The sequence below is a fragment of the Scardinius erythrophthalmus genome (genome assembly GCF_964197995.2).
Source record: "Scardinius erythrophthalmus genome assembly, chromosome: 9".
Lineage (NCBI taxonomy): Eukaryota > Metazoa > Chordata > Actinopteri > Cypriniformes > Leuciscidae > Scardinius > Scardinius erythrophthalmus.
In genome coordinates, this window is record NC_138229.1 from 27,442,603 (window position 1) to 27,502,481 (window position 59,879).

The window sequence follows — 59,879 nt, forward strand, 5'->3', positions numbered from 1 at the left end:
AAAAAAGGAGAAAGTAGCTGCACAAGTAAATACCCAACAGTGGCGAGCAGGACGAGGGCTGGCGTGATTACTGATGAGTCTTGTAACTTTCATATAGATTTCCAACAGCTGGGAAGAATGGCCCAGTTTAGAAAAGCACTGTACCACAGTGGCGAGGAAGCTGACAGGCTGGATTATCTCCTTCTGACAGCCAAGGAATGCGACTGTCTGGCTTTGGTTACCGCGAGATAAGACCTGGCTGACAAAGGAAGAAGTAACATTCGTTTGCTTTCCTCTCTTTTATCTTCAGTAACAGAAGCCCAGTGATGGTTAGTGATTGTAACAGCCAAAGAACGATTATGTTTTCATACTTGCTTGAAGAGGATAGTATTAAGGTGTTTGATTTTAAAACAATCAAAATACAGGTTGACCTCAGCAATGACACATCACAAGAGACATAGTGCTACTAAACAATACAACACTACCAACGATATTTTCAACCCTTGTTACTCAATTCTAGGACTTCAAGCATTATAATGTGGCTCACAAGAGAGTGAGGGTTTGAATCCTCCTTGACTGACAATAAAAAAAAGGTAAAAGGCAATAAATCTAAATGGCATTTGTATATCAGTATATTAATAACAGTGACATATTTGGTGCCATTTTATTTTGTGATGAAGAGAAGACCTTATTGTACCTGCATATATGATGTGCACTACCGTTCAAAAGTTTGGGCTTTATTCAGCAAGGATGCATTAAATGGATCAAAAGTGACAATAAAGACATTTTTAATGTTACAAAATATTATATTCTTTTGAACTTGATATTCAACAAAGAATCCGGAAAATATCACGGTTTCCAAATATGTTTTCAATATTGATCATTTTTAGAAATGTTTCTTGAGCATCAAATCTGCATATTAGGATGATTTCTGAATGATCATGTGACACTGAAGACTGGAGTAATGATGCTGAGAATTCAGCTTTGATCACAGGAATAAATTACATTTTAAAATATATTCAAATAGAAAACAGCTATTTTAAACTGTAATCATTTTCACAATATTACTGTATTTTTTATTAAAAATAAATAAATGCAGCCTTGGTGATAATAAGAGACTTTCTTTCCCCATTTCCAACCCCAAACTTTTGAGCGGTAGTGTATTTCTCTTTGAAGTTATATTCTTCTACGTATATCATCCCAATGCAGTGAACTCGACTCACATTCACATTCAAAAGACTATAGTTACAAAAGAGTCCAAAACATTGCTAACGGGAACAGACATTCAATTAATTCCATTTCATTTCATGAAGAGAACCAATCCTCAAAAAAAAAAAAAAAAGAGGCTTACATTTCAAACATCGGTTTCTCTAACTCCTGACCACGAAGAAGTAATTGACTCCCATTTAAGATTTCTCAGCCTTGGCTATGGCTTTTCACAGAGGTGTGGACATCACATCACTTAGTGATGGCACATCATAAAAATTGTATCCTCTGGTCCCAAATTTGCCCTGCTGAATTATTCATTGACTTTACTGCAGTCTAACTAAAAATAGACACTTCTTGTTTCTCCTTAAAGGCTTTAACACTGCATACTGTAGTGAAGCTAATGACGAGAGCATTTCCTGAGATTCCCAGCAGTCACTTTGACAATGATCTTTCTGCAGATGAGTTGCACATCATTTATCAGCGCACCTGTCACAATTCCCAGCAAACAGAATTAACAGAATTCGAGGCCCTCAGAGTCGCATCACATCTGTTTATTTAATAGCATTAACGGATGAGTTTAATTTTCAAGCTCCTATCTGCACTGCTGCTGTTTGTGATCAAATAAATCTAATCCTGCAGAAAAGTAGGAAGAAATCTCATGGTCTTCTCAAACAGCTTTATATATGAGGTTTAGTTACTCGCTATTTGTTTGTGTCATACCTACTCACCTATTTAAATCTGAATATCCAGTCTTTTGATACTATGTGACACTCTGTTTACACAACACCGTTTCAAACTAAAAACGGAAAACTTTCATTTCCACGACAACGGCGTTTTGGGGGCCTAAAAAAAAAATTTAATTGAAACTTGCGTTTCAAAATGCAAGTTTGAAAACGATACCGTAATTGCCCTGGTGTAGGCTAAACTACAAAAACGCGAATTTGTGAAAACGGTGATGTCATGAACATGCATATTACTGTGTGTTCAGTCTTTAGGCGCATAGCGTTTCTTTACAAAGCGACGTCGCCAACTACTGGCCAGACAGCAGAATACAGAGTTTTTAATAGTTTACACAAATCGGTGTGAACGGGGATCGTTTTGACGACGTTGTCGTCTGCACGCGAAAAACGCAAAGGAAAAACTTTTCTGTTTTTGTAGTACATCTTTGTTGTGTGAACATACCCTTAAAAGAAAAAGTTCTTTACAGAACCTTAAAGGGTTCTGTCTGCCACTTCATCAAACCTTTTAGGGGTTCCCATCATGGGATCATTTTATTGATTTAGTTTCAATTAATGAATTTAATTAATTTTAATTAAATTCATGAATTAAACAGCTCGTAAACATACTTTATCATTAGAAAAAAATAAAATATCCCATTGAACAGTGTTACGCAATAATTTAAGACATTTCTCCTATTATAGAACCTTTTTGGCATAAAAATGTTCTTTAAAACTGAATCAAGAACCCTAGGGAAACCCATTGAACGTTTTTTTCTAAGAGTGTGCTTTCATTTGAGCACAGATTGTTATTCAAATGAGAAACCGAAAGCTTTTCTGTGGTAAATAAATAAAACAAAACATTTTTGCATGCAAATGCAGCAGGTTAGGAAACCAAGTGACCTTTTCTTAGGGTTTTGCTCCCAACCTGCATATTTATTCCTTATAAATATTACGGTATATAAGGGTCAACAAGTTCCCGTATGCCATTTTAGAATTCACAACGGCTATGAAAAATATACTACAAAATATCCTGAATAATGTCATAGCTCACATCTGAGAGACTTCTGAATGACACCATTCCAAAAGTTTTGTGCATTCAAATAAATCTGTTTCACATTTACATGGATCTATCAAAGCCATGTACGTGAGTGTGCACAGATTAGATGTCTAATCTGTCTGGTTTCTGGATCAAGCACAAATTTAATTACATCTCCCGCAGTGACACATACTCATGTGGCGTCAAACTGAAGTGATTTAGGAGCAAGCGAGGCTAAACGACAATAACTGTAGAGAGCTTTACCATGGTTAATAGAAATACGAATGAGAATGTGTAGGTTATATTCCCAGCATCAGTACAGCATTACAAATGATTCCACTGAGCAAAATAACCACGGTCACAGCTGTGCAGCCACATAAAACACGATTAAAACGAACAAAAACAGGCCCTGAATCTTTGAATTGTCATGTTGCTGTAAGATGTGCATTTGAGGAGTGTATTAAACTTGCCTACCAAAATATTGCACACATTTTGGAGCTTTGTGTTACTCCCTAAATGTTAAAAAGTTAAGTTATACTGCATATCTTACAGCTTTCACAAAAAGCAACACAAGTGCAATGGTAATAGTGTTTGAATCATAGTATTCTTTAAAGTACCTTGGAGTGCCATGCAAACGCCATGGTACAATAAAATAATCATTCAGTAGCAAAGTACCATCTGAATTCAATCCCTGTACAATAGTACACCAACAGTTTTGGAGGGGTTGCCAAGTCTCTGGATTTAAATTCTGGCATCTTTTCTCCAATATAATCATCTCACACAGTGACACTATATTCATACTGTACTAGATTTGTATGTAAAATTAGAAACAAACTTGCTACACTGTAAAAATGGAAAGATATCCAAGGCACCATTTTGGTTCCTCAGCTTGCATGCTGGCAAAACCCTCTGAAGAACCGTGTTGTCAGGGTACTTTAAATATAATACTGCACACTCAACACAAGGTTCTTGGTAGTACCTTAAGAGTAAATATTATTACTCTAAGGAACTAATATAATATGCTTATGTTAGGGTAGATAAGGTACAAAATGTCCATTTAAGGGTACAGCCCCAGTGGCAAGCTGTTTTTCACAAAAAAAAAATTCCACTTTGAAAGAGCTTCAAATATATATTTCAAGTGATTTCACCCTTTCCTTTATAATGGGGTTACTGGATGAATCATCTTTAGAGCACTTTTAGAAACGCATGGGTTCCAATTTGTAAGTTCCTCAGTAAACTGGCCTTTCTGGCCTTTTATGTTAGATGCAATTAACCATGATTAATCGATTTGACAGCACTAATAATAATAATATGATAATTATTAGTATTATTATTATCATTCTATTTGAGTGCAAAATCTAAACATCAACTTAAATTAAATATTTTGATTTACTTGCACTTCATGTGACCTTTAACCAACATCAAAAAATTGTGAACATGCAAGTGTGTCATTAAATTAAATATTAACTTAAAATTTTAGGGGGTACATCAAATATATATTTTTTTATGTCTAAGGTGTTTGGCTGAAGAAAACAACTGGGGAACCCCAAGAGGGTTCTGCAAATGTCACAATTCGAGGAACCACAAACGGTGCCTCAAGCATCTCTTCATTTTTACTATTAAGCCAGAGCAATGATTTTAATATCCATTGTGTATATTTCAAACATATGATAGTATGCATAAATCTGAATCTGCATGTTAGTAATCAGATGCTTGAGCATTTAAAATGCAGGTACACTTGCTCCTGCAAACCAACAACAACACAATAGCACAAAGCCGTATCCTAATTTTCTGTAAATTCCTACAGTATAAATCATCCTGTTTTTATTACGAATGGAAAGACCATTTACAACAACAGAAATTAGTCTTATCACACTTCCATTTGTGACCTGTGCTTTTAATTTCAATATCTCAGGAGGAGCAAGGTGATAGGCTGTGGTCTCCACTGTTCCTCAACGATTTGCTGAAAGCCAACACAGCACATGATGCCCTTGGCAACACAAAGTTGCTGCCTCCTCTTTTTCAGCAGGGTAAACAAACCATACTAATACATATAGGTACGTTCAAAAAATGAATCATACTTCTGATGAATCTCTCACTTAGGCCTATCACAGTTTATGCAGTTGTTGCTAACATTAATAAACCATGCAGTAATTCCCAAGGGCAATCTTTTTTTTTTTTCACGTCTGGATGCAAATATACATTTTAAACTTTAATTCCCATATATTGCAGCTGGGAATGAACACTCCTGCAGCACACCTTCCATTGAAGATTAATGTTACAAGTTGTCCATGCGGAGAAAAACTGACACCACACAAGGAAGAATACATGCAGGCTACAGTACATCAAGTAGGCTACGCTTTCAACAGCAACTTACCATAATACGCAGACTGGACTTGGGATTTTCTTGCCATCGCAGCGTGGACGTATGTTGCTGGGTTTGCGGGCGCAGGTTGGTTTGAAGAATACAGTGTCGCTCGCCAAAATCCAAGTTTAATAGATTCCCTCACGCGACTAACGCGTCAGTGATGTTTACAGCGGAGCGTCATCAAACGTGCGGAGCGCGCGCAACGCTCAACACACTGTCACTGTAGTGAGCCAGTCCAGCATCAAAGGCAGGGTAAAGATGTACAAAATAAAACCAATAAAGGTGGATTTATCCGGTCTGGGACCGCACAAGCTGTCTGCAGAGCGATATTTCAATGTTATAATTGGACTGAAATTTAATTTAGAAAAAAAAAAAACCATTTAGTAGGCTACTAACTTTGTGATGCTGCATTCACGTACACTATAGCCAAAATCTGCTAATAAAGACTGTAGTTACTTGCACATTTATGTGACACATTATAGGCAGAGCTTGAACGCGAGCTTATTTGGCCAGTGTATTGTGTTCGGGATAAATGAAGCTGTCCGTGAAGATAATGTTTTGAATGTCTCATACGCGTGACTTTAGCGCGGTCCAGTGGCAACAAGCTACATTGCATTATCGAGGTCCAGGGGTTGGACAATGAAACTGAGACACTGGCCAATATAGTGTTGGAGGTTTCACGCTTAATATACGCGGCCTGGTGGCCAATATTCACTGATTTTACATTCCATCAGTAAAAGTAGAGAGTGGAGGTTGAATTAGCTGAGCAATAGCACAGCTGTAAACAAAATATTGCAATCCACACATAATGGGAGACATGGGGGACAAATTGTTATGATACAATAGCTATGGTATCCAGGGTAATGTCGGCATGCCACCACGTAATACAAACCACATCCAACAGGAGTAACTGTCGACGCAAGAGAAAGCTGTTTGAAAGGGATGTCCAGGTACTAAGCTGGACTGTCTCCAAAAACATAAAACCACAGCTGTCCAACTCACTGCAGGATTAAATGCGTACCTGTTTCCACCAAAACCGTTCGTCAGGAGCTCCAGAGTCAATATTCATGGTCAGGCTGCTATAGACAAACCTTTGTGCCAATATCATGTTGGGCTGTGGTCAATGTGAAACATGTGTTGTTCTCTGATGTGTCCACCTTCACTGTCTTTCCCATATCTGTGTGAGTTACAGTGTGGAGGAGCCTCATAGAGGCTTACAGCCAGGCTGTTGCTGCCCAGAATGAAGCACATGGGTGAATCACTGATGGTTTGGGCTGCAATATCATGGCATTCCCTACTGTGCTTAATGGCACCGTTACTGCCAAGGACTATCGAACCATTCTGGAGGTCCATGTGCACCTAATGGTTCAAACATTGTACTCTGCATGATAATTCACCAATACACACAGCAATGAATGGAACTTGAATGGCAGAATCGTTTGTTGAAGTTTAACATCTCCCATGGCCTGCACAGTCACCAGATCTAAATATTTTTCAGACACTTTGGGGTATTTAGGAGGAGCAAGTCAGAAAACGTTTTCCTCCACCAGCATCACATGGTGACATGGCCACTTTTCTGGAAGAGGAATGGCTCAAAATCCCTCTGGCCAATGTGCAGGACTTGTATCGGTCATTCCCAAAATGAATTGGTGCTATATTGGCCGCAAAAGGAGGCCAACACCACACTAATAAATTATTGTGGTCTATATTTGCTCTAAGTAGTCATACTCCTCTCCAGGTTTTTATTCCAACACTGTAAAAAGTGTTCAGTTTCCTTAAAAAATAATAATGAGTAAACAAATTGCTTTAAATAAATGTAATGTTTAATTGAAAAAACTTGACAATTCCACATTACTTAATTTTTTCAATTAAGCATGACGCTTATTAACTTAATTTTAAGGAAACGGGTTTCCTTTTTTTTTTTTTTTAAATCAAGTCAACTTAACACTTTTTACAGTGAGAAACCCAACTCCAAGCGATGGAGCAAGAGCTGGGGAAAAAAACAATGCTCTGTCTTTCAAAACCTGTTGCAAAATTACAAATCTGGTTGCAAAAGAAATATATAAAAGCTCTGAAAAAAAAAAAACAGTGCTATGCACTGTTACATAACTTAAGTTACATAAGTACTAAATATCACCATTCATGGAACGTCACTTCCGGCCAATTATCAAATTGTGTATAATTTAATCTACGCTGTAAACTGAAAATAATCCATTTAGGGTTCCTCAAACTGACACCTGGGGAATCTCGTCACCCTTTTAAAAAGTGCTTCAAATATCTTTTTGTGTACTTCAATATAACCTCCTAATTATCCCCTTGAGATTCTCCAGCAAGTCCAATATTATTATACCTGTTTATTTAATAATGTATCTACATTAATTAAAGAAAAAAAAAATATCCTGAGAGAAATAAGCCAAAACAAGTATAAAGCTGTTAAATCAGCTTTTTCCCCCATTTTTATTTTATAATATCCTCCCTCATGTGCTGGGCTGGTGCTGTGCTTTGAATATCTTTTCTATCTGATGAGCTGTGGAATGAGGTGCTGCGATGGCAAACAATAAATTGAAAATCTATTTCGTTCTCCCTGAAGGCCTCATGTTTCCGCTCTCTATACAAAATCTCAAATGCAACCTTAGCAACCGAATCAAATCTCTGCTCTCATTTGTGTGGAAGGTCATAAAGGGCCAAACCTGAGACTTGTCAATCACTTTAAGCAGCTGGTAAAAGGTGGTCTGTGCCTTAGACATGGCATTTTGAATTGGGTTGTCCGTTCCCCGTCTCACATTACTGCAGGATTGCAAATTGAAAGCTGCATAAAAATGCTACTATGTCTTCTCTATGTAATAGCTCAGGATGTAAAATGTTATTTAATATGGTATATTTAAAGGTAAATTCTGTGTATTTTTGTCTTGGCATTAGAGCTATTATAGGTAAATAGGGCCGAAACAATTCAGAGCCAGTTAATTTTATTTATTACAAACACATGGTTAAAAGGTTTGCAGACAGACCTACACCATCACACATTAATGCAATGCTTATTTGACTAAAGTTCTTGCAAGAAAAACAGTTTTCTCTTTGAGAGGCAGTTATAATATCACAAACAATGCTTAACAACACTAGATGGTGCCATATGCATGCAAATCTAGGGTCCTATCCATTAAAAAGGAGAGCTGGTTATTTTGCAAGCCTCAAAGCAGTCTATCAAAGCTCAAACAAAACAGTTCCAGCAGCGTCATTAAATTCTTATTAAACTAAGTCGGCACACTGTTATTTTTGACAGCTTAAGAAAAAAAAAAAAAAAAAAAAAGAACTTAGAGAATAATTTCTGGCACAAACAGAGGTAAACAAATAAAATGTAAATATTTCACACTTGTTCAGTCATGTGTACCACTATAGCACAAGTAGGCCTACATCTGACATTGTTGTTACTGGTATTATCATATATATCTTGCTTTTGAAATGAGGCCAACATTAGATCAGAACTATGTCTAACATTGTAAAAAAAAAAATCCTCTTCCCCAATATCAAACCAGTATGTAATGTGATATGATATGATGAAATAACGGTTTGGCAGAGGTAGTTACAAATAATGAAAAATCAGGAGGGTTAATATACAGTGCATCAAAATTTAAGAAAATTAGTTTCATTACATTTAGTCTCTCTTCTTTTCCCGTCCTCTGAAAGCATCCATGAAATTGAAGGCCCCCAAGTACATACCCAGGACAACTGACTGCTTGAATGGGATGACACTGTAAAGAAAAATTAACAATATTTAAAAAAAAAAAAAATCTAATGCTTTATATTAATTTGCACATATGTGGTTCTCTGAACACACAAGTTACTAAAGTCTGAAATCAAATCATCTTTTATTTATTTAAAACTATAAATAACTCACATTACAACATATGTTAAAATCTTTTTTTTTGTTGTTGTTGTTGTTGTATCCAGACATCCTATCCACAAAGAGAGAAATTATCATTTCAAATTGGAGCAAGGTGTCCAGAAAAAGGCCAATGTTCGGGACTGAAAATAATGACCAGGCGTGGAAATGAGATCATTCACACCTAATGCACTGAGATTCAACACTCATCATCATGCTGGAATAATATATTAACAGATGTAATTTGTGATTTGATGATTTAAGTGATAGGATTAGAATCAGGACGGTTATACATGTTTCTGTAAAAAAGGAAAGAGGGCATTAAAATAATAAAGAATGCCTCTTCCCATTCACATACTGCAGCCTTGATAATTATGACTCTACTGTCCAAAACACATTAAATACCAAACACAGATTGCAATTAATTGGCCAATTTTATGCACTGAAGTCTGCCTCACAGCCCACACAAACAGGTGTTGCTTTATCTCCTGAGTTAGCATCAGTAATTGTCACAGCTGCATAAGAAAGAGCTTCTTAAGGGTCCTCTGTTTTCAAGCCACGGCCGGGTTAAAGGCGTTATGAAATACAGGCACTAGTGCAGCTGGAAAACATTTCACCTACAACTGATACAACTTGCGAGACTAGTTGCAGCTGTGAAACTGAAACTGTGCGTTTCTCCTTAAATACAATGTTCTTAATCATTCATATGAAATAAGCAGGCTAATACAGTCTCGTAGCCACAGCAATGTGCATAATTAAGTTGAAGTTCATAAATACAACAAGCAAACGAAAATGTCATTTTCACCTAAGCAAAGGTGAAGTCAGCACAGGAACACAATGAATCAGTGTTCCTGTCATTCATTCAGTGTCTTAATGTCCTCGGGGAGATGAGTAAATCCACACACACACACACAACCCCGTCCTATGAGGTCAGCGCTTGAGAAACAGTTTTGTTCCGTGCCGTTGCTTAAGGCTAAACTCTCAGACCTTTAGTTCACTCCAGATACTTCTCTCAAACCCACTGGCTCCCTCTTTACCGCAGCAGATTTCATTTGACATCAAATGAATTGACGGCAAATTTATGGGTTTAACTTTCTGCAGAGCTTTTTCTGTTTCTCTCCACTGCAGGGATCAAGCCTCAGACAGCGCAAGGACCAATTAAATGTGTATATCCATTTACACAAGGGCCATTATTTTTGTATGTGTATTCAGATGTTCTACTGCTGCCATGTAAATGTGACTGTTACGTTGTGTATATAAGGCTAGAAAAGGTTTTCTTTGTCTACCACATATAACCCAAGAAAAACCAAAGCAAAAAGTGTAGCACTATGTACACTAGGAAGTCTGGATGTAAGTTTTTGAAGAGAATCTCTTATGCTCACCAAAGTTGCATTTATTTTTATCAAAAATACAGTAAAATACACAATATTGTGAAATATTATTAGAATTTCAAATAACCGCTTTCTATTTTAATGTATTTTAAAATGTAATTTATTCCTGTGTTGCAAAGCTGAATTTTCAGCATCATTACTCCAGTCTTTAGTGTCACATGATCCTTCAGAAATCACTCTAATATGATGATTTGATGCTCAAAAACAATTTCTTGTTATTATCAACAATGAAAACAGTTTCCCTGCTCTATATTCCCGTGGAAACCAGGATACAGCATTTATTTGTAATAGAAATCTTTTCTAACATTATAAATGTGTTTACTGTCTCTTTTGATCAATTTAATGTGCTTTGGACCACAGTAGGTTTGGACAGCACAGTCATTGGGCGCTTCTCAAACAGAAGGCTGCGTTCTAGTAAGGTTGCATATCTCGGCTGCCATGTCATCAAGTTTCGTCAAAAGACGCCTCAGACCCTGTCCCAAATGGCGCCCTAAACACCTTTGCATCCTTCAATCACCCACAATCCTTTACACACATTCCAATTTAAAAAAAAAAAAAAGAATTAGCAGAAAATATTTTTGAGATAAAAGGCATTATGGTTTCGTTTGTTTTGTTGTAAACTAGGAGACTATAGACAGTTGTAATTACCAGTACTGCATTAATAGAAAGGCAGTTAATATAAAGGTTTTTAATATTAAGTATTTTTCAAACTACAGTATAATTTTGATAGAATTTGAGTCATGACCATAAGGGCAGATACATTTATGACATTGCAATGCGCACTTAGAAGACCGACTCATTCTAGCGTTTAATGCGGAGGAAGACTCTAGTCTACAAGCCTCTAAAAGGACTAGACTAGGAAGGGCACAGCCTCACTAGGATACAGTCTTTCAATTGAGAAGCACCCATTACGTTCATATAAGAACAATTATATCATGTTTGCAGTTGCTTAGAAAGCCTTTTCAACTTATATTTGAAGCTGAAAAAACTCAAACAAATAAAAGAGGGGTATGTTGGAAAGATACGATGTACTACAAAAACATTTAAAATATGAAACATTTTTACAAATAGAAAAACTGTTACATATAAACATTCCAAACACGAGGACATGTTTTTACCTGGAGAAGTTTGAGATAAGCAAATGAAACTAACTTACCCTTTTAAAGCCCTTAATAAGTATAAGGTCTTTGGAAGTAAAAGGTAAACTTGGTCTGTCAGAATGGCATTGACAATCCTCTTAGCAACATAGTCCGGCTCCAATATGGGCAGCAGTCGGGGCCACCTGCACACAAGGCACATGCTCTCATTTAAATGGCTATTTTTTACAAACGGATGAACCCAAAATGACTGTATGATTGGGTACTTAGAGGATATTTAACTGCATTTTACATTTATGTACATATAAATATATATAATGTCTCTTTCACTCTCACACATACTTGTTACGTTTCAAATACAAAACACGCTACATGCAATGCTAGCTTCCAACCAGAATCAGATGACAGAAAGTGGAACTATTCAGACAATATTTGAAGGGTCCATCAATACACAAAGTAGCCCCAGCCCTTAGGCAAAGGACCATGCTGAGGGCTATGAACCTTTCCCGCCAGAGTTGCCAGCCAGCGGCAGCATTTTTTAGCATTGCTGTTAAACAACAAAACAGCGTCTTCTCAACACATCAACAACGAACCAAAGTACATCTACAGTGTTTGAGGGTCAAATTAGACATTGTTCACAGGCAGCCAATGAAGACCATAGACTGGCATTACGCAAATTTGTCACAAACCTATGTAGGTTTGAGCAGGAAGAAAGACTGGAATTACTGACGACTCATTTCGGCAGTTTAGAACCGATTCTTTCTTTTAGGAGATAACTTTATTTGTTGAGCTTTTTGATCTTTGAAACTTTGCAGACCTTTTACATTCACAAACTACAAGCTATATTACACACTGCCAGTCTCCATAATAGGGGCACCTGAATGTGGGTTTCCAACACAAAGCTGAGAAAAACATGTTTTAGTCAAAGACAATGATCAAAACATTAGGGGTGTAACGATACCTTCACATCACGATTTGATACAGATCACGATACTGAACTCACTATACGATACTCCAAGACAAAGGGTGAAAGGGTAACAAAAAATGTGCTGTTGCTTAAAATGTGTTACATTGTGGGTGTAAATGAATTGGAATAGAAATATTCATGATTATGAAGCTGAAAATAAAGAATTATTTTAGACGAATATGCTTGCTCTCTGTCACTGACTAGATTTATTTAAAATAATGTAGGCCACTTTTTTACTGGTAACATAAGACATTTGGCATTATCAGGACCCACAAATAATCCCCCATTGCATTATTATACATTACATAGTAGTTTAATGTAGTACTGACACCAAAACAGCAAAATCTCACACAGTAATTTTCATTTTGGGTGAACTATACACAATACAGATTGTCACTATCCACGATACATATTGTTGCATTATGTATTGTGACACAAAACATAATTGAAGTAGATCGAGTCCATCAACACCACCCAAGCTTGTTGTTAACTCTTCGCGGGCTTGACATTTTTCTCTGTACCATTAGACAGTTTTGATGTATATAGCCGCTTTCCGACCGGAGGAACCTTTTCACAGTTCCTAGAACTATTGGTTAAAGTACCCGGATGTCGGCGTGTTCGCACCGCAGGAACTAGGAACGATTTTAGTTCTAGGAACTCCATTTGTAGGAACTAATTTAGCTCCTACTTCGGAGTAGGGTCTAAACCAGCACTATAGGAACTACCCGTGACGTTAGTGTACGCTGATTGGCCGAGTGCACACGGAACACCAGCACCCGACATTTTTAAAACAGCTATAATGTAAACACACAGATTATAGCCTATATATTTACTCCAGAAACTAACTATACAAACATGGAAAACTATGGAAGCTTGTTTCCGCCACAAAAAAAAAAAAAAAAAGATAATTGCGAGTTTACATCTCGCAATTCTGACTTTATTTCTCAGAATTGGGAGATATAAAGTCAGAATTGCGTGAAATAAAGTCAGAATTCTGAGATATAAAGTCAGAATTCTGAGATATAATGTCAGAATTGCGAGATATAAAGTCACAATTGCGTGTTATAAAGTCAGAATTCGGACTTTTTTTCTCGCAATTGCGACTTTATATCACGCAATTCTGACTTTATATCTCAGAATTCTGACTTTATAACACATAATTGCGAGTTTATAAACTCCTGTGGAAGTCCGTCTTTTTTTTCCCCTTAGAATTGGACTTTATATCTCACAATTCTGAGAAAAGATGTCAGAATTGCGAGATATAAAGTCCAATTCTAAGGAAAAAAAAAAGACGGACTTTTTTTTTTTTTTTACCTTAAAATAGTTTATATCTCACAATTCTGACTTTATAACACGAAATTGCGACTTCATATCATGCAATTCTGACTTTATATCTCCCAATTGCATGATATAAAGTCAGAATTCTGAGATATAAAGTCAGAATTGCGTGATATAAAGTCGCAATTGCGAGAAAAAAAGTCAGAATTCTAACTTTATAACACGCAATTCTGACTTTATTTCACGCAATTCTGACTTTAAAACACGCAATTCTGACTTTATTTCACGCAATTCTGACTTTATATCTCGCAATTCTGAGAAATAAAGTCAGAATTGCGAGATGTAAACTCGCAATTGTGAGATAAAAAGTCGCAATTATCTTTATTTTTTTTTTTTTTTGTGGCGGAAACAAGCTTCCATAGAAAACAGTGATAGATGGGTCTCTAAACCTTTATGCTGAAGAGAAAATCCAACGCAACTTTGAGGGGACCAAGCCAACCATGATTATGTATTTCTGCCCAGCTAGCAACACTGGACATCAACCACACGGCATGGGCTAATAACCTTCTTTTCATATACTGTCTACTTTCTATAACAGTTCTATCTTAACATATTAAACAGTACTGTTAGACAGATCGCTAACTAATAAACACAGAGAATGAGAGCATTGTTTGCTCTGGCGTTCTCAGCGCCGCCAAAATAAAAGTCCGTCGCGCCGTCAAAATAAAAGTCACTGTGCTTGTGTCACTCCCTTACCCCTCCTACCAGTTCCTATGGCCACTTGGCCAGTGCGAACGCAAACAGCAAAACCGAGTTTGGGGGAGAGTAGTTCTTAGAACTGTTTAGAAGTGGACAGTTCCTAGAACTAAGTTCCTGTAACTACTTGGTCGGAAAGCGGCTTATGCTATTGAATTTTTGGTAAACAATATCAGCTTCCTCAGGTTTACGCAGACCTTTTTCTTCACTTGATTTTGGAGCTGGAGAAGCTGTACTATTTCAGAAGACCAGAGAAAACATGGATTGCTGGAAAAACTTGTCAATGGCAGGGAAGTGTTGTGTCAAATTATAAAAACATCTCGTCAATGGCTAGGAAACAGTTAAAAAAGCTGCAATAAAACCATTAAGTGTCACAAACTTAATGATCATAGTAATTTAAGTTGCGTTTGTCAATGGTGATTTGTTTGTCAAGCTCCATGAAGCACAGTCAAAGTCTGTGTCTCTATTTTGATTGTATACATTTACAAAGCAGTGTGCAAAATCCTGCCTACAGAGATTCTGATTATGGCTAATTGGAAACCGACAAAGAACTGAGATTGAATGGCCCTGAAATTATGTCATTTCGACAATTTGAGAGTGAAGCAATATTGAGAGATTGATCATTATCTTAAAAGTAGGTATTTTTTCTTTAAATGACGTCTTCAGTTCCCTGTTCAAATACTGCAGCTTTAAATTAAAAAAATGTGTTTGGGGATGAAGTGCAGTGTAAAAAGATATATTCATGATTTGATATCACAACTTTTTATCTTTTGTAAAATCAACTTATATAATTAATGTGGTTCAGATAACAATATTTTGAGTTTCTATTTATTAAACCAATCTCCTTCATTGTATTAACTCCACATTTTTTATTTCAATGAACTCAATTTTAAGGCAACCAAGTAACTAAGTTAAATCAACAATATTTTTTTACAGTGTGTGTGCTAGCTTACTTTGTATTGCAGCCATCAAACAGGCCTGTGTTGATGAGGTATGGGCAGACGATTGTGGTTTTGACTCCATCCTTCCCCGCAGAGATCATCTCATAGGCCACAGACTCGGCAAAACCCACAGCAGCAAACTTGCTTGCGCAATAATCTGTGTGGAAAAGATAGGCAAGTTAGGAGACATTTTTGTACAAACGTGGTAGTGACACTGCAAGGTAAACCAGTTTTAGGCATTCCAGAAACCAGCTCATTAAAATCTCCATGTAGTATTAAGTCCTGGGCATATGCAAACTAAGATAACAAACAGACGTCACAGGAATTCACAACATTATCTCAGATATCTGTTTCCTGTTAAAGTCTACACTTTTATTTAACACACACCTGCTGGAATAAAACCACACTGAGACTGTGATCTACAAGTTGTGTATAAAAAATTAGTGTACATTCATATCTGCTGACAAACTAAAAAAAAAAAAAAAAAAAATCTTGCCAAACATGTTGTTTGAAAGACTTAAAGCCACGAAGGACTTTGTTAGTGTTCCAAAAGCACCACTGGTGAGAAAGCAGTTATGTAAGAGATAAGGGGACATAGGTGAATGCTTTACCTGCCAGTCCATTGACGCCTATCAACCCTGCAGAACTAGCAACACAGACCAGATGCCCATGGTTCTTGTCTGTCATGGCGGGCAGAAATGCTTTGTATGTCTAAAACAGAGGCATAACCACAAATGGACACTTATACAGAATAGTGGCTACAAAAAAACCACACCATAAAATGCCATATAAAATTTGATAAAATGTAGAAAATATGTCAATCCTACCCAAAAGTGGGACATTGCATTAACTCTGAGTGTCTTCTCAACAATTGCATCGGGAGTGTCCATAAACTTATTACCACTGACTATTCCAGCATTGTTTATTAGTATGGTGACATCGCCGATTTCACTTTTTACCTAGAAGTCAACAAATAATCAATATGAGTAAAAGATTCTAGACAGTTAGATTAAAATCTCAAATGAACCATTTATTAAAGTTAAATGTCATTATATTATGGTGTACCATTTGGTTAGCCATACATAATTGTATAAATAAAATAAATAAATCAGAAGGCCAAATGGACATAGGCCTATACCTTTTGGAGTGACTTTCCCTAAAAAAATATTTTGACAAACTATTGTATTTTGCCCTCAAAGTGCTATTAATAATGATAGGTAGTACCATTCATTTTCTTTTGAGTCGTTTTTACTTACTGACTTTTCATTTAGCCTACACAAAAAAGGATTTCAGTTTGCTGCACAAAATTACAATCACACCCTTCAGGGTGATGCTGCCTTATACCAAGGTCCTGACTGACCAATTAAAATCAAGTATTGGTTGCCAGAGATAACAGAGCTGCAGGAATGACATCACTTCGTAGGCCAAAACGCAGAAGTAAGTTAGCATTTTAGCACTTCCGACCGGTCCTCCCGTCCCAAAGCTAATGGGTTTTTTTGAATGGGGTTTTGGTTAAATGCCTGAAATAAGGTCTGTGGTGACACTTTCATGTTTTATTCTACGACATAAAATACATCAATATTACCCCACTCGTGTTTTTTTTTTTGAAGTGGTTGCGCATCTTGAAAAAGGAGGTTGCTAATAAGTGGCTAAATGGGACTACAGAGGCTGTCGAGGAGATTGAACATCATCATGGCGAAAAGGTAAGCTCAGTCCGCTTTTATAGCCTCTTTATGCTTATAATTGTGCTCTTATAAACTATTCTATCTCAAAAGTTCTAGGAAATTGTTTTTAGATAAAAGCTGAAAGAGTTGTCAGAAGCTTAGTGATGGTGACGTTAAATTTGTGGGACAGTTGTGTAGTTCGTTTATAGCCTAGCTTTAGCTTTTTAAATTATCTTGATGGACAAAACGTCATAGGCTAAACTTTTGCTGATCACAGAGCTTGTTTTTAGTGATAATCCAAAGGTCTATGGGGAAATCCTATTGGGGTGGCGCTTTTGGGGTTATTTGGTCTGTTGAAATACCTTGTTGATGCTTTTACACTTTTAAATTTCCTTTTAATGTTTGATGGTTGAAGGGTGAGTAGATTAACGCCATCTCATTGTGACACGTACTGCGTATTGCGTTCATAGAGCGAGCCTTTTCACTGATTGTTTACAGCTTGGTGGAAGTTACACCCATAATTTGTGCAAAGTGACATGGGGTGTAGGAATAAGGCGGATAGTTTAACACTCATTAGGCAAAAATAAAGGAATGCAGAATGTCACAGGACTGACCAATCAGAATCAAGTGTTAACAAGTGCAGTTATAATGACATTTAAAAGTGATGCAGAGGTGTGTTGCAATACCTTAGATAATGCATTATAATGTTAGAAAAAAATGATTTTCTACAGTATTTAACTCCAACTATGTAGCCTACTCAGACCACTACTGGTTTTGAATGAAATACTCTTCATTCCAGGCAAACAGCTCACAAGAGCAGGTTTAAACTTGGATTACCTGATCTGCGACTCGGTAGACCACATCTCTATCACCGCAGTCACACTGATAGTAATGTACCCTTGACGCTCCTTTTTCTTTAACCTGCTTCACGGTTTCTTTCAAACCATCCACATTAATGTCCCACAGCACCAGTGAGACGTCTAGTAGGGCAAACTCAAGGGCCATCAGTCTGCCAATGCCACAACCTGCCCCAGTGATGAGCACAATCTCTCCAGACACATCTTTCTTCCTCTGAGGGACGAAGAGTCTTATGAGGAATTCCAGGTGGTAGTAGATGGTTAACACTATCAACTGAAGAGTCTCCAAGAGGAAGTTCATTTTGAGAGGTGCAGAAGATCTTATGAATAATATGACAAAAAAAAAAGCAATGAATCACAGTGTGACTAAGACAGGCTTATACAAACACAGGAGAAAACCAGTATAGTGAGAAACATGTTGAATGAAAAGTAAACTAGTACTTTATGTTCCTGTCAGTCATTAAGAACTTAAGTTTGTACATAGCAAATATAAGCCTGAAGAAAGTCTGTTAGAGAATGTAACACGGTTTACCTTACTGTGTGATTTAGCCTACAAAGTCCCCGGATGGTGAGTTGTTCTCGTGCAGGTCGCAGTCGGTAAATAAATAGTTGTACTTCAAATGAACATGAACCAAAGACGACGAGGGCTCGCGCAGACGTTAAGAATGACGCTACTACCCACTCCTCCTCTCTTCGACCTTGTGGAGAGACTACAGACACACTAACGTTACTTAACCAGTATGGCAGGTACTGACTGGAGTTCACCTGTTTGACTGAAGTCGGTCTACGGGACGGGCTAAGTGAGAAACACTGCGGCCACGTGACTCAGCTGACTGCACTGATTTGTGGGAGTTGTGTAAACTTGTGTTTCGTGTTGACTGATTGCTACTAGAGCTGTTGGACTCCCCATGTTCCACCGCTCCAGACCAGACACGTCATGTCGCCCGCCATCTTGCAACGGTCAGCGAGTCTGACTCACACAGTTAGATCAATGTTGTGAAAGCGCCGAGATTTAAATCCTCGAAGATATGGGATAACCTTTCACAGGTGAGAATGTGTTGGTTTGTGTTTTTACATGTATTAACTCAAAATTTAATGTTTTTACTATGGTAAAAATGTATGTTTTTACATATATGGTAACATTTTAATGTCTTGTCAGCAGACGCCTTCGTATGGAGGAATAAAAAAAAAAAAATTCGCCACAGAATAAACAAATTAAAAGGGTAATTGCGTCTTTTTATCTCACAATTCTGACTTTTTATCTCGCAATTATTTTTTTCCCCAGAATTGCGAGATATAGGCCTAATCTATTGTTCAATATAATCATATTGTTCAAGTATTAGGAACATCATTGGAAATTGTAACGTTAATTCTGATTCATTTCTAAGGCAAATGATTTGAGAAGCTCTAGTCATAAAGGAAATAAATAATATTATCTATCCTCTCCTAGTGAACAGGACAAGGAGAAGTTCACTGAGATCTAATGTTCTTTATGCAGAGAAAGGTGCATTTATCAATTCAAAGGCAAAGTGGCTAGAATTTGGAGAGGAATTCCACATATATTTTTTTTAATCTAGAAAAAAAAAGAGAAGAGGTGAGTGGAAAACGGATTTCTTCCCTTGATATTGATGGCACTCTGACTTCCAATGAGAAGTTCTTTTGCAGAGGGTAGACATAATAATGCTCTTGATTTACCCTTAATATAATTTTTAAAATCAAGGATAAAACATAGTTTGGCCCAGGAGAAATCAATATGGTTCATATCCCTAATTTGTTCAAAAGTGTGGTGGATTAAAATTTCTGCTACCATGTGATTTTGAATGTAAGTTTCCCATTATATTTTCAAATTTTCATAAGCAGTCTCTAGAAGCTTTGAAATTAACCTTTTTAAACATAATTTCTCTCCACAATCATGCATACTATGGAATAACCAAAATGTGTTATCTAGACTATATTTAAAAAATGATGGTTTGATAAGGGAATTATTTTTGTTTCAGATTTGCTAAATGGTAATGGCGAAGGTCATACGTATCAACAATTTACTTCCTTCTCAGGTAATGTGTCTTCATATAGAGATTACCATAAAGGCATCTCACCTAAATTGCTTCACCTTGTGAAAACACATATCCATTATAACTCAATTGTTGGGCAGATTCCAAAATGATTTATTGGAGGTACTAATATTAAATGATTAATGAATCTGAACAAGTTTTCGGTGAGCATAATCAAAGTATTCAGGAGTCGACTATTCAAAAAATCGACTCAAGTAATTGAGATAGATCATCAGTTCCTCCTCAGAAATCATCTCTATCTATCTATCTTGCATGTTCTAGTACATTTTTCCTTTTTTCCCCCTTTAGTTATGATGCTGTTTTAGAGTGGATAAGAAGATAGCAAAAACTTGCAAAATACTTATCCTTGAGTAAACTGTTTTATGTAATTATCTGCATACGTAATTTAACTTTACATCATGCCTGGCTAGCAATGCTCTTAAGCCTTGAACATATTCACAAAGTATTACAGCCTCTCAGACATTATCTGTCAAGTAAGTGGTGAAAATATAAGTTGGGTCTTAATAAGCTACTGAAGAGGGCCATTAAGGCAGTGACACTGTAATAATGGAGAATATCTTCCACTAGCGAAATGGCTTAATTTGTAAGAAACAAATATCTCATTGAGACATTTCACTTCTGCAGTAAGATGAATTTATTGTATTCTGTACAGCTAATGGCTCAAAAATCTTGCTTTGATTTAAACAAGAACAAAAGCTGTTGAAAATTTGTTAAAGGAAATGCATTAATCATCAAGTTCAGACGGCAAACTTAACCTCACTACAGTGTTCAATGAGCGAAGCAGACTAGCTAATGTGATGAGATTCTCAGAGAACAAAGCAACACAGTGAAAAGTGCTTTTCATTCATTGTGATGTGACCCAGAAATAGTTAAATTAATGTCCTCTGTCTTTACCAAATGTCCCATCTGATGGGTGATTCCATTGTAAATACAGAGAATTTGAAAATATTTCTTTTTTTAAAACACAAACTATATAGTCACAGAGAACACAAATGTACATTGTACATTATGGAGGAATATTCGGCAGCAAAGACAAAAATAAATAGTCATTTAAAATGGCTTCACATGAAATTGGTACAGTGCAAGCTCTACACAAAGTAGGAATAGGTCATTTAGGATGGGTGTCCATGTTTTAATTCTAATCCATGAATCCTCCATATCTCTTCTGCGTGCCAGGCAGCGCCGCCTCGCCTCCGTCCTCCCAAGTGCGTTTCAGAAACCCATTGCTTTTCTGGGTGTCAAGCCATTCAGGCCTGCCCACTCTGCGCATAAACCCCCCGTATCGCTTCTGCAGGTCTCTCCCTGCCTCCCCTAGACCACTGTTCCCCTGTACGCTCCTCATGAAGCCCCCATAGCGTTTGACCATGTCCCCATCATGCAGCTCATCTGACTCTGAGGTGAGACCGATTCTGAGGATCTCTCTCAGCAGCTCCACTTGCTTGTCTTCAGCTTCACCCTCTGCCTTGTCCCTCTTCATAAAGCCTCCATATTTCTTACTCACGAGCTCTGGGTCGTCACTCTCTGCTTGGGCTCCCGTGCCGATCTCTGCTGCTTTCTTAATCATGAAGCCCCCATAACGCTTCATGAAGCCTCCGTATTTCTTGGTGAGAAGGTGGTCTGCGCTCTCTTCCTCTTGCTTGAGGCTGTCGATGGCAAGGCGATCCTCTTCTGTGAGGATGTTTTTGCAGACTTCTAGTTTTCTGGAGTCCACAGTCCCTTCACACTCTAATGTGCAGGTCTAGAGGAGAAATGAATGACCGATCAAAGCAAGGAAACATTTGGTCCACCAGAGGGCACACACATTCAGTCTGCTGAATTCAATGCAGCTGCACAATAAAGAGTGCCAATAAGTACTTTTGACAATCTGCGCGGTGGAAAATGTCAATTCACTGAAGCACTCTGAAAACCCGATCACAAGAGAGAGAGAGAGATAGCTAGACTTGAAGAACTTGCTTTGAATTAGTTTTGATTTGAATATTATGCTACAGCACAATTAACTCTAAGTGGAAATTATATCACTTGTGCTTGTATACCGCGTTCACATAAGAATACAAAATATAAAACCAGACATTTGACTACATAGAGTCTATACACATTTTCCCAAAGGTTTATGTATTATTTTAAAAAAATTGCAAACTCAATTTTAGCTTATAGTTGAATAAAAATACATTTGTTTTACTGAATCTATTACAGAAGAACTATATTATGTATGTCACTAGGTGACATAACCTTTGTGAAAAATAGGTAGGTGTACTTACTTGAATTGAATGTGACTTGTATACTTTTAAGTCTTAAAAGAATATTAAAATTTTACTATAAAGTAAATTTTAAATAATGTTTGAATCTCTTTTTTCATGATTTAATGTTTACTGACATACTAAAAGCACATGCACAGTAATTCATTATAATTGTTATTCAAAATTACATTTATAAATAAAGTTCATAGATTTTTAAATGTACTAAATTGTAACTTACACATTTACACATTTGTAATTACAAATATATTTAAATATATGACGTATAAGTTTCAATAGAAATGACATTAAAGTATATTTTAAGTTTACCATAATGCGTCAGCAATTGCATTCTACATAAACACATTTAAAAAAGTTGCTGCTTTAAATTTTTAAGTAAAATCAACTTGGATGTTTGTCATTTCAACTTAAATTACATTAAACTGACTTAAAAAAATGAGTTGAGTCTTATATAACTTCAAAAAGTTGAAAATCGCTTAACCGATTTTTATGAGTTAAATCAATGTAAAAACATGTTGTCATAACTTATTGATCATATTTCATTTTTTAATTATAAAATTACAAAGATGTACTTTAAAAACAGCTAATTGCATTTGATATCATAAGTAAAAAAAACAACAACCACCTTTTCTCAGTTTCTCATTTGGCATCTTTATTGCAAATAAATATTGCCAAGACTTAAATATAGGAGGGACCAGGGCTAGTTATCACACATTATTCCGGTTTGAAAGTCAATTTATTTGACTGCAAAAAGCAATTGAACATTTCTGCCATAAGAAAAAGAAGTGAACTGAACAGTTCACCATGTTGTCTCAAAATAAGGGTAAGTCGTCACGATAGAATGCCATTTTGTAAACAGTAAAACAATTATGAAACAGCTAAAAAAACGTAAAAGGCAGCATTCAACAATGTCAACTTAATGAATTGTATGAAATCCACGTGTGACAACTAGCCCCGACCTGACTTCTATGAAAAATACTCTTGTCCTGAGAACACATCTTAAACTTTTAGTTAGAATATATGGTCATTACATAGTTTCAGACTATTGTCTGAATATGGAAATGAAACTCACCAGTGTGTCGATCTCTGTGTGTTGCCTGAACAGCCGGTAAACGCAGAGCGCGCAGTCTCTGCCGCATTCAGCTCGAACCATCAGCACGAGACAGGCGCTCAAAGCCAGAGTCCACCAGGAGTTCACAGTTAACGCCATGGGCTACAAACGAGCAGTTTCCCGTTACTTACATGAGGAAAATGTAAAGAAATCTGATGTAGAGTCTTTCAAATTTGACATAAAAGTGGTAAATATAATATGCATATAGGCTACTTTAAATGAGCGCGCAAAAATTATTATTTATAGTACGCGCATTTGCGCATAAAAGAACCAATCAATAGACCGACCAACAAATCCAGCAAATTAAATGATTAGTTAATAAGTTTAATTATCCTATTTTAAATTCTGTACAAAGTTTACCTGTTTACAGCAGGCTAGTTTCTTGGCAGTGTCCACCGTAGTGCTGAATATGTTGTTTTAGAGAAAGATCTCTCGCCAGGTCTGGTGCAGAAGCGTCTTCAGTATCTCAGCACGAGGGTAAACTCCACACCTGCTCTGTTGAGAAACGATGGACACTCGCAACTTTTAAGCAGTGTGCCCTCGTGACGACACGCCGTTCGCATCTGACGTCAGCAGGAAACATCACGCATAGAGTGACGGTAGTGACTTTTTTTTTCTTTCTTGCCTGATAAAATCAGTTAATGTATATTTTTTTGATAGTTTTAGTTTAGTTTAAGGTGATCAGCAGTGCATTTTTTGGTAAGTACTGGAAATATTGAATATTATTTGTTACTTCTTATATTACATGCTTCTTTTAATGTGACATAATGTTCCATTGACCCACATTGGCCATCATTTAAAGAAAAAAAATAGGTTAGTTGATTCCCCTCAGTTCAGACAACAAAGCAACAGTATTTTTCCGTGTTATTTTTGTTGTTGTTGAGGACCTATTGTGCTGAAGAGTGCATGCTGTTCTGCTTTTTTTCCTATGAGCATTGGCTATTACTAATGCGGTCTGGGTAGACAGCATACCTCTTAAGACAGGATAGAGTGTTCGAGAAATAATAGACTTGCGTGTACTCAATCCAGCCATTCAATCTGTGGCTTTGTCTTGAGCATTATCGTGCCATGCAGTGTAGGCTATACCATGATCAATATCAGTATCAGTATCATTGTGATTGTTTTGTCTGAGATCATTGTTTTGCATCCTTCATAATTATGTCTGCATTGTTTTTAAGCATCTGTTGCAGCATTTTGACAGTTGTATCATAACATTTAGTCCCATATGGATATTTACACATTTGTTTGAATATCAATTTACAGGAAAGGTCAAACTCTTCCTCATTGAGCCCATACAACCCATGACGTCATTTAAAGGCCATTCAAAAGTTATCACAGAAAATTATAGATCTTTCTATTGCAGATTCCACGTAGCCTGAAGCATAAGAAATTGGTTGTCAGGACATTAACGGACATCAATTAGAGGCTTTGGATTCTGGAAATGACTGCTAATTCTTTAGACTCATTTTAAACTGTATGCTGTAAGGCGTTAAATGAGATTGAAATGAGGATAAAAGGAATTATATAATTTATTGATACTGACTGCATGGAATTCAACACTTTAAAGTTGTGATGAAACAGAGGTCGAGATCTGAGTAAAAAAGATGTTGGAAAAAGAAGTTATAGGGACTTGGTTCTGCCTTTTTTTGTTGACTGGATTGAGGCAGATCTGTATGCGAGCTTGCAGTCGATTGAAAGGTGAGGGTTTAAGTGACTAAATGATTGGAGAAGACCGGCATTCATCAGAAAAGTCTGTCGTTTCACCAAAAGATTGAGTTATTAAATTTAATTAAAATCTTCAAGGTCAAAAAATGTTTTAATAAATGAAACATGCATGGATGAATCATTCACAATAAGATCAATATGCATTACGAGATATGCAAAATTTTAATTTCCTGCTGACTTTAAAGGTACGGTAGGCAATTTTTGGAGAGACTAGCAATAGCGAGCATTAAAAGTATAAGATCCCACCCTCCCTTCAAAGTGTCTTCAAAGCCACGCCTCCTTCAAAACACATTAAACGCGTGCAAACAAAAGCGTTACTAGAGGCACTGTTAAACTACCTCATGTCTCAAAGCACATAACATTACAATAATAATGAACATAAACAACATAAAAAGCAATGACCTGTGCACCAATTCGAGTCACGAACCGCTCCGAGTATAACGTCACGGGCAAGGGCGTAACTTTGGGTCTACCATTGGGGGGGTTAAACTCGCGGCATATTTATTTATTTATTTATTGAATAAATATCTTCAATATCTTATGAAAAAATAACTGTTAAAATGTATTTTATTAACATCACATTTTAATAACTTAACATCAAATAACAGCATTAAAAACTTTCAAATAAAGAAAATGAAAGTGCAATTATATTATCACTTTGCATGAAATAAGACTCAAGTAGATAAAAAAAAAAAAAAAAAATGTGTTTGCATTGAGCCTCTGATAACGTCAAATTCAGAAACTGAGAAAATACAAGTGTGGACTAGTTGTGCTTTGATTCATTTTGTTACTTCGCAAACTGCATGCAAAAAGAACAAAAAAAGCCGGAGGTGGTAAATTCCTAATAATGTATACGTATTTTAGGTATTTTAATAAGATACCTAAAATAGGCTACGTTGCGCATAGCCTAACGTTACAGCTCAACTAACGCGATCATTATAAAGGTGTTTGAACAACAAAACACATCCACTTGCACATATTTGACAATCGGAATATCATATATTTCCGGCTATAGCTAATTTGTGAAATTTTGAATAAAAAAGGAAATAAAAGCAGATCATCAGTCATTCAGCGCTATATGTGGCTGCGGTGTGACAAGCAATGAATGACGCGTCTCCATGGGAACCATAAAGTGATACTACGATCTAAATAACGGTTGCCTTTACATGACAGATTATTTAAAATATGATACTATCTTGCTGGCAAATGAAATTAATAAAGAAAACGAATAAAAGTATTCATTCTGAATATTTCATATTATTATTTTAATCTGAATGATGTGATGATATTGGGGGGGTTATATTAGCTGGATCTGATTTTTGAGGGGGTCATGACCCCCGTAACCCCCGTGCAAATTACGCGCATGGTCACGGGTTTTCATCTCTTACAAATTACAGTAGTTATGGCGTGAACGCAGCATAAGCTGGTTGTTTTGGATCAGGAGGAACTGTAAAAGGCGGCTGCTGTTTCGGTTGCGGTGCTCAGTGACTGACGTCTGTCTAACTCTGCATAGCATGAAACGCACTGATGACGTGTGATGCCTCGTGAGCAGGTGTGCGGAGGTATGAACATACACGCTGATAGGCAGGTAGGACGTCGTATCATTGCATTTGGACCGAATACATTGATTGAATGAACATTTCTGTGGTCCACAGACCAAATAAATGTAGACCACTTTTGTGTGATTACAATCAGGATGTGAAGAGCCTTTCAACCAGCACAACAAAAATGTTTCTGGAACAAATCACCTACCCTGCCTTTAATTCTTATTATGTACATCTATATTTCAGTCCAAAACCTCTACTGACAGAAGCATCTTCATAGGTAAATTACTTCACATCAAATATCACAGTGCTATGAGCATAACTAAACGTTTCAGAACAACACAATTAGCGCCCATAAACACATTTCTCTAATTATGCAGGTAGAAATATGGTGGCAATAACATTTCAAAGACAACATCATGGCTACTAAACTCGTTTCTTGAATCCAATTAAGAAACCCTGTTCTTGGAAATGGTCATTAATTTTAATCAGTTTAAAGTAGAAGTAGAAGTAATGCTGTTCTTATTAATTCAGCAGACTATGAGGACAGATTTGACAGACCTCTGCATATAATCAAGCACTTAGTCACTGTCTTACATTAAGTAATCAGTCATTCCGCTTTTAAAAATGCTCTATGCTTTTTATGAATTCGGAATCAAACATCTTTTGATAATGGATCAGTGTAACAACCCTCTCGACGCTAACATGTTGGTTTTCCTCATAAAGCGATAACAATGAATATAATCTGTAAATGAATAAAATAAAATACAAAATGTGAAGCCATGGAGATTGCAACTAGTAACACTTCAGTGTGGACCTTTTTAAGTGGCAATTTGAATAAATGCCACTATAGCTTTAATGTGCTGCTGGGGATTTTGAAAGCATCATATTGATCCATAAAACTCAGGGGAATTACAAGGTGATGATGGTTTTGCTTGCTGTGGGGGGTCATAGCTGGAAATATGCTTGTAAAAGAACACCATTCCACTCCCACTGGCATGTTATCTTCATAAACGCTACAACAAAGTGGTAGTTTCATATTAATGAGCTATGAAATTTATGTAAATCTGTATTTTATGTTGACAGGTTTTTGCATATTTAATCACGGTATTAAAAGTTTAAATTGGTGCTGACCTAATGTTAAAGGGTTAGTTCACCCAAAAATGAAAATTCTCTCATCATTTACTCACCCTCATGTCTTTCCAATCATGTAGGAAATCATGTCTTCTTTCTTCTGTGTGGTCAAAAAGCATTCTTTATATATTCTCAGTACATTTTTATTTTTTATTTTTGGGTGAATGATCCCTTTAACCCTAGGTTGGATTTCTTTTATGAATTGCAAATTATCTTTGCGTATTCTTTAAGTCACTTTTGTCGAAAAGCTTTCGCTAAACGACAAGCACACGTGAGATATGAGCGTAAAGTAATCCTGAGGGAACGACAAAGCATCTGAGTACTCTGCCCTTTAAAAGCTTAAAACTAACACTTATTTTAGGACATGACAGCCTTGACTGTTTAAAACACTTTCATTCAATGTGACCTGCTGGATTTCCAATAGAATGGACTTAAAGGGATAGTTCACCCAAACATGAAAATTAATTTATTCATCCTCATGTCTTTCCAAACCTGTATGACTTTCTTTTCTCTGTGATTCATAGAATTATATAATCTCCGTGTTTTTTTTTTTGGAAGTCAGAGCAAAACTGTTTGGTTAGATAAAGGTTCTTAATTGAATTGCATGAAGAATCTTTAACATCCATGGAACCTTTCCATTGCACAAAAGAAAGAAAACATGTTCTTTTAAGAACTGTTCACTGAATGCGTCTCTGAGGAACCCAAAATGGTTCTTCTATAGCATCACTGCGAAAACCCCCTTTTGGAACTTTTATTTGTGAATTTTTTGTGACTTATTTTGTGCTCAGCAGAAGAAATAATAATAATGATTTTCTTTTCTTTTAGGATGAACTATCCCTTTAATATAAACCTCTGAATTTCCTCATGATTAATAAAATGTCAAGTTTAAATGAATAACAAAAAATAAGCTTCCACAAATTAAACTAAAAGATAATTGGTGCATAATTAAATATGATTGTGCTGTGTAGTTTGGGTATAAGAAGACTTTTTTTTTATCAGCTCTCATTTTCAATTTCCTGCAGGGTGAAGAAGGGATATCAGAATCATAATTACAGTGTCACTCAGGCTATGGCCGAACAGCACCAATGACAGGAACAGTTAATTAAATTCTGCCACACATACGTATGAGAGCACTAGGCTATTGTGTTATCACTGATTTGCCATCAGCAATAACTTTTATATTTACACCTTCTTGAGTGGATAAGATACTGAACATTGAAGGTGAGTTATGCAAACAGGAAGAGCTGCTCTTTAGGGCTACTTTTGAGAGTGATAATATTTGCTTAGACCGGAGAAGATAAGTAATTTAGTTTTCCTGCAATTATTACATTATTGGTCACTGCAGTTAACAGAGGGGTTTGATTGTAGAACAGAAAACGCCTCATTTATTACTTTTTTATTTTAAAAAGTTCATAAAGAGATTGTAAAACTAATCCATACGAATATGAATACGTCCGAATTTTCTGAACAGACTCAATTGCATTATATATATGAACAGATTGAATTTAGGCTTTTATTCTCATAAACATTCATCAACTTACACATCAGTTGTGGTAAACAAGCTCAAGCATGCTTGCTTGACACGCAAGAACCAATGAGGTTCATTCTCGTGTTACGCAGCACGTTTGAGCTTCAGCAAGAACCAATCAGGTTCATTCTCGTGTTTCACAGCACGTTTGAGCTTCAGCAAGAACCAGTCAGGATCATTCTCGTGTTACGCAGCACGTTTGAGCTTCAGCAAGAACCAATGAGGTTCATTCTCGTGTTATGCAGCACGTTTGAGCTTCAGCAAGAACCAATCAGGTTCATTCTCGTGTTTCACAGCACTTTTGAGCTTCAGCAAGAACCAATCAGGTTCATTCTCGTGTTACGCAGCACGTTTGAGCTTCAGCAAGAACCAATCAGGTTTGTTCGGTTTATGTTAATTTATGTAGTTTATGTTCGCTGATCAATCTTATAAAAATAAAAAATCTAAATTGAATCTGTTCATCATATAAAGTGATCAAGTCTTCAGAATATTTGGACTAAACCGCTCAATTCATATGGATTAGTTTTACGATCTCTTTATATGAACTTTTTTGAAGTGTCAAGTTGTCAGTTGCGTGGATTGTCTGGAGGGACAGAAATCTCTCAGATTTCATCAAAAAGATCTTCATTTGCATTCTGAAGATGGACGAAAGTCTTACGTGTTTGGAACAACATGAGGGTGAGTATTTAATAACATCATTTTAATTTTTGGGTGAAAAAATCCTTTAAATACAACCCAAATACTGGAAACTCGTTACGACAGATCTGTAATCATGACATTACTCCATTATTCACTATTCTATTCCAATGTAAGAGAAACTTGTCCATTAACCAGAACAAAACAATGCCATGCTTAATTTGTATTTGTTTCCTTTTTTCAGCAGGTGAATCTGACATGACCTGCTGATGCACATATTGTAGCACATTTATATTTAGCTACATAACATGCATCAAATTTATAATTTATGGGATGTCTAAAATGATTCCTTGATTCCTTCCACTGATAAATTTGCAATGTCTAGCTGTGTTTTTAAACACATACAAACATCTCAAAGGCACATTTTTCACTGTTTGTCATGCACATTTGCTTCAGGTACATTTTGTGTTCATCTGAACGCAACATCAATTAAATGCTTAATTGAAATTAACATTAAAAACGTCCACTTTCTCCATTAATTCATACAAAGATCAATATTTACATAAAACATGCAGTGGCACTAACTGATCTTTACTGGGTCAATTGTGCACCTTGTCAACATTTGTGAGCTCACAAACAACAACTGAATTAGAAAGATTTAAAAAATGTTCAAGCTGTTAATATTACTGTTACATAGTTGTAGTGAACTTCAAATCTTAAAGGAGGGTATATATAAATATATATATTTAAAAACGACTTGCAGATAATATAATATTAATTAAATAAAAGGCCACTAAAGTGGGCTTAAAGAGAGTACACTTTTATTACTGTTTCTTACTTAACACATTTAATTACAATTCTTTAAAAATGCACTTATAATAATGTCAAACAATTAAAGTTCTACTTGGAAGCACATTCAATTCAATCCACAATTAGTTGTAGTGCTTTTCACAATGCATAGTTTTAAAGCAGCTTTACAGAAAATGCATGTTTTTACATTGCAATTTAGAGTAATCACTTATAAGATGTGAGTGTGCCCAAGTAATGTCCATATGTCAAAAATGTAAATCAAGTAGTCTAACAATGAAAGCAAATGCTGACTGAATGTAAGGTGTGTGCTTATATGCAGGAGATCAGTGCCATGCTGATGAGGAGCAGGTGATTAGTATTCAGATAAGTGTGATCGCTGTGAGGGAGTGGCGGTGGTGGAGCCTGGTGAATCCATGCTTCCTACATCCATAAGATAAACAGCTTTCTGAAAATGAACACTGAGGCTTCATCATGGTGAGTTCTGCCTCCTATGAAGGTCACAACCCCAGAATCACGGATAATGTGTTATTCACATGCAGGACAAAAAAGAGAATAATAAAATCCAAGAAAGCCTGACCACATGGCTTGTTTTCTTAGATGTCAGGAGAAAGCCATATCTGTTTGTCTTAGGCTTATTTTCAGTACCCATATTGTAAATAACATACTGATACATGACTCCATTTTCCCATTTTCTTCAGTGACAACAGTTTCTTCACCTTAATCTTAAACACACCTCCATGACCTTTTCCCTTTCTGTAAATTTACTGACAGCATGGCTTTGATGAAAAACTGGCTGATAATTTGAAAGCGCTCGTCCAATTTCATGTGGTCTCCCGAGCGCTGGTGGTGTGGCCCATGGTGCGACTCGATGCTGTGACTATTCCAGCAGGGACCCTAGGTGTCACAAAATACATTACCAGCCTTGTTTACCCTGGGAGAGAACACAATTGCTATAATTATTGTCATTTTCATCAAAGCCAGTGAAAGCTAATGCGGTGTTAGTGTAATGCTGTAAAATTACAGGGGACGCACTTAGACATTGGAGAGGGATAACTGCTGCCCTACTTTTCACTCTATCATTTCTTTCACTTTATCTATATATCTCTGCCCTACATAATAGATGCTGAAAATTACAGGGGCTACTTACCCCTTTAAATTGAGTAAATGATGAAAGCCATATATTAACTAATAAACAGTTAGTTGCGATCTTTGAAACTGGTTGGTCAAGCCAAGTGTGCTGATATCTAGTCCAACAGCACTGGGACTTTTCCCTGTTTCTCACACATTCGCTTGTGTTTGTTCCAGACAGACTGTCAGTCTGTGCGTTAGAGAAGGAGATTTTTCAATGACAGTAGGTGGTGACAAATAATTTATGATTCGTGTAACTCAAAATACTGATTCATTCAGGAACAAAACAAGTGACTATATTTATGAGTAAGTCATTGAATCATTCACTCAACCGATTTGTTCAAAAACACTGATTCATTAAAAAAAGGAAATGCCACTTTGTTGGGTTGTTTCTTAACAACAGGCAAGTTTATGTGGCTTTGGCTTTGTGTGGAACTATTTTTAATGAAGCAAAAATGGAGTCTATTCACAGTCTATGACGCATTTCCACAGTTATTGGCATTGTAAATCTCTTATAAATCTTGCAGTTTTTTACATTTTAATAAAAAAAAAATCATGTAAATTTATAAAACTATAATTTGTGTTGCATTACTTTGGCATTAAATTACAAAATTATAATAATTATACCACTGGCTGAGAGAGTGATGTTATTTTTCTTTCTTTTGATTGCCGCTGTTGTGGAAAAATTCATCTTTTCTTTGTATTTTATTTTCAACGATTTAACAAACGAATGCCATGCGTTCTTTGGCTGTATTTTGAGTTTCTTTTATGATATTGATACAGCTGCAGGGTGCGTGTGTGTGAGATTTCAGAGGTAAGGAGATTCCCGTGCTGGGGAGGGGTCAAGGGGGGTCCCTTTTGTTCCTTGTGCTGTGAAGGGTTCAAGGGGGGGTCCCTTTTGTTATTTTGTTTAGTGGGGGCTGTAGGAGATAGCTTTTGAATAGAACACTATAAAGTAGCTGGTCAACCTCTGCTCTGGGTCTCACTCCGCCTGCAGCTGGACTGTGGATGGACTGGGAACATTCTTGCAAGAATAAATATCTTTTAAGGACAATTTGAATCCTGATGTCTCTTATGCCTGATGCTATTTTGTTAGTTACTTGTTTTTGCCTCAACAAGTTGGTGTCAGAAGTGCGAACCATGAGGTTTCTTCTGGCCCTGAGAAAGCGTATTGACGGACTGATCACCCTAAAGCACAAAAGGCTTTAGTCTTACCTCGCCGAATTGAGAGAGAAGAGCCAAAACTGCTATCAGGGCCAGGAGGAACCCACTGGATTCAGAAAGAACTCGGAGGCAGTAAAAGCATCTAGGGTAAGAGACAGTTAAATTATTTTGATAATTGTGATTGAACGTGAACCATGTTGGCTGAGTTTTGCTTTTTTGGTACGAGCGAGAGGTGAGTCAGTTAATCACAAATGTTTATGGGGAGAAATTGATCTGACAAAGCAGACCAGTTTCTGCCTCACTTAGCTCGTTAGTGGACAGGGGATCCACTGGTGATTCAGAGAAATCACAGCTGCTGAGATGATTACGTTCTACTCGAAATTTATGTAAACCTTAGAGAAAGTTTAAAAAAGAATTGAGAAGTTTCTGGGTGATTGTGCTCTACTCGAAGTTTTACCACATTGAATTGAGTCAAGCGAATAAGCGCACGTGGAGGAACTTTGAGTGGAACGTAATTACAAGACCAGGTTGAATTAATCAAGTAAAAAGAATTGAGAAGTTTCTGGGTGATTGTGCTCTACTCGAAGTTTTACCACATTGAATTGAGTCAAGCGAATAAGCGCACGTGGAGGAACTTTGAGTGGAACGTAATTACAAGACCAGGTTGAATTAATCAAGTAAAAAGAATTGAGCAAGCGAATAAGCGCACGTGAGAAAACTTTGAGTGGAACGTAAACAAGCAGAGGTCCGTCCGATCTCGGAGTAAAAGATCGGGTCTGTCGAAGACGTTTGACAGATTCTGTAAGACACGTGTCGAATTGTGAAATCCAGAAAAGAGGAATTCAGCCAAAAATGGGGTCATCTAACAGTAAACCAGATAATTTTTTTATACACCGGTTTACAGTCAAATGAATTATGCAAAAGTTGATTAAGTACCATGATTTTCCCTGGGAGGGAATGTTAAGTGTCACTAGGCTGACAGCGGTGAGAGACTCGAGGGAAGTGAAAAACAAAAGGTTGTTGTGTGAGAGACGTGTGGATTGTAAGCAAACAATCGTGTACTGGTTAGATGAGGTAGAGCGAAAAGAAGGGAAAATGATGCAGAAGGAACTGGCATGTAGGGAAAGATAAGGAATGTTTTATTAAGCAGAATGGGGAACAATTATATTTTACTGGTAAAATAGTTATGTCTAGAGAATTTTCATAACAAGAGTATTGAAGAATAGATTGACATATTTTGGTAACAAGAGTTGAAGGTGCAAGCATCTAGGATAGCTGTGTAATTTAGAGACTGAGAAGATTTAGGGAATCTTGTGTTTTCTGTGAAACAGTAGAGATAAATAGGACTGAATAATTATAATACAATCTTGTGATTTATGTTGAATCTGCAAACTAACCATTTGATAGAAGAATAAGCTTTTAAAACCAGTGTTGATGAAATTGACACGTTAAAGTTTTAATACTGTATGAAGAGTAACTGAACAGTCCTGATAAATAGTGAGATAATAGAGAGCAAATGCTATAAGCAGTTCTGCTCATGCTCTGAAGAGATTTGCAGATGATGTTTTGTAAAAGTTTGATTGTGATTGGAAAGATAAACAATAACTTAATTGGCTCCAAACAAAGAAAGTGCCAAAATGACACAAATTTAGAGAAAAGTCTGTGTTAATATGGGTTAGAAAGTAGATCAATGTTAATATGATGAAGATTGTTTCAGCTATTGAAATTGAAATTTGCAACTGTAAAAGAAAAGACAGAGAACTGCTTATCAATGGCTCTGTTGCATTTCCTGAATACAACACAATGTTTCAGAAGTGCAAAATAGGGTGAAGCTGTTAGAAAGATAAAAGGCAGAATAACAGAGAGTGTTTTATTGCAGTCAGCTGGGTCATTCAGTGACTGTATGCGCACTGTATGACTGTAAAAGTAAATGAGGGAGAAATAAAGTTGATAGTTGGAACTTTTGAAAGTTGTAAGAAGATTGAAAGATTTAAGTGTAAGGAATTCCTTTTGAAAGGAAAGAACTATAAAAAGTACCGGTTGACATAAAATTACAGATAAGACTAAATGAGTTGCAAAATATTTTAAAAGTACCGGTCACTAAAAGGATGATTGTGTTTTGAATGAAATGCTTTGATAAGGTTTTAGATGATATGGAGAGACAAATCTAATGAATGATTTATAATGATAATAAAAAAAAATGTATCACAAGCAGGGAGCGCAGCCTCAAAAGTTAGTATGAATCATAGAAGCAGATTGATAAAACTCCTAGAGAAAACATTGAAGTCAGGTATTAAATTATGGTAATTAAAAACCTGACAACTAAAATTGAAATGAAATTTGAAAATTTTATCATTTCTTTAAGATAAAATAAGCAGAAGCAGTTACAGGATTAACAGTTGCTAAATGTTAAAATACATGAGAAAGGCATTTGATTAAATAAAGGCTTGTTAATGTTGATTTTAAAAGATAAGAATGTGATTTGGCCAAAACAGGTTTGCTTATCTGAATCTGGTATGTGCTGTAACTGAAACCGCCACAGTTTCAGTGCAACAGAGACTCATTCTGGGTCTAAATTACAATACATGTAATTTATGGAAAAGATGCCTTAAGATGGGCTAGAGTATATAAAAGATGGTAGACAAAGTCTGAAGTTAAAGGTTTATGAGAATGCAGTGTATCAGTCCTGAATGCCTCAAGAGTCTCTCTCTCATTCAATGCCAGCTGAAAGCTGTTGTCTGAGCCTGTGTAAAGCACATTGTTTTAGTTGAAAACCATAGACATGGATGTTAAAAGAAATCATGCTACAAGGCAGTTCAGATTTCATACATTTCAAGAGAAATTTGTAAATGTTTTAAAAGTAAAACTGAATGACTTTAAAGAAGTCTTAAAACGATAGAAGTGACATTTTTAACTAGTTTAGAACCAGTAACTTCTTTGTCTGATTTTAGCCTCCACCATGGAACAGGGCTGATGGCTCCGGCTACAGATGTAACAGTACACTGAATGGACGGTTGCTTCAATTGCGATTTTGCTGATTTGAAGATGTTTAAAAGATTTAGGTGATTAAATACTGTTGTTATTAACTTGTCTCCCTGTGTTAACACTATTAGGCAGTCCAGAGTGCTCTGGTGACTCTTGAATGTGCCTTCCCTAAAGCTTCAGAAAACAACTTAGTCTGTTGGGGAAAACTGATTTTGCGGTGGGAAAGAGCGGCTACCAGTGTGCACGAAGTGGCTACTCAAGGACGGGTAAGAACCTTTGGCCAGAGGTCAACCTAAGGCAGGGGGTCACGCCGACACTGGGCATCTCCTGAAGGGAGGTGTGTTTATGTGAGAAAGGTATTAGAGTTGAGCGATGACTGTGAGGCCAGCAGCATCAGCAGAACATTGAGAGGGGAGATGGAGCTGTAAGGAGTTATGGCAGTCTGCCCCAGAAAATGTGAGTTCCTCTATATACCACTTGCAAGAAACCGCATTCATTGTATGGCTTGTTTTTCATTATGACAAGTGTTTGCAACCATGCCAGGGGACAACACCCTGATGAAGATTATAGATAAAGAGCTAATGGGAATGGGCTTTCAAGAGTCAGCTGAGACCGTGAGGTGATTGTCATTATTTGTTGTGGAGACAGTAACAAAACTTAATTTTATCAGGAACATGATGTTGGTTGCCTTATGGGCAAGGGAAAATATTATAGAAGTTGATATTGAAATAATATGTCTTTAAGATAAGTAAGAGATGTTTTGTAAGTTTTAAATCCTGAAGGTCATTAGACGTGGTGGTGGCTAAAGGTGAAGACAGCTTTTGTAGATTCAAGAAAAGTCTGGATAAAGGTTAATGGTCAAAGGTTATTGAAATGAATTTATTATTAGATTTTGTCTAAATTACAGTCTTAGGAGGCTGTTGAAAAGATTATTTGTTTATAGTGAGAGAGACTGCTTGAGTGAAGGAACGGATGGTATTCTGTCAGTCTTTCTGTTATCGGCATGCTAAAGCAAGCTGAAGCAAAATAATGATAATGAACCAAAACAACCCAGCTGACTTTTCTAAGAGAAAATGAATAATGAACAAACGTGCTTTGAAACTGGTAAAGAGACCATGTAAAATTAGATAAAAGCTACAGGAAAATGTAAGGTTAAAATGTCATTTAAAATTTAAATCTTTTTAGAGAAAAGATATGAATAAGAAATATGAGCAGTTCATAGTCAGGGATGAGTGTGAGTGTTAATTCATGTTTTGTACAGTATGTGTTAGTTTAGGACAACTATTCTGTCTGAATAGTGTGTATAAATTTGTCATTAACCTCTGGAAAGAGTGTTTTAGCATTATAGATGGGTTAAGGCAAATGACAAATTTGAAAGTAAGCTGAGGATTGTGAGTCAATCTGATGAGAAAACAACACAGAACATAGGACGAGCTTTAAGTTGATTGATCATCGAGCTCTGTCTGTTAATTATTATTTTGGTCATTCATGATGTGCAGTAGATTTGAATTACTTTCTGGACAGGTTTAAGTATTGATAAATTAGAATTGTGAAGTCGTAGATAGCCGTCAGTCATGTGTTGAGAAAAAGTTATAAATTTGAAAGCAACAAACACGTACAGTAGGCTAAGTAAATATCAGATTATCCAGAGAGCCCTTAACAGTTATGTATTGTAAAAAGGGGAAGATTGTTATTCGACTGACGTTGACGAAGTGTACTGACGTTGACAAAGTGTACACGACCTGACCTGACCAATTGATGACCTGGAGAATGTTCGTAGATGACAGTTGATTAAGAGACCAAACAATAGGCTTGAAAAGCAAGAAACGCTGTGAGACTAGGGGCCGTTGCCTTAAAAAAAAACAAAAAAAAAAAAACAATTTGATAAGAAGATGAAATTGTGGCTTTAAGTAATATTTTTATTTCAAAGGCAGAGAAAGATGGGAAATTTGGCTGAAGGACAACGTTTGGGTTAGCAAACTTTATCCAAACAAATGTTACCAAATAAATATGAACAAATATTGCAGTTTTCTATAGCTCAAACAGTAGAGCGTTAGCGCTTGTAACGCCAAAGTCATGGGTTCAATTTCCGAGGGAAAGCAAGAATTGATAAGAATGTAAATGTGTACCTTGAAATGTAAGTCGCTTTGGATAAAAGCGTCTGATAAAAGTAAGAGAATTTTATTATATTAAATTTATGCACGAGATGGGTGTTGTGCATCAAGAGGAGGATGAATATGCTCATGGCGGGAACAAGAGAACGCACAGTAAAACAAGTGGTCAGATGAGTCTTTGAACTTTTTAGTATGGATAATTTGTATTCAGGCCACAAACAAAGACATTTCGGCCTCACAGGTGGGAAAACAGTAAATCCAGGGGGGGAGGGCTAAACCCATTGTCTTCACAGCAGGCTGAGAGGTTATCTAGCTTTGACCTCATCGGTATATGAGGACAGTAAAGGTCCAGGAGGGGTTTATTTGAAGAACTTTATTTGTATTAACCAGCTAGATCTGGTTTACTAAGGGGTTCACATTTGCTGAAAGCCATCGCACAGGTGGGAAGATAAATGTTGGGAGGACATTGGGTTTAATTGTGTGCATTGTTTGTATTTTAAGTGTGCTAATAACAAGAATTGTTTTGACAGGAAACGCCAGAGCAGATGTGGCAGCACAGCAGACAAAAGAAAACTATGTGACAATAACCTCAACATTTGTTTTTCTTTACAGAAGATGCAGACTTTTGCACATGGCATGAGCAAAGTGAAGAAACAGTGCCTAACCCTGTGTAATGCCTAACTTAAAATTTTCATTTTGCAGGATGTCAGGATGGATTGAACCAAACAGAACTGATTCTGTATTGTTTTGTTAACATGAACAACATGGGTTGAATGTTTTTTTCAGGGGAACAAGGACCCTGAGTGCTATTCAATGAGCAAGAAATTATCCGGTGATATGTTTCAGGTTGAAAATTTCACAGGTCACACCAAAGGGACGACAAGACACGCGCTCACTAACAAAATCACTTAAGGCCTCCATTCGCAGGTGACAGTAGACAGTAAATGACTCATTCCAGTGGGGGTGCGATCGTGATCTAAGGGAAAATCTTGTAAGGATTTGAAAATGACTGAAGGATGTTAGACCTGGGTCCAAGCATCTGACCTAAACTATACCAACCAACATCAACAACCTCACACGCCAGCGCAAAGAATAAAGTAGGGGATCAATGATATGTGCTAGAAACAAATCTCCCCTGCCAACGTTGGAAAAAATCCTCTCTACGGCATGCAAAGTGTCATATTGGTGAAGATGGAACGTCCATGAGGCAACGAGATGATCAACATATCTGGAGAAAATGTTGACCAATTAATGGTTGAAGAAAAGTTTTGCGATTTTATTTGATTGAATCAAATTAGGGCTTAGTATTGATATACATGAAGGGTATAACTGTTCTTGAATTAAGACTTGAATAATTCTATTCTTAAAGATGTAATAGTATAATGGGTTTGATTAGAAAACAAGAGTGAATTTTTCTATGTTGTTTATCAGAGAATGATAAAGAGGAGGAAATGTTGTGGAAAAATTCATCTTTTCTTTGTATTTTATTTTCAACGATTTAACAAACGAATGCCATGCGTTCTTTGGCTGTATTTTGAGTTTCTTTTATGATATTGATACAGCTGCAGGGTGCGTGTGTGTGAGATTTCAGAGGTAAGGAGATTCCCGTGCTGGGGAGGGGTCAAGGGGGGTCCCTTTTGTTCCTTGTGCTGTGAAGGGTTCAAGGGGGGGTCCCTTTTGTTATTTTGTTTAGTGGGGGCTGTAGGAGATAGCTTTTGAATAGAACACTATAAAGTAGCTGGTCAACCTCTGCTCTGGGTCTCACTCCGCCTGCAGCTGGACTGTGGATGGACTGGGAACATTCTTGCAAGAATAAATATCTTTTAAGGACAATTTGAATCCTGATGTCTCTTATGCCTGATGCTATTTTGTTAGTTACTTGTTTTTGCCTCAACACCGCAATCAATCTCTACATTTGATTCCTCTTTTGAAAAGTCGTGGAAATGCTGTCCGTGATTTTTTTCTTTTACTATTGGAGCAAAAGAGAAGACAAAAAAACGACAACTTCTACATCTGACAACACTGGAAATGGGTACAAGTTGCAGTAGCACCTCAATGCAGTACACAAGATCCGAGGGGAGGAGTCGGATCTTATATAAGGGGTGGAGATTGGTAGGTTTAGGGGTGGAAATGGGTAGGTTTAGGGGTGGGTTTAGGGATCAGGGGGTGGAGACGGGTAGGTTTAGGTATATGTAAGGTGGGAGGAGTTGGATTTTATCCAACTCCTCCCCCTGGATTTTATGCTCTGCATTGAGGACCATCTCACAAGTTGCGCAAATTGAAAATGCGGATTGAAAATACGCCCAATGGAAACACGTCAATTTCGTAAAAACTTCCATTTATCGCTCGCATGAGGTGGTTTTTCAGGCAATTCGAAAAAGAAATATTTCGCAAAACTGCAATGGAAACAGTTTTTGCGCATTTACAGGTCACCTGACGTAGATGGCGCGGTGTGTTTAGACAGAATACGAGACAGAGTTCTTTATTAAATTCATATAAGATAAAAGAATTACAGGAATAATGGATTCTAAACCTCAAATAAATGCCACAATCAAGACCTCAGCAGAAATGAGGGAGAAACACCTCATATGCCGCTCACAAGTATAATAAGGGTCGTTCCTTACCATTAATGCTTTGAAAACACACATACATCTCCTTCGATTAGGCTAATAATAATGGCTAGTGCAGTGGCTGGGATATAGTACATAAACCTACCAACGTCTGTTGCCATGGTTTTTGGAATGATTTTACTTATCGCGAGAGGAAAAAATAAACTTTTAGTCGCATAACATCGGTTAATGGAAACGCCGTCATTTCGCAATAGTTTTTTGTCGACATTAAAAAAAAAAAAAAAAAAATCGCAAAATGTTTGAGCAAATCTGTAATGAAAACGCGCCTATAGTGTTCAACAAAAATGTGCATAACTAAGCAAACTTTGTTCTTAATTCTGATTAAAAATTTCACCTAGGGATCTTCAAATTTCTGTAATACTAAAACAAAACTTGCATGAACTTTCAGATATAAACTGAATTAAATCATAAAACCTTTAAATGCCTGCAAGACACCTTAATCAACACTGACATTTTGGAAGGTAGAACAACCAAATGATTATTAATTACACCTTTTTTAACTCAAGGCAAATTAAATGTGAAATTAATGAAACTGACATTAACAATGTCTATGTAATATCATTATTATTTCAGAACCATTGGGACATAACACAAGGTTAAAATTTTTTTTTGTTTTTTGTACCAAAAATATAATGATTTGACTGTCTTTGCTCCAAGAGAAAAAGAGTTTGAATGAACATCTTTGAGAAATGCGTGATAAAGGAAAATGTCAAATAGAATAATTTGCATATTCGCTTATTAGGAATGATTGCTCTGAATATTGCTCTATTCATGTAAAATGTGTAATTGCAAGGCTTGACAGATGACTAAACCCTTTCTCTCCTGTTTTTTTTCCCCCTTTCTAAATTAATATGTATGAGAAGGGCTGTAAAATCTGTTCATGGCTCCCTCACTAAAGAGGTGCCATTGCAGAGTTTCAGATGATGAAGGATTGACAAATGTCTTTAAATTGCCTATCAGTTTCAACAGGAGACAAAACTTTACAGTCAAACTCATTGCTTCACAAAGTTCTTTTGTATCAAAAAGCAATTATATTTCCTAATAACATTTGTAATTTTTTGCCATCTAATATGGCATTTAATTGATAAAAATGTACAGAAATTCTTGGAACTGTTCAGCATTCATGCAATGGTGATTTAGTCATTTAAAGGCGTAGACAACCAGGCTTGATTGATCATATAGCGATATTATTCAACTTTGGGTGAACAGTGCGAAAACCAGACCTTTCAGGCTATAGCCTTACGCTAATAAGCCTTATGCTTAAAATTATTATTACAACTAAATTGTCGGTCATTAAATAAGAAAACGAAATAATTGTGTAGATGATTTGCTTTGTGTAACCTGACATCAGACATTAGGCCAAAGTATTTTTTGCACACAGTGCCGCAAACAATCAATCAATCCTTTACAACTGGCTGCCTGCACATTCACTATCCTTGTGGCTGCGGCAACTTGCACTCGCTTATCAATGCATATTAATTGGCGCCTATGGTATCTTTGTAGAACTTAAAAAAAAGAAATTCCAATCATTCCATTAACTTTTTCCCCGCCAGCATTTTTTTATAGAAGGTGCCAGCCACCGCCAGCTTTTTTGATAATTTTCACAAAACTTGCATGGCCCCCAGAATATTTTGTTGTATGAATATCTGAATATATATAAAGAAAGAACGCAGGTTTATTGTGGCCAGCCTAAGGCACACCTGTGCAATAATCATGCTGTCTAATCAGCATCTTGATATGCCACACCTGTGAGGTGGATGGATTATCTTGGCAAAGGAGAAGTGCTCACTAACACAGATTTAGACAGATTTGTGAACAATATTTGAGAGAAATAGGCCTTTTGTGTACATAAAAAAAGTCTTAGATCTTTGAGTTCGGCTCATGAAAAATGGGGGCAAAAACAAAAGTGTTGCTTTTATAATTTTGTTCAGTGTATATTCTGCCATATAAAAACAGCATAGAGACCATAAAATAATTATACCACCATTTACTTGCATAAAGCAATTGCCACACTTCAATATGTGAATTATATTATCAGAAAACTGAACATTTAGCGTTTACATGTTAGTGTCAGGCTTTTATTTGCGCTTAAAGGAGAACTCCGGTCAATTTTAACATTGAGCTCATTTTTTTGTACATTTGGAGTGCTGTCAATACAGAGAACAACGACAAAAATCGGTGTTGCCTACACCGAGTTATTCTATTTTTAAAATTTGCACCCTATTGACTTCAATGGGGCAAGTAGTAAGCCTGCTTTTTAGCCTCTTAACATCCTTTAAGTGTCATTACAAGTGCACAGAAAATGTGAGTGATTCCTTCCGAGTGAACACGGGTGAATCTGACTGCAGTAGATGTTAGAGATATTAATAAAAATGAAGTTAATTCAGCCAGCGCTCATACCTCTGTTTACATCCTGTTTTCGGTGGAAGGCCGTAGTAATCGATTGTCGAGTTCACGCGCATAGGTTTAGTGCCTATGATCACGCACGTGAACTCGACAATCGATTACTATGGCCTTCCACCGAAAACAGGATGTAAACAGAGGTATGAGCGCTGGCTGAATTAACTTCATTTTTATTTATATCTCTAACATCTACTGCAGTCAGATTCACCCGTGTTCACTCGGAAGGAATCACTCACATTTTCTGTGCACTTGTAATGACACATCAAGGATGTTAAGAGGCTAAAAGCAGGCTTACTACTTGCCCCATTGAAGTCAATAGGGTGCAAATTTTAAAAATAGAATAACTCGGTGTAGGCAACACCGATTTTTGTCGTTGTTCTCTGTATTGACAGCACTCCAAATGTACAAAAAAATGAGCTCAATGTTAAAATTGACCGAAGTTCTCCTTTAATAGATAAACTAAGGCGCTGCGTACTTGGGTTTATGGCTGCTGTAAATTTGACATGCCACAAGAAGGCGCTGTTTTCAACACTCTTGATGCTTCGAATCTTTTCCCGAAACAATCAGGGGAAAGCCTCAGTGCTTCATGAGGCTTAATTTGCCCATCCCTACTGTGCAGGTGTTGAGTGAACACAAAGACAGGTGATCAGGATGACAGACGGAAGACTGGATACGGGACATGACGATCTCAGGTTAGTAGAGTGGTAAGGAGTCTGACAGAAAGCAGTGTATATGCCGATGAATCCAGACAATGAGTGGATGGTGAACTGGGAATCTATAGGCTGTGTAGATGAGGGAGTGCAGGTGCAGCGAGTCAGTAATCTGGTGATTGTGAACGAGTGGGCGGGTCCTGGTGATTGGGTGGTGATTGGGGCTGTGAAGGTATGGCTGACTCTGTGACACCAAGAGTCCAGGGTATGTTTGACAGTAAGATAACCTTACTTTCTGGAATACCCCCAGAATTTTAGAATTAAAAATAATGCTAGCTTCACACATTTTTTTAATTTTTTTTTATTAACACTTGAATGTGGGTTAGAGCAATCTAAAAAACAAACATTTTTAAACAAAAGACTGACTACAAAGACTACATTGTGTATAAGCAATGTTTTTATGCTTGTTTCTGCTTCTTTTTTGTCTGTTTTGATCCAGAGATTCAGTACTCTTTCAGAAGATGCATAATAGCATCCCTTACCAAATAACAGTGAAAACATGGAAAGCCCGAAAATTCCATCGATGGCTGGGAAGCGTTGTCTCATAAATGATAAATCTGTCAATGGCAGGAAAAGAGCAAAGAATTTGCGTTATCTAGAATTCTACTTGAGGGCAAAACATTTCCACATGCATCAGGTTCAAGTTTTTCATGTGAATTCACCACGTTGACCAGCAGAATGCTGCTTTCTTACTAGTGACAGTGGACAAATGATCTTTTTACCAGCAAAATTTTGTGTGTGACTGTGCTTTTATTGGAATATAGCACAAGAGTTGTATTCTATTTTGTATGAGCTTTTTGCTCCATTTTATCAACCCAAGTCTATTTAAAACATTGATTTATTCAGGAACAAAACAAGTGACTGTATTTATGAGTCATTGAATCATTCACTCAACCGATTTGTTCAAAGATCGGATTCATTTAGAAATTAAATACCACCACGGTGTGTTGTTGCTTAGCAACAGCCAACAGTTTATGTGGCTTTGGTTTCGTTTGGAACTATTTTTGTTAGCGGAGAAAAACTAGATGAAACTGGCAATATTGTGTCTGAAATAACTTACCCTGTAGTTACTCAGTGTTTGTGTATGGAGTCTATTCACTGACTATGATGCCACATTTCCACAATTATTGACACTGTAAATCTCTTAAAAATCTCACAAATCTCATCTTGTACATACACTTTAGTGATGCGCGGGTCGTCTCATAACCCGCGGGCCCCGCGGGTAGCCCGCGGGTCGGGTTGGGGCGGGTAAAGAAATTGTCACTTTATTTGCGGGGCGGGTTGGGGCGGGTCATTAAAAACAAAATAAAATAAAAATCCATATATGTTGCATGCAATGTCCAGCCCATATTAAATATTTGGGAATATCAATCTAATCATATTTTTTAGTAGGTTCTTTGATAACGCCGTAGCAATGCAACTTGCGTGATTTCCCCAAACCTTTGGCGTCACGTGACACAGCTCGCGCAAAGCAGCTCCCGCCGCCAGCCACAACAACAAAGACGGAGAAATAAAGTGAAGTGAAGATGGAAGATGAGGTGCGGGAGAAATTGAGGTCGGGATTTTACATAATTAAAAGAAAAAAAGGTGAATGATGAATTAGATGAATACAAACGCTGCTTTGTAAATATTGAAAATGTTTAAATCATTATCTTATTAATATGACCTGATTTATGGTTCATATTCAGAATCGTCTGTTATTGCCAGTTGGCGATGTTTCCAAGCACTTTCAGGCTGAAATAAAGGCTGTTTTCATTTACATTACAATGCCTAATATGTAATGGTCGCGGGTGCGGGGCGGGGCGGGTTGTAAAAATAGATACAGTGGTGCAGGACGGGCTGGGGCGGGCCAAATAATTTCATAAAAGCGGGACCCGCGGACTATCGATGTAAATGTCTGTTGAGAGAATAATGTTAGAAATCAAACTACCCTTTCATCGCATCGCAATAGTTATACTTTGTTCCCTGTATTTATTAGCACAGTCTACAGCAGCGGCGGAGTGATATTAAGTTACCTAGGCAACCGAGACTACTACTAGCTAGCTAGACGTCCCTACTGTAGTCCGCTTCTGTTCTGTGTTTACTTTTCGGCGCAGTACTAACCGGAGCAAAGTAAAATTCCGCCGCTGCTGAGAAACTAGTTCCTGTAAATGTAATGCGATCATTGAGATGCAAGAGTAGTTTGATTTCTAACATTATTCTCTCAACAGACATTTACATCGATAGTCTGCCGTTATAATTTATTTGCTTTTGGTGTACTGTGAAGTGGGTAAAACTGTTTTAATGGCAGGCTAGCAGTTACCGTTGACTCGTGCTAGCCTAGCACCGGCGAACTATGCAACTGGGAGGACTGGGTGAACATTTTTGAAAACTGTCTCCACTGATAAATAACACACAGGCTAACTTGGAAATGAGGTCCGATGTCCAAAATCCTGAACCACCCCTTTAACACTATGGACATTTTGTGCCAGCAAGTGTTGTATGCTATTTTGTATGGACTTTTTGCCCAGTAATAAAGAAAGGGGAATGCAATGGGAACATGACCTGGGACGGACTCAAGTTTTTCAAGAGCACCACAGCTCAACATGTTGGACCACAAAACTATTCCCTCATCCTTTTATGATGGTTTTATGGTGATTTTATTTGGGGGGGGTGTGTGTGTGTGTGTGTGTTTGCCATTTTAGGACCTTAACATACATGGACACGATGAAATGTTATTATTCAACATAAGAAAGTCATATGGGTTTGAAATGAGTAGATAATGGCAGAATTGTCTTAACTATTCCTTAAAGTTGGCAAATTTGACATTTGCGAAGTGATTTCCATGCAAAATGTAGATCATTTGTTCGATGATGTCACGGCCTACCCAAAGTATTACCCAAAGCCCCTGAGTGTGAAATGAGAGTGCATATATGGCAACTAGGATTTCTTAAGAGTCTCTTGTATGGAATAAAAATAAATAAAAAATGCCACTGAATTAATCACATGAAATCACATTACCCCCTTAGAAGTTTAAAATGATGCAGTATCACTATTAGAACAGGAACCCAAGTGTTTGTTGACAGGTTAGCAGTGGTACTCTGTACATATTCCTGACTAACAGACAGACAAGGACATTTTGAAAAACCTCTACTTACCTCTGATTATATACACTTAAGATTATCAATTTTTAGATTGCACTTGATGAATAACGACTTGAGATGTGAGCCGGCTCTGCTGAATGGCTGTTGAATGGAGGTTATAATGTATTGTCTGCCATGGCAGCTTTGAAGTTGCATTCTTGAGAATAATGAGACATGACTCACCTTCTCTACTCCTCTCTGCTTCAGGCGTGTCAATGCAGGAGACGTGAAAGTTACAGCTATTCAGGCTGGAGGGAGGAATCAGTCGACATGTGTTAAAAAGGTACACGCAAAAAAGCCCACACTTTTTACCCTATAAAACTTTGAACGTCGAGGTATAACAAAGAAAGCATGCATGCAATGAGCCAGATATATACTTCTTATTCGTGCCTTTTAAATTGCTCTAGGATGCCTTGCATAAACAGTGAATGTTGAGAGGGGGTCTTTGATCATGGCTTAGTTTCCATTACTAGTCAGTTTCGGTTCAGAAGCCACTCACCCGGTTTTCTGTGCTTCACTGGTTTCCTGTTGTAGACATAGCCTGAGGAATGGTAGACTGACACCTGTGTTTTCTCTGGAAGACCATGCTTTTCCAAGGGAACGGCACTCTTTCTCTCTGCTTATTGGGTACACATTTATAAAGCTCTTTATTGAGTGCAAACACTTCAATCATAATAGAGAACCACATAATAGCCCACAGCTCAGAGGCCATTCTGTTGGGTTCCCAGTACTTATATTTTATAGGCCAAGTGGATTCTACACAAGAATACAATGTTGTTTGGAGTCTTTTCGACATATTTTCGGCAAACCTCATGCCTGGCACACACTAATGTGAATAATTATTGGGGTTTTATTAAATTGTAATACTTCCATGAAATAGCTGTCAGAAAGAAATTATTCAGAAGTTTAAATAATGAATCACATTAATGTGATATAATCATTATTCAAGGTAAAAATGGTGTAACTATGCATCAGAAGCAAATGTGAACCACAAGAAATCAGTCTTTAGATTACAATGGTTTATTTTGTTCATATATCCCTTATATCAATTTAGCACTGGAACATTTGTGAACAACATATGTCTATTGTAGTCAAACAATGCCTAAAGTACTCCCACTTGCTCTCATAAAGGCTTTTTTAATGCCCCAGTGCTTCCTTTTACATTATGTAAACCACTCATATAGCTAAATGCTTAACATAACACAATACAAATGAATTAGTCATAAATTCAAGTTTGTGTTTTAGGGTCCATTTATGGAATGGGCCGAGGTGTAGAGAGGAGGCGATGAGAAGTGGATGGCTTTACAAAAACATTCAGAACCTGTGTTATTTTAGTTGTATTGATATACTATTCTAGTTTTTGTTAATATTTTGATTTAGATTTTATTCATAGCAAGTTAGTTGTTTTTGTCATTTTTATTAGTTTTTTTTACATACTTTTTAAATTTATTTTTAGTTACAGTAATAATCTTGATATTGTTTTTCAGTCAGAATCAATATCAAGATTGTTCAAAAGAGGATTCATGAGCAGAATATGCATTCCTGCAAAATAAACATTTACAGGAAATCTTACTCTTACCTAAGTGCATTAACTTTCATAAATGTTAAAATAAAAAAATACATAATCGGAAAAAAAATAACTAACAAATATTACATTATATAGTTATGACATATTGAAGGAAATTGGGCAATTAGATGGGATGATTTGGCTGTATGTGTCACAAATTGTTTTCATTCAAATCAATTTATAGAATTCAAATTAATGTTTTTTTTTGTTTTTAATACAATGTATTAATGTGTTTATTTAATTGACTTAAGATCTAGATACTACAAAATCTTCTTGGTCCATATCTGGTCTGTATTGTCTCATCTAATCTGCACAAATCTGCATAAATAATGGAAAATATTCTGTTTACAAAATTTAAATAAAGCAAGAATATTAATTAACACTGCAGTGTAATTAATTAGCCAGCAAAGCTTCCCACGTCTCTCGAAAAACAACTACTCACCTGTTTCACACTGTCATCCAGCATAATGCTTTCTTCTTGCTGATGACCTTGTGAGTAGCTCCGCTGATGTCTTCAAAGCGGCATGCAAAGTATTGTGTCCCCGGGGTTTGAAGGCAGTCTCTAAGGCAGAACACAGGGGTGTCAAGGTCCCCCCTATCTGTGGCAGAGATGCAGGCAGATGGTAGGGATAATTACTTAAAGCCTGAGGAAGATAGTCATGCAGTCCGCCGCGTGAAGAAACATTATAATAGATTGAAAATGTCTTCAGGCGGGCCACAGGGGCGGCACACGAACAAGAAATGCACAAAAGAAGAGTATGACTGTCAAAGCAGAAAGGACAAAGTGCTTTTTTGACATTGGTGAACACTTAAAAAGTACCTCACCTCTGGCAAAATGGGATTTCAATACAACTTGGCTGGCTATGTTGTAGAAAGGTAAAAACATTAGCGAAAACGGTGCTGACTGACTAGAGAAAATCGAGAAAAAAGGCTGTTGCCAAATAGGTTGCCAAAAAGGTAGGAAAACTACAACACCCATAATGCACTGGGCATGTTGCCGTCCGAGGTCACTGCCACCAGTCAGCTATGGATACCCGTGACTGGAGTCAAATACCGCCTTGGTTTAATAGGAAATACTTCTTAGCAAACTTTTAAGCCGGGTGCACATTGTACGATTTATAATAGGCCTTTACGAATTGTATAACACACGATCCCAGGTGTCACACTGTAGGATCTTTGTTGTTATTAATGTCAGACTGTACGGCAGGTCCAGAGTTTTACATCATAAAATTGCGTACATTTTGATCATGGCTTTTCCTGAAAAGAAAAACTGAAAAAAATAAAAAGACGAGATGTGTGGAGCATGTAGCGGTTTGTTGTTGTCGCACTAATTGCGTCATCAAGTTCTGCGCTCCTATCGTTTTTTGATTTGAAGGTTGTCATAAGAGAAGCCACACTGCAGGACTGTGTGTCAAATCTTCTAACATAGCAGAATTTCATCAGAGGTAAAATTTGATTTGCAATGGTCATTAATTGGCTGTCGGTGAACATTTCAAACTAGTGAATAGTGACAAGAGACAAAAGATTTTAGGCAGGATAAGAGGAATCTTTTAGGATTAGGGCTGGGCGATATGGCCAAAAAAAAAATCACGATATTTTTTTTTATATCAGTCGATATCGATAATTATCACGATAAAAGTCAAATCTTTAATTCTTTCAAATTTAAAGGCAGATTTTTGCTCCTAAGTGAAAGTTGTAGAAACCAGGTCGTTAATTGTGGTTTTAAACTACTCTTTATTGTCAGAACATATCAGGACAAACACTTGCCAAACTGGTGAACATTTCACAAATCTGAGGTAGAACATTCAAACATTTGTCATTTTTCCTTAACAAAATAAATATCTTTATTGGACAATTAATTTCTTAGTTTCTGCATGTGCTAATTTTTATTTGGTAAAATGTAATATTCTGACTGTTTGAGTTTTATTAAACTTAACAATTGGTAATCCAGTATCATGCATTTAGATCATGATAACTTCACTATCATGGCAAAATGTAACTTTATGGTTTCTATGGTATTTGTATGAAAAACAGTAGCCTAAATACATTATTAAATACTGTAATTATATTCAATAAGTCCTTTCATACATCGTCTACATTAATAATATAATACAATTCAATATGTATATCCCACATTTCATGGTGCAGTTAATATTACTAGGCTAACGTCACAGTAAATCCATGGTAAATGATGGGAATTTGTAGCCGGAAAAGCCTTCTGCGCACAGTGTTTCTCCTGTTTGTCAGCTCTGTTTCATCTGCCTTTAAACTGGTTTAAATCACTGAGACAAAGGCTGTTTCTCAATTCCAAGAACGCAGAGAACGGACTTGTGTTCTCGTGGAGACCGGTCTTGCCAAGCTTCCTTGGAAGAACGAACTCGGAACCGGCCGCAATGAGTTCTGGGACACCAGGCGAGTACTAGCTCAAGTCTGCATTCGATGCATCCTCGGTATCAAGAACACATCCGGGTTCTTTCATGCGTCCTCTGTACTTGCGTTCTTGAGAATTGGGTCTGAACTTCGACGTTCCCTTACGAGAACGTTCTCTCGTACTGCGTTGAAAACGCTGTGGGAAAAGTCCTTTTCTCGAGAATATTGAAGCCTTTATTTTAAAACGCATTGCTGCAGCACATGCGAGAGCTAGAAGCTCGCGTGAGCGTGCTGATTGGCTTGTGCAAAGCAACTGCACGAACCAATGGCGGAACAGCAGAGGAGCGCGAGCCAATCGGGGCACTTGGCACTCTGCCAGGGTCAAGCGCGCGAAACTGCACGTGACAGAAGAGTATAAATACACAGAGAATCCGCCATTTGACAGATTTTATCTCCTTCAGCTTTCGACTCACCTCGTCGCTGATTCTCTCCAGAGTGAAGCCGCTCGTCGTCGAACAGCCTTCCAGCGGAACTGCTTCGCATCTCGGCGTCTGCCAAGCTGAGCGTTTCCCTGTGGCATCCGACGAGTATCCTTTTTTCTAACTCAAAAGAGCATTCTAAGAGAGCAAATCGCTGTTTTCACAGCGCGCGGCGTTGTTTCAAATGCCGCTCACCGTGTGTGACTCATGCAGGGTCTCCCTGCACGCCTCTGACACACACTCTCGGTGTGTTGCCTGCCTCGGCCCTGAGCACGCCGAGGCAGCGCTCACTAAAGGCGGCTGCCTCCACTGTGACGGAATGCCTGTTGCCACGCTCCGTGCCAGATCTTCCGCCGCCTCGCTGAGTGTTCCCGCCCACCTTCCATCTCCGGCGCCCCGTGAGCCCCGTAGGAAGAAGCGGCGCGACCAGAGGCCTCCTGAACGCGCTCATCTGGACGAATGCACGCCGGGTCTCTCCCCGCACGCTTCGCCCGCGCCTTCATCTCCAGTCCTGTTCTCCCAGAGCGACCAACGCCCCTCTTCTGAAGCGGCAGGTCTCGTCTCTTTCGGTCTGTCAACAGAAGAACTGGACGACGCTGTTTCTATGGCAGCATCTGAAAGTGAGGAATGGTCGGGCTCCGCGGACCCCGCCCCCCTCTCTCAGCTGGATCCCACTGACACTCGAGCGAGCATTGACGCCGAACTCTTCCGTGTCATGTCTCGCGCTGTCGAAGAACTGGGACTCGACTGGCTTTCCCCAGCTGAGCCTACCAAAAGCCGCCTCGACGAATGGTACCTGCTGGGGCGCCAACAGGCCCCTCGTCAACGTGCCGCCCCCTTTATGCCCGAGGTCCATGATGAGCTCACTAAAAGCTGGCGCGCGCCCTTTTCAGCGCGAACGCGCTCTTCAGCTTCTTCAACGCTCTCCTCTGTCGACGGCGCTGAAGAGAAGGGGTATGTTTCTCTCCCTCCATTAGAGGAAGCGGTCGCTGCACACTTATGCCCCCCCACTGCTGGGAGTTGGAGGGCTAAAACCGTGCACCCCTCTAAGCCGTGCAGGACCACTTCGGCTCTCGCCAGCCGCGCTTATGCTGCCGCCGGTCAAGCCGCCTCTGCACTCCACGCTATGGCGACCCTGCAGGTGTTTCAAGCTAAGCTCCTCCGCACTATGGACGAGTCTGGCCCGGATCCAGACACCTTCAAAGACCTCAGGAGTGCTACAGATTTGGCGCTGAGGGCCACGAAGACCACCGCGCAAGCACTGGGCCGCAATATGTCTAGCCTGGTTGTCTTAGAGCGCCACCTGTGGCTCACTTTAACGGAGATCAGGGACGCTGACAAAACTGCCTTCCTCGACTCTCCAGTCTCTCCATCCGGTCTCTTCGGCCCTTCTGTAAGTGGCTTCGCTGATCGCTTCACGGAGGCTCAGAAAGCTTCAAGTGCTATGAGGCACTTCCTGCCCAAGCGCTCTAGCTCGGTCCAACGGCGCCCCAAGAGCACGCCGCGACCGGAAAAGCCCGCGTCTCAGGTTCTCCAGCCCCGCCCCGCGGCTGACACCACTCGACGCCTGAAGCCTGCAAAACGATTCCCGTTTCCCAGGCGCCAGGGCCCTCGACCGAAGCTGACGCTCGACCATGAGCCCAAGAAGCCGTCCTAACCGGCAGAAAAAGGGGTCTATGTCCCGCCGCGGCCGGACCAGCCCCGAAGATCGCTCGAGTGCTTCTCACAGCCCCCTCTTCAGTTCAGGCGGCTGGAGCCGTTGTGTATGCAGTAGTGATGCGCGGGTCGTCTCATAACCCGCGGGCCCCGCGGGTAGCCCGCGGGTCGGGTTGGGGCGGGTAAAGAAATTGTCACTTTATTTGCGGGGCGGGTTGGGGCAGGTCATTAAAAACAAAATAAAATAAAAATCCATATATGTTGCATGCAATGTCCAGCCCATATTAAATATTTGGGAATATCAATCTAATCATATTTTTTAGTAGGTTCTTTGATAACGCCGTAGCAATGCAACTTGCGTGATTTCCCCAAACCTTTGGCGTCACGTGACACAGCTCGCGCAAAGCAGCTCCCGCCGCCAGCCACAACAACAAAGACGGAGAAATAAAAGTGAAGATGGAAGATGAGGTGCGGGAGAAATTGAGGTCGGGATTTTACATAATTAAAAGAAAAAAAGGTGAATGATGAATTAGATGAATACAAACGCTGCTTTGTAAATATTGAAAATGTTTAAATCATTATCTTATTAATATGACCTGATTTATGGTTCATATTCAGAATCGTCTGTTATTGCCAGTTGGCGATGTTTCCAAGCACTTTCAGGCTGAAATAAAGGCTGTTTTCATTTACATTACAATGCCTAATATGTCTATTTAATGTTCGCGGGTGCGGGGCGGGGCGGGTTGTAAAAATAGATACAGTAGTGCGGGGCGGGCTGGGGCGGGCCAAATAATTTCATAAAAGCGGGACCCGCGGGTTGGAAAAAAAGCCGACCCGCGCATCACTAGTATGCAGACAATAGTCCCGTCACGTGTTACGCACCCCTGCACCCAAACGCTGTTTTAACGGCGACCCACACAGAGCACAAAACGAGCAAAATTTCTCCCCTGACTTCATATCAGTTCGAGCCCCCGTCTCTGGGCGTTCCAGATATGATGATGCCTTTGGCTCTTCGGGCTCTAGCCTGGCAGGCTATCCCAGGAGTTTCAAAATGGGTGATAAACATCATAAAGCACGGCTACTCGCTTCAGTTTGCACGCAGACCCCCGCGCTTTCGCGCTGTGGTTCAAACCTCGGTCAGCAGCACACTGTGTCATGTCCTCCGCACCGAAGTACTAAGTCTGCTAGCAAAAGGGGCTATCGAGAGGGTTCCTCCTTCTCTAAGCGAGTCAGGCTTTTACAGCCGTTACTTTCTCGTTCCAAAGAAAGACGGCGGCCTGAGGCCCATTTTAGATCTCAGGCATCTGAACAAGGCTCTCATGTCACGGCCGTTCAGGATGCTCACGACCAGACATATACTGGCGCAAATTCGCCCAGGCGACTGGTTTTTCTCAGTAGATCTGAAAGACGCTTACTTTCACATTCAAGTGAATCCCCACCACAGGCCATTCTTGAGATTCGCCTTCGAGGGGCAGACATACCAGTACACGGTTCTACCGTTTGGACTGGCTCTGGCACCTCGTACATTCACGAAGTGCATGGATGCAGCTCTCTCCCCCCTGAGACAGCGGGGAATGCGCATTCTAAACTACCTCGACGACTGGCTCATTCTGACTCAGTCAGAGGCGGAGTCACATACTCACAAAGCCTGGCTCCTCAGCCATCTAGAATGTCTAGGGCTCAGGGTGAACTTTTCAAAGAGTATTCTGTCACCCAGCCAACGTATCATGTTCCTGGGGACAGTATTCGACTCCGTTCTTATGAGAGCATGGCCCTCCCCGGCCCGTGCTCTATCGATTCAGCGGCTCGCCGCATCGTTCACGGAGGGCTCTCATGCACCCCTCAGAACGTTTCAGAGGATCCTTGGCCTTATGGCCTCAGCATCATCAGTACTCCAACTAGGCCTACTGCGCATGCGTCCTCTTCAGCTATGGCTAGCACCTCGGGTGCCACCCCACGCCTGGCACTCAGGCCGATTGATTATCAAGGTGGATCAGCGCTGTGTTCAAGCCCTGGCCCCTTGGACGAACGCCAGCTGGTTTCAGCAGGGCGTGAGTATGGGGGTGGTCTCCAAGAGGAGGGTGATTTCAACAGACGCTTCCAACTTAGGTTGGGGAGCCCTGTACGAGGGCAGGCCTGCCTCCGGCCTCTGGTTGAGCTCGGAGAAACGCCTACACATCAACTGCCTCGAAATGAGGGCAGTTTTTCTGGCCCTGAAAACCTTGCTCCCATACCTGGCTGGACACCACGTATTGGTCCGGACGGACAACATGTCAGTGGTATCTTACATAAATCGCCAGGGCGGCCTCAGGTCCCGCAACCTGCTTGCCATAGCCACACAGCTACTGTTATGGGCTCACACCAATCTGCGCTCGCTCAGGGCAGCTCACGTGCCGGGCACGTTGAACACAGGAGCAGACATGCTCTCTCGGGGCAGGGTTCCCCCAGAGGAATGGTCTCTCCACCCTCAGACGATTCTCCTACTTTGGGAGGTCTTCGGGAAGGCGGAAGTAGATCTCTTCGCCTCAGAAGACAATCGTCACTGCCCAATCTTCTTTTCAAAGAGCAGGGATGCGTTGGCCCACGACTGGCCCAGCCTTCCCCTCTATGCTTTTCCTCCGGTCTCGATGCTCCCTCAGGTCATCGAACGGATCAGAGACACGAAATGCGCAGTGCTCCTGATAGCTCCTCTATGGCGAACCCAGTCTTGGTTCCCGGAGCTGATACGGCTGTCTGTGACAGACCCTTGGCCAATCCCAGTGAGGCGCGACCTCCTGGCTCAGGCCAGCAGGACTATATGGCATCCCCGTCCCCATTTGTGGGCCCTACATGCTTGGCCACTCAACGGGTACCCCAGGACCTTCCAGAGGGCGTCCTGAACACGATCAGGGAAGCTAGAGCTCCGTCTACCAGACGCCTCTACCACCATAAATGGTCAGTGTTTTCCAGCTGGTGTTTAGCTCGAAACCTCGACCCACACACTTGTGAAATTCCAAGAGTGCTATCCTTTCTCCAGGAGATGCTGGATTCGGGTCGCTCCCCCTCCACTCTCAAGGTATACGTAGCAGCCATTGCTGCACAGCATGTACTGGAAGCCGGAGCCTCCTTAGGAAAATGCGACCTTATAGTTCGCTTCCTTAAGGGCGCCAGAAGGCTTAACCCGCCTCGGCCGCCATCTGTCCCAGCATGGGACCTTTCTTTGGTTCTGCGGGCTCTTAAGGGACCTCCCTTTGAACCACTTCGGTCAGCCGACCTGAAACCTCTCTCCCTGAAAACCGCCCTGCTGTTGGCACTGGCGTCAGTCAAGAGAGTAAGTGACTTACAGGCGCTCTCTACTAGCGCTTCCTGTCTGGAATTCGGCCCCAATGACTCTAAGGTCATCCTTAGGCCAAGACATGGATATATTCCTAAGGTGCTCTCAACTCCGTTCAGAGCCCAGGTTATTTCTCTGTCAGCTCTTCCCATCTCAGAAGAGTTCAGTGATGTTCTCACACTCTGCCCTGTCAGGGCTTTGAGGATTTATTTAGAGCGTTCAGCCTCTTTCAGACAGTCTGAACAGCTTTTTGTTTGCTTCGGGGGCCGAACCAAAGGTCTTCCTGTCACGAAGCTCGCGCTGTCCAGGTGGATAGTGGATGCCATTGCTCTGGCCTACACCTCACTGGGCCTTACATGTCCCATAGGTGTTAGAGCTCACTCCACGAGAGGCGTCGCCTCCTCGTGGGCCTGGTCAAGTGGTGTTCCTATCGAAGACATTTGTGCGGCGGCCGGATGGTCCGTCCCGTCTACATTTGTGAGATTTTACAACCTGGAAGTTCCTGCTCTGCAGGCACGAGTTCTCTCTATCTAAGCTCTGGCTCTGCGGACCCAGGCTAGTTTTGACATTTCCTTCTGTCACATTTGTGCGATGACCGGCTAGTCTGTTTCGTCCACATTTGTGAAACGTTACAACCCAAAAGTCCCTGCTCCGCAGGTACAAATTCTCTCTAGCTAGGCCCTGGCTCTATGGATCCAGACTAGTTACGAAAATGCCTATGTAGGACCTTATGCGGCGGCCGGCTGGTCCGTTCCGTCCGCACCTTAAACCTCTATGGTACCTGCCTTATAGGCATGAGTAAGTCTCTATCTAACGTATGCGGCAGCCGGCTGGTCCGTTCCGTCCGCATCTTAAACCTCTATGGTACCTGCCTTATAGGCATGAGTAGTCTCTATCTAACGTATGCGGCGGCCGGCTGGTCCGTTCCGTCCGCATCTTAAACCTCTATGGTACCTGCCTTTTAGGCATGAGTAGTCTCTATCTAACGCTGGCTCTGTGGACCCAGACTAGTTTTTGACTCAGACACTGGTTGTCATCTCGAGTTGTGGGATTCTTAAGACTGGCCCTTGGCCCAGCTTTATCTGTTTGGATATCTAAGGGCCCGAAGATTCAGTCTCTTTATCCTAGGCTATTCTGTACTTCCTGGAGCTCTCGGTGAGTCAGATTGGCCAAAGACGACAAGCACGGCGTTTTAAATAGTGTTCCCACAGCGTTTTCAACGCAGTACGAGAGAACGTTCTCGTAAGGGAACGTACTTGGTTACTTACGTAACCTCGGTTCCCTTAGAGATAAGGGAACGAGTACTGCGTTGCCTTGCCGTGCTATTGTCTCTTATGGCAGGTGTCTTTTCGCTTCAGTCGATTTAAACCTGTCAAATGGCGGATTCTCTGTGTATTTATACTCTTCTGTCACGTGCAGTTTCGCGCGCTTGACTCTGGCAGAGTGCCAAGCGCCCCGATTGGCTCGCGCTCCTCTGCTGTTCCGCCATTGGTTAGTGCAGTTGCTTTGCACAAGCCTTATCTCTAAGGGAACCGAGGTTACGTAAGTAACCAAGTACGGTTATGATGACGTAAAACGAGAACACAAGGACGCAAGATCGCTGAAGAACGCATATTGAGAAACACCCAAAGTGTTCGCTGAATTCAAGCGCTTCTCACTGGATCTCGTGACCGAGACCGATCAGAGTAAACGCATCGGCTCGAGTGAGCTCGCGCTGCGCTGCCATTTGGACTTTGAGCCGAGCGGATAAATGGTCCGTGTGGCGCGCGGTTCATATGAGTTTCGGTCCTCTTCTGCGCATAAACATTATCGAACATTTATCGAACTCTTGATATCGTTTTATCGAGAAAAATTATATCGCGATAATTATTGTTATCATTTTATCGCCCAGCCCAATTTAGGATTCACAAAATTTGTCTCAGATGGCCAAATCGTGGCCAAAATCGTACAGTGTGCTCCCGGCTTTAGTCATAATGCTGTTGACTTGTATTGTTCCCAGGTGCAAGAATTCAAAGAGTAAACATTTAGCAAGAGTAGGTTATTTTCTAAAGGCTAAAGGCTGCAAAAGCTTCGTAAATATGGAGAGAACACAGCGACGGAAAATCAAGTAAACCTGTAGTCAATGTTTAAAACTGGATGACATGAGCGCTGTTGCGTACAGGTAAGAAAGCTGTTGCCAAAGTGTTCCATTTTGACCATAATGCTGTTTAAAGAGGACACAAAGGACAATAACTTCCAATGATAAGCTTTCTCTTACAATAACTGTTTTGTTAACATAACCCTCTGTTGACCCGACTCTCCGTGGGTGGGAGAAACAAGTATTACCTATAGGCCTAAATCCCTAGAGCTATCAAAAGTCTGCAGGATGATGTAAAAGGACAAATAAACGGGAATGTCTCGGCCCATGTAATACAGAGAAAGAGTAAACATTCATTTACATATATTAACGACATTGTAATAATGCAAAGCAGGTTGAAAATCAGCAAACTAAGTTACACTTTAATAACGGACTGAGGACTCTCAATACCAAATGTAGTCAAATTATCTTCCTTTTTCATCCGCCTAACTGACATGCTTTATGAATATTATCAACCAGCAAATTACACTAAGGGTATGGCGAGGAATTAATGCAATTCCTTCAAAGTTCTTAAAGAGAAAAGAGAATCAAGAGCCAGCATGGAGGGGCTCCTCACTGGAGCTGCCCTTATGGCATGAAGTCTCTTCTTGCTGAAGGGAATAGAGGTGAGAGGCCATAAGCACATTATTGAGCTCCTCCAATTTGCTTTGAGAACTCTGGCACTTCCTCAATGGGACACGATGAGTCAGTGAACATTCAACTACTTCAAACTACTCCATCAACACTCTGTCAGAGGTTTTTTGAGGTAAAACAATGCCTGAAAAGGACAAAGATCGATATGTAAAAGAAATAACAGTAGATGTTTAGATGACGTTCAACTAGCTACTGGGATATTGCAGGAAGGTGTCAGCTCTAATCTTAGTCAGATAACTTTGAGAATTAATTGCAGAGGCTTAAGAGTGATTATATTTTGAGACTATATGAGTGGCTTATTTTGAGCCAGAGCACAGACCTGCAATTATCCTGACACATTTATTAAATACAACTGAGTGACAGCTCTGTAGCTGATAAATATGGGAAACTTAATTAAATTCTCTGGACCTGTGGTGATTCATATACACATGTCCACTCTTTTAATTAGCACCACTGTAATCTCGGAGTAATAGACCGGGTGGAAACCTCAACAAAGGTGACAAAACAGACA

At 39.0% G+C, this 59,879-nt stretch overlaps 2 protein-coding genes across 4 annotated transcripts; both read right to left on the reverse strand.

Annotated features, from left to right (window-relative positions):
- Positions 1-8,250: 8,250 nt before the first annotated feature.
- On the reverse strand, positions 8,251-18,982 carry sdr16c5a (short chain dehydrogenase/reductase family 16C, member 5a). 3 transcript variants are annotated; one of them, XM_081373625.1, is made up of 8 exons: positions 18,675-18,963; positions 18,123-18,462; positions 16,449-16,580; positions 16,233-16,332; positions 15,634-15,778; positions 11,739-11,864; positions 9,207-9,264; positions 8,264-9,060 (listed from the first exon to the last, which is right to left on the reverse strand). In XM_081373625.1, the coding sequence occupies exons 2-8, from the start codon at positions 18,441-18,443 to the stop codon at positions 8,836-8,838; spliced, it is 1,107 nt and encodes a 368-aa protein (XP_081229751.1). In that variant the 5' UTR covers positions 18,444-18,462; positions 18,675-18,963; the 3' UTR covers positions 8,264-8,835. The 3 variants fall into 3 exon arrangements, with proteins under 3 accessions (XP_081229753.1, XP_081229751.1, XP_081229752.1); XM_081373626.1 differs by having other exon boundaries at positions 18,680-18,913; XM_081373627.1 differs by lacking the exon at positions 9,207-9,264 and having other exon boundaries at positions 8,251-9,060; positions 18,675-18,982.
- Positions 18,983-20,832: 1,850 nt separating this feature from the next.
- On the reverse strand, positions 20,833-24,080 carry penka (proenkephalin a). The gene is made up of 3 exons (XM_081373885.1): positions 23,941-24,080; positions 23,542-23,682; positions 20,833-21,952 (listed from the first exon to the last, which is right to left on the reverse strand). The coding sequence occupies exons 2-3, from the start codon at positions 23,677-23,679 to the stop codon at positions 21,353-21,355; spliced, it is 738 nt and encodes a 245-aa protein (XP_081230011.1). The 5' UTR covers positions 23,680-23,682; positions 23,941-24,080; the 3' UTR covers positions 20,833-21,352.
- Positions 24,081-59,879: the final 35,799 nt, after the last annotated feature.

Bases quoted from the DNA above. Each gene is read 5' to 3' on its own strand.
- penka (XM_081373885.1), bottom strand. From the start codon at position 23,679: ATGGCGTTAACTGTGAACTCCTGGTGGACTCTGGCTTTGAGCGCCTGT. The intron at 21,953-23,541 runs GTGAGTTTCATT...TTTCTCCTCTAG, and splicing joins ACACAGAGATCGACACACTG to ACCTGCACATTAGAGTGTGA.
- sdr16c5a (XM_081373625.1), bottom strand. From the start codon at position 18,443: ATGAACTTCCTCTTGGAGACTCTTCAGTTGATAGTGTTAACCATCTAC. The intron at 16,333-16,448 runs GTAGGATTGACA...CCTCTGTTTTAG, and splicing joins ATGCAATGTCCCACTTTTGG to ACATACAAAGCATTTCTGCC. The intron at 11,865-15,633 runs GTAAGCTAGCAC...CCTTGTGTGCAG, and splicing joins TTTGATGGCTGCAATACAAA to GTGGCCCCGACTGCTGCCCA.